This window comes from Melospiza georgiana, chromosome Z (assembly GCF_028018845.1).
Source record: "Melospiza georgiana isolate bMelGeo1 chromosome Z, bMelGeo1.pri, whole genome shotgun sequence".
In the NCBI taxonomy this organism is placed as follows: domain Eukaryota; kingdom Metazoa; phylum Chordata; class Aves; order Passeriformes; family Passerellidae; genus Melospiza; species Melospiza georgiana.
This window is the reverse complement of record NC_080465.1, coordinates 7864513-7934142: the sequence shown is the minus strand read 5'-3', so window position 1 is coordinate 7934142 and position 69630 is coordinate 7864513. Positions and strand designations below refer to the sequence as shown.

Sequence of the window (69630 nt, the reverse complement as noted above, 5' to 3'; positions counted from 1 at the left end):
CATTCAGCTAGCCGGACACTTGGGCCGAATACGCCCTCGCGCAGCTTACTTTTTGAAACCCATTAAATACAAAATTGGGAAACAAATGGGAATTCATCAGTTTTTGTATTTACCAAATTCGCCAAAGCCCTTATTGGGAAGAGACCTGTTGGAGAACTTGGGAGCCATAATAAAGTTCAACAAAGACAAATTGGAATTTCAAGTAAATGAGGAACAATTGATTACAGCTCTAAGCCTAACAATCAGTTGTGTGGAACCTAAACCTGAGAATCACAATTTTGAGCGAATCCTGAGCGAGACATACCCACTAGTGTGGGCTACTGATATACCTGGAAAATCAAAACAAGCAGCACCGATTGTTGTTGAACTTAAAATTGGGGCAGGACTGGTGGTAAGAAAACAATACCCTCTGAGGATAGAAGACAGGAAGGGGATTGAGCCCATAATCAAAAGGTTTTTGGAGCTGGGGTTAATGGTAGAATGCGAATCGGATTTTAATACACCAATCCTGCCAGTAAAGAAACCCAATGGAGCTTATAGACTAGTTCAGGATCTGAGAGCAGTAAACGAAATAACCAAGACATTACATCCGGTAGTTGCTAATCCATACACACTTTAAACTAGACTGAAGGATAACTTGGCCTGGTTCACCGTATTAGATTTGAAAGATGCATTCTTCTGCCTTCTCTTAGCTCCCGAGAGTCAAAAGATTTTTGCCTTTGAGTGGGAATCTGTAGATAGAGGAAGAAAGACCCAACTTACCTGGACGGTATTGCCCCAAAGAATGGAGCAATTCCCCAAAGATTTTTGGGAATCAGTTAGCCAAAGAATTAGAACAGTGGGAAAGGCCGCTGGGAGATGGCACCTTTTTGCAGTACGTAGACGACCTCCTAATAGCAACAGTGACAGAGGAAAAATGCATTGAATGGACTATTTCCTTGTTAAATTTCCTGGGTTTAAGTGGATATCGAGTCTCTCAACAGAAAGCACAGCTGGTGCAAAAAGAAGTGGTGTACCTGGGATACGAAGTCTCCAGAGGACAGAGATCCCTGGGAGCAGCTAGGAAGGAGGCCGTCTGCCAGATGCCTAAACCAGAGATGGTGAGAGATCTGCGTGCCTTCCTGGGGATGACAGGTTGGTGTCGGCTCTGGATCTACCAGTATGGGATACTCACTAAACCACTGTATGATTTGTTGAAGGAAACTAAGGACGTCCTAGTTTGGACTCCCGAGGCAGAAGGTGCCTTCAAGAAGTTGAAGCTGGTACTAATGAGAGCACCAGCCTTAGGTCTCCCAGATGTATCAAAACCATTCTGGCTGTTCTCCCATGAACGACAAGGGATGGCCCTAGGAGTCCTAGCACAGCAGTTGGGACCACACAAGAGAGCTGTGGCCTAGTTCTCCAAGCGATTGGATGAAGTAAGTAAAGGATGGCCAGGCTGTCTGAGGGCAGTGGCCGCAGTGATAATTAACATAGAGGAGGCCAGGAAGCTCACGTTGTGTCAAAAGGTGACTGTGTTAGTATCTCACACTGTGTCGGCTGTGCTGGAGCAGAAAGGCAACCATTGGTTGTCGCCTTCCAGATTCCTAAAATACCAGGCCATCCTTGCTGAATCAGATGACATAACCATTCAGGTAACTAACACTGTGAACCCAGCTTCATTTCTAGAAGGGAGAGCCCCAGCAGAACCCATCGAACACGACTGCCTGGAAACAATTGAAGCCGTCTACTCCAGTCACCCAGATCTCAAAGAAGAGCCGCTCGAAGATGCGGACAACTGGTTCTCAGATGGCAGCAGCTTCGTGAAGCGAGGAGTAAGAATGGCTGGCTATGCAGTCACTACTACAGAAAGGGTAATTGAGTCGAACCCCTTGCCTGCAGGGACTTCAGCTCAAAAGGCAGAGCTGATAGCTCTGACTCGAGCCCTGGAATTGGCGGAGAACATGCAAATTAATATATGGACAGACTCTAAGTATGCCTTTTCCGTTTTACATGCTCATGGAGCCATCTGGAAAGAAAGAGGACTGTTGACTACACAAGGAAAAATGGTCAAACATGCAGAGGAGGTTCTGCGATTGCTTGAGGCGGTCCAACTCCCAGCACAAGTGGCTATAATGCATTGTAAGGGACATCTGAAAGGTAACACTATTCCAGAAATAGGGAACAGGAAGGCAGATACAGAAGCTAAATTGGCTGCCACAACAACTAGGGAAGTGGAAATAGTGGCCCTAATACCAGGAGAGCTGGATACCAATATCCAGCCAGATTACCAGGAATTAGATCATAGATGGATTCAAAGAAATAAGGGCAAAATATTAGAAAATGGTTGGGTCAATTGGAAACAGGACAGTTAGTAGTACCAGGAAACGTGATGTAGCAGTTCGTAAAAGCAGAACATGAGAAGGCCCATTGGGGTCTAGATCCGCTTTACCAATATTTGCAAACCAGGATAGCAGGACCGAAATTATTTACTACTGTAAAACACGTTACGTCCCAGTGCAAGCAGTGTCTGAAAAACAACCCGAATACGGGAACCAAGGTACACCAAGGAGCCATAAATCGAGGTAAATTCCCAGGTGTATGGCAAGTATGGCAAATTGATTTTTCTGAACTCCCAAGAAAAGGGGGGTTTCGGTATTTGTTGGTATTAACTGATACATTTTCTGGATGGCCTGAAGCATTCCCTTGTAGGACAAATAAGGAAAGAGAGGTAACTAAAGTACTGTTGAATGAAATTATTCCACGGTTGGTGTACCGAAGAGCATTTCTTCGGATAGGGGTACACATTTCTGTGCAAAAGTAGTGAGAGCAATAAGTAAAGCATTACAAATCAAATGGCAATTACACACGCCTTACCGTCCACAGGCCAGTGGGCAAGTGGAAAAGATGAATCATCTTATCAAACAGCAAATTGCCAAAATATGCCAGGAGACTAATTTGCAGTGGTATCAAGCTTTGCCTATTGCTCTGCTGAGGTTGAGAGTCAAACCAAGATCAAAAGAAAAGTTAAGCCCATTTGAAATTTTGTATGGTAGACCTTACGCTATGCAAGTTGTAAATGGGGACGCCATAGACCAAATCGGTAATCAATACATTTACGATTATGTAATTACGGTGGGGAAACAGTTTGATAAAAATGCTACTGTAATGATAGAGCACCAACCTAAACAACCTGATTGCAAATTGCATTCGTTTAATCCCGGTGATTGGGTGTATGTTAAGAATCTTTTAGGAAAACCCCTACAAGAGAAGTGGGAGGGACCTTTCCAAGTGCTGCTGACTACCTTCACCGCGGTTCGGATCAAGGAACGACCTACGTGGATCCATTATTCACGGGTCAAGAAAGCTCCGGAGAACAAACAAGAGGAGCAGACGTCATGATCCTGACTCCACCTCAAACCTTTACAACTCTGATCATTGAACTCTCGATAAGTATAGCTCTTGCCCAAGACTCGGCCCCCATAGACCCATGGTCTCATGCACACCAGTGTATCCACCCGGAGTTGGGAATGAGGGGACCCCCTTTCGAGGTTTATGCCTTACGTAACAATCAGCCATATGCGAGTGAAGTATGGGATCAGTCCCCCATGGTAGCATACGAGGGAGACCAAATCCAAATTGGGTGTCGAGAGCTTGACCCAGTAGAAGGAAAAACAAGGGGGCTAGTACTAACAATTCAACCCTTGATGCCAGCCTCTGAACATAACCTAATTACCTTTAGTCCAGTGAAAATGGGCAAGCCCACTGTCTGGATCCAGCAAAAGGGCCCAATTTCATGTCAGTGGAGTGACTTCAGGGAAGATCCACCCGGATCACAACCCCGGAACTCGGTGATTTATAGAGAAGATTCGCTTGGGGAACTACATCCTCAAAACATAACCTTTGACCCTCACCCCCTTCTCTCTCCTGCGGGAAAGATCGTAGCATCTAGTGGGCCTGAGGAAGGGAAAGCACAGTGTGAGATGGCATTTAGATTGGATCAGTCAATGGCGTTCACATGTGAAAGGGAGTTGAAAACGCTGGAACGGGGTTTTAGCTTCCCTAGGCGTGCTGTCGAGTATAAGGTGGAATTACCGGGAGACGTGATCCCATTGTATCCAGATCTAGACTTACCCCAAGAAACCACTCGGCCAGTGGAATGTAAAGCAATACATAACCTAACCTTTATAGGGCCTCAGGTGATAAGAAAATCTAACGAACTAAAATTATTTTTAGACCCCACTTATTCCCTGAAAAAGGTGCACATGAACATTCACGCCAATATTACATATTTGCAGAAGGACTGCTGACCATTTATACAGCAAAGCCTTAAGGGATGGAATGCATGGCTAGCGACAAGGTCTCATCACAGAAGAGCAAAAAGGGATCTAAGTGGGTGGATTGGCACCGGATTTGGTATAGTAAACACAATAGATCAAGAGGTATTAGAAAACAAATTAAGTACCGTCACATCGAACTTAGGAAAGCTTAAGATGCCCCTCAGTTCATCCATGCTTACGTTAGCTGAAACACAATCGCTAGTAGTAAAATTACTAACCATGGTAGCAAACCATACTGCAGAGGATTTTGTGAAGCTCGCTGACTACACAGGGGAACTTAGCAGAGACATTGCACTCGCTATCCAATGCTCTCAGACGCAACAATGGGTACAATCAGTAGCGGCAGGAATAATGAGAGAAGGAATGTCAGGTATATTACCTCAAGAAATAAGAGAAACAATATTAAAGGACAATCATACTACACAATTTGAGAAGGACCACCAAGCTTGGTGGCAATTAGTAAACTTCACTTATGAGCCTCAACAAGAACACATTGAAACTTATGTCCTCACCATTAGTGCGGCAGAGGAAAGAGCTATCTTTCCTATCCTCACTCTAGGGACAATACATCAAGATGTCATTGTCAGGCCAATAGACCATAATGTCTGGGCCAGTTATGATTATACCAAAAATAGGTGGCAATCGGTTAGCACAGAAGCATGTATTCCTAGAGGACAACTAGGCTATGTTTGCGAAAATGCTGTGGTAGAAGCAGAAGATTTGTGCTTAGATGCCGAAAATAGTGTATGTACCTTAGAAATGCTTCCGCATAATAGAACACAATCACAAGTTTACTATATAGGGAATGGGTGTGCTTGCGTGAGGACAGCTTGTGACAACGTCACTATAGATAATTGCCAAGAAGAGATTAACAATACTAACTTCTGTGTATGCAACTTCACCAAGATCGTAGGTTGTGATATTCATTATACTGTCCCAATAACTACTCAACAGCTAATTAACGCAGATTTTAACCTATATCAAGAGATACCAAAATTACAAATATGGATGGACGTCAAGATTCTTAAAGCAATGCTCGCACATCCTAAAGTAAAGGAATTGGTGCAAAAGGTGAATCAAACGACTAAACGAATGGTATGGCAGGTAGAGCATAATTCAGAAAAAATAAAGAATGTCCTGACCGAAGTAGAACAAGTAGGCCAGCATCACTGGTGGGATATCTTTACAGGATACTCCCCAACAGCTACACAGGTCTTCAACTACCTGGTGCACCCAATGCTAATAGTAATTGTAGCTCTGTTACTATTAACTCTCACAAATATTTGTATGTGGTGGAGACTAAGAATCATAATGGAAAGGACCCAAATGGTTTGGGCTATGGTACGAGTGTATCAGCACCCTATAGGATTAGAATTTGACGAAAGAATTCGTAAGTTATAAGAAAAAGGGGGGAATGAAGCCCCAAAACAGATAGCCTTCAAGAAATAATGAGTTAAAACATAGAATGTGAGGCATTTGAAGAAAGCATAGCATTTAGGAAACACATAGAGCAATAAATTGGCTAAAGCATGGAACACAATGACAGGAAAGAGAGCTAGGGATAGGGGAACTGATGGGCTAAGCATGTTCAGAGCCAACAACGTCAAACTGACCCTAAGAACTTTGCCAAGCCATAGAGACCAAGCCAAGTACACCAGGAATTGGCCAAATTAGGAAAGAAGTTCAAAAGAAAAAGGAGGAAGACTCATCAGGAGAACCCAGCCCATGATGAAGGCAACCGGAACGACCACCAAGATGATCCTCAAAAGAAGTATCCCCGCCTACGCTCCGCCTACACCACGCCCCATATGAATATTCACGCAAAGATATGATTATGTATATGATCTGATGTAATCCTCTATCCAAAAACTGTATAAAAGGCTTGCCTTTGTTACGGGAAACTCAGAAATCCATTTTGTGATTTCTCCGACGCATTGCAATAAAATACCTCCTGCTTATTTGACTTAAGCTGAGTCTCTTAAGCAGTTATTCTCGCCTTTTGGGGCAAAATTCGGCATCAGCTGTTTGGGAATACACCAGTGTGAGTTCACTACAACCCTAGGCCAGAAATCCATTGAAGAAAGCAACATCCATCCATGGGGCAGCACTTTGGCTTTGATATCCATGCTGACAAAATTGCTGCCCCGTCCTGCTGCTGTAGCTGTCTCCAAATCATGAAAAATGTGCCAACTCTGCCAAAGACAGGCAGACATGCTGAGATAAAACCAGCTAGTATAAAGCAGGCCAAATTATTATTTTCTGAGTCCCGCTTTTCATCCTTTCCCCAGCCAAGCCAGAGCAATGTCCTTCCTCTCTGTCCCCGATGGTTACCCAGGCATGGGATGCAGCATGTGGACAGAGCCTGTCACTGCTCCCAGTGCCCTGTCGTGCCCCTCCCTGCCTGCCTTGCCCTTCCCTGTCCTGCTGGAACCTGCTGTGCTGTGCCGTGCCGAGCCGAGCCCGGCCAGCGGTCACGCATTTCAGGAATGACCCTCCCCTGTGCCGGCCGCCAGCGTAATGAACATAGGACTTTCTAACTTTGACTAGTTAGAGAGCCTTTGTCCGTGATTTTCAGTTTTCACAATTCAGGCAGCTTTTGTTTTCCCTGACAGAAGCACAGTCGCTGCCAAGGGAAGCACACCCAAAGACCAATAGTGACCCAGCCTTCCCTTTGCTTCCCTTTTCCTTCCCTCACTGCTACACAGCGCTCTCATACCACGACCTCAGTGCTGCCTCACCTGAGCATTTTGAGCTGCCTCCACGCCATTCCAGGCTAAGTGCAGGTGCTCATGATTCTGAGGTTTTCCTAGCTGCTTGGGAGAAGGTGTTTGCTTCATCTGGACTTCTTGGCGTTTCATCAGAGGAGCCAGGAACAGGCAAATTTCATCTCCACTGTGAGCTCTTCATTCTGCTTGTTCCCATGGAGCTTAAATGCCAACCTGAGCTCATCGTTCCTCTGGTACCAAACGACACCATCACAACCCTTCCATGGCCTCTCCAGAGAGGAGCAGCTGCACATCTTCAGAGCAGCAGTTGCCAGCCCGCAGCCCATCAGGGAGGGAAAGAGCTTCTACCCTTGCTTTCCAAGCAGCTCCTGGTTAATGACCCTTTCAAGTGTTTTCCTGCAGTGCTCTATCATGGGTAGATCTCAAGTGAGAAGCAGGTAGAAAGTGTCAAGTTGCCTAGGAAGGGGGACCTTGAAAACAGAAAGATTCTCTGCCTCATTTTCCTGTCCTCCCTGCAGATTTGGAGGGGTGTTCTGGACATTTTGTAGACAGACTCTCTGTAGGGGTACAAGGGCACGGTGAAAGATATTGCCTAACAAGTGGTCAGTGTTAGGTGCACTCTCCTCTTTCTTTGAATGAAGCCAAACTGGGACTCTGATAGGATATTGCAGATGTTTAAGACTGTCTGCCCTGCAAATCAAGCCGTGCCATTGAAATGAGCTCTGTGTGCCCCACAACAGCTGCAGCTGAAGAATATGGCCTCACCCTCAAGGCTGTTTACAGAATAAACTCACAGTACAAGTTTAGCATGCATGTCTACAGATCTGGGCTCTTCCTGGATGAATCCATTTTCTGTGGTCTTTTGTGATGAGAAACCAAATGTAGCCAAATCCCAAAGCTGCTGGGAACATGCAAAATGCTGTGATTCTAGGGTGTTTGTGTGTGTCTGTGTTTGTGCGTCTATATCAGATTTCTGGTCCATGCTTTAATCTATGTACATGTCAATTTGGATAAATATTTTTAAGAGGAAGAACTCACTCCTTCAATCCCCTGGGAAGTCTGAATACATTTCTGGAACGGAGGTTGCTGTGTGCTTCCTGTGATGTTTGATCCAAGGCAGCACTAGAGCTCTGCGTCCCAAAGACACATTTTGGAGCCTGAGCAATGTGTTTGGATTCTTGCAGCCAGGCCAGACATTTCAGCCCCCAGTAATCCAGCTGCCAGTGCAGATTCTGCAGCATGGACAGCCACAGCTGGCTTTGGAATACTCCTGGGAAAGAGGAATTGCCACCGCCGGTTCTGGACATGGTGCTTAAAACACTGGAGGAGATGTTTTCTCCCTCTGCTTGGGCAACTGCATTGGGCAGGGAAGAAAGGGGCTGGACTGAGAACTTGTGAATGTTATTGCGTGGCTGAGAACAAAGCTTCTGGAGTTCAGCTGTGAATGGCCAAGGAAGTATTTGCCTGGTAAAGCATGACTTCCTAAAGAAGAGGGAATGAAAATGTCATCCAGAAGTAAGGATGGAAAGGTGTGAGCCGCTCTGGGAGGAAGCGCCGGCAATCCTGCAGTTCTGCACTGAGCCAGAGCACAGGTGTGTGATGCAGAGTGTTTGGCAGAAATATTCAGGCCCACCAGGCCAGCCTGCTTTGTGCTCTGTGGCGCACAGCAAGCGCTGTGCAATGCAGCTCTGAGCTCCTGGGAGAGAGGGAATTGGGGATGTGCCTGAGGTGAGTCAAGGGGTTAGCTGAAAATGTAATTAGGATAATTGAAAAGTGCAGATGAGTTGAGGGACTTGAATTGGGATAGTAGATGACTGTTGCAGTGTGTTTGTTAAGTTTATTGTATTGCTCCCCCATGTTCTGTATTGCTCCCCCCATTTTATGTAAATGGTTCTGCCCTCCCCAGTTTTCCCGCCATAGCCCTGCCACTCATTTTGTTACTATAGTTACTCCCGCCCTTGGTCCTGTCAATCCCTCAAGTTATATAATTCCTCCTCCCCTTCATTTCCTTATACGTTTACTTGTTCTCCTCCCTGGGTCCAGTCTATAACCCCGCACTCCACCTAGTTTTCCAGAAGCTTCTTCACTCAGGGGGTAGTGATTGGCTGTGGTCCCAGGGCCCCTCCCTTGCTTTGTATCAATTAGGTTTTCCCTAATGTCTGTCATGTTATGTTCACTCCCTTATGTTCCCTTATTGGTTCTTTGTCAACCCCTCCCTGATACACCTCCTCCCTTTAAAATCTTGCTTCTCCTGGCAGTCAGGGTCACTCCCTGGTTGTCTTCTTGGGATCTGCAATAAATCTGAGTTTGACCTCAGAGAGTGTCCAGCTCCTTCTTCCTCATCTTGGCAGCAGCGAGCCCGTCCGCAGCAAGCACAGCCCGAGGCCATTAGACGCTGAGGGGTGCTTGCAGGATTGCAGCTGGGTGTTTGGCCGACCTCAGCTAGCCGGACATTCGACCTCAAAGGCCGGACACCTCGCCACAGATAATTGCATATTTTAGTTAAGATTTTAAAATGAGGTAAGAAGCTAAGTTAGTAATATAACTAGCAGAAATGACACACCTTAGTTAAAGAGTATCAAATATATTAGGAACATAAAGCTAGCAGTGACAGGGATAGATGAAGCAATTGTGAAGGAGCAGAGACCATAGAAATACCTTGCTTTAAGAATAATTGCAGAGTTAGGAGAGGCTTGGACCATGACCAGCAGGTCAAAAGTCTTGCCAACTGGCTATGGGAGAAGAGTTCACCATGAGGAAGACGGCTTTGTTCCTCCCATACAACCACTCCCTCATTTCAAAATCCCACCAACCCAGTTAAGGGAGTACAATTGTGTGTCGCAGACATTTTTCCACAGAAATCCTTTCTTTCAGATTTCTGTGTCTTCTGGAAGGCAGAGGCCTCAGAAGGGAAGGTAAACAATTGTTATCAGCTGCTGTGGAATGCAATAGGATTCCCCTTGATTGGCTCATTTTCTATGTTTATAATTAAGGGCCAATCACCAGTGCAAGCTAGGGGACTGAGTCCCTGGGCACAACTTTGTTTGGGATTCTTTTCTATCTATTCTTAGCTTAGCTAGCAGCTCTGCAAACCTCTCTCTATATTCTATTTAGTATAGTCATAATGTATTATATATCATATCTTAATAAATCAAGCCTTCTGATCAAGAAACAAGATTCACCGTCTCTCTCTCACCAGCTGCGACCCACACAGGTCGCTGTAATAATTATGCAGCTCTAATAGATATTCAGCTGATAAAAATACGATTCAGGCCGGTAATAATGATGTATTATGGGTCCTTAAAAACCTGATGTAATACCTTTTCTGTAGAAATAGAGAGCAGGAGTCTGCAACTCCTTGTGCATGTCTTTGGAAACTAGTTCACATGTATCCAGCACTGCAATAAATACCCTTCTTTTCTACTATAATTAGTTGAAGAGTCATCTGTCTGTGCTTCAGGGGTTACGCTGGAGTAGTGAACTGATTTGGAAGGGAGCAGAAGAGTTTCAGCAGGCAATTTTTGGAAGAGATGGAAGCCTCTTGTGACTGAAGGGAAAGCCATTTGGAATGGAGTAGTGATCCCAAAGTCTATACAGTACTGCACCAAAGGATTAGACCCTTCTCTCTTCAGGACCTTCCAACTGAGCACTGCCTAAGTTCTGCTTCACAGGGCTCACACCTGTGTTGCAGGGCTGCTCTTCCTCTCAGCAATAATGGCTTAGCTGTCCCTAGCTGACATATTGCTCACGTAAGGTTAGTCTCTTCCAAATCCCTTATAAAAGGATTTTATCTTAGATCCCCAAATTTTGAATGCATGCCTGCATGCAAAAAAACCCTACAATACAAACCTTCATGGCATAAAAGCAGACTCCATTTATCAGACCCACAGCAACTGCATTAAAAAGTGGGAGTATGAGCCCTTCTTCAGAATTTTCTCAATCATGCCTCCTTAGTAATTTTTGGGAGATAACTATGCTGCCCCTAACAAGTCCAGCTTACTTAGCAAGCGGTAATTAGTCATGCATCCAGCTTTCCAGCAGTTGTGTAGCATTTTATCCAGAGAGCTGGTGCCTGAACATTACAACCAGCTTGTGATTTGTGTCTGCTCACTTCTTTTCCATGTTCTAAAAAACTAAGAGCAAGTTGAGCCAAGAGCAATAGTATCCTTGTGAGTGCATCTGAACACACTGGACACTGACACCTCATCCTATTGCCTCTATTCTCCCATGGAAGATTCCTTGCTCTTTTTTTCTCTGCCACCAAAGGGGATCTGCAGTCCCTGCCGGGCACTGCTCGCTGTGGGTTGTCAAGGCAGAGGCGATGCTCTGGTGCACCTGGCGCAGGTGAGCCTCGGTCCCGGGCAGGGAGCGATGCTCCGAGCTGCCACGGATCCGGCGGCGAAGCCGAGCGGTGCCGTGGCCTGGCTGGGAAGCCGAGCAGCGCCCGTGGCGCTGCCTCCCTGAGCAGGGCTGTGCTCTGAGCGCCGCCGGGGCTGCTGAGCAGCGCTTTCCACGCGCCTCCGCCTCCGGAGCCAGCCCCGCAGCCGCGCTCTCCCGAACCGCACTGACCCGCGCCCGTTCTCGGCCTGGCTGCAGGACTCCCCGAGCCGGGCATCTCCCCTCTTTCCAAGGCTCAGCCCGTCCCCGGGTTCTGCCCTCTCTCCAAGGGCTGTCTCCCCTCTCCCGGGATGCCCCCTCAGCCGGGCTCTCCTCCCTGTGCCCCGGACTCTCGCCCTTCTCCCAGGGCTCTATCCCCGCTCTCGGCATCTCCTCTCTCTTGGACCTCCTCGGTCGCAGCCTGTTCCTCCTCTCCCTGGCTCACCCCTTTCAGGGGATCTCCCGGCTCCCGGGCTCTCTCTCTGCTCCCAGGCGGTCCCCGCTCTCGGATTCTCTCCTCTCCCGTGCTCTACCCCGTCTTCCTGGGTCCTCCCGTCTCTCCCGAGAGCTGCCCCTTCTCTCGGACTCTCTCGCCTCGGTCGGGATCTCCCCCTTCTCGGCGGTGGCTTCTCCCTCTTGCAGGATTCCTCCCCTCTCCCAGAGTTCTGCCCTCCTCCCAGCATCTCTCCCCTCTCCCGCTCACTCCTCCCTCTGCCAGGTCTCTCTCCCCTCTGCCGGGATGCCCGCCCGTTCCCGGAGCGCCCCATGCCCCCGGCCCCTCGCCGCCCGTCCCTCGCCGCCTCGGCCGGGCCGCTCCGGGGCCGCGCTCGGAGCGCAGCGGGGCCGGGCCGGGGCCGCCGGGGCCGCGTCAGCTCCGCCCCGCGGGAGGAGCCGCCACAGCGCCCCGGCAGCGGCCCCGCGCAGGCGGAGCGGGCCCGGCTGCGCCCGGAGCTGGGCCTGGGAGGGGCTGCGGCCTGTGAGAGCTGCTCCGGGCTCGCTCCGGACACGAGGAGCTGCGACCTGTGCTCGCTTTGTACCCTCAAGGCTGCCGGATGCCTTGCAGTGAAGCTGGAGTGCCCGGGCTATTCCGCTCTCTTCTGGTCCTCAGCTGAGTATTGCTGGCCGCGGGTCTCTGTACGAATCACGAAACTGACGGGACTGCTGAGGAACGCGCCTGGAGCTGTTTGTTTTCCAGCATCAGTCTCATTACATGGTTGTTACAGTGGGAAGATGCCAGCAGCTCACATCTGTGGCAGCAGGCAATAAACTTAATGGTACAACTTACTTGAAAAGTTTTTTGACCACTCACACAAAGCAAAAGCATATTGACAGTAGTTCTGTGCAACCACTATAAGCACACGTATCTTTTGTTAAAACACTGCTTGCTTATTTCAAACACTATACCTGCTTGTAAGCCTTAAAACACAATGCACAGAGCTCCATTATTAAGCTTAGAAGTTCCTAATATCTTGCTAGAGATACTTTTCTGTAGCTTAGGGAGTCATTCCAGCCAAGTGTTAATACCCTGGTGCGTCAGTATCAATCAAATTAGAATGAGGAGCCCAATTCAGCTCCACGGAGCAGCCTCTGGACTGACTGACAGAAGTTCCCAGGCAATGGGAGCTCTCCTAAGATACAGACATTGCATTGGTTCAGAGTCTGGGGGCACAGAGACAGACCAATGAGATGTCTCAGCCTGGGAGTTTTGAATGGGCTAAATGGACTGTGGGTGCTGAAGGCAATAAACGAAGCTGTTTGCTGATGACCAAAGGGAGTTCTGTTGTGTGTTACATCTCAGACATACGAACATCCCGGATTCTACAGTAATAGACGCAAACCATTGTTCTATTTGTCCTTGCTTTTCTATTTCTTATAACTTTTCTGCTGACAAATCTACCGCTTAGCTCTAACCAAAGTTCTGCTTTCTCTGAGGTGTGCCTTTTGCAGCTGTCCCAGAACCCTCTGATTTGAAGGATTCCCACAATTCCCCCTCACGGTTCGGCTAAATAGAAGCCTTTGTAACCGTGTCGTTTATTAACTACCTTGCATTTCATAGCTTCACTGTAGTATACCTGCTTATTACTTGCTTAAATCATCCTTTTTGCTCACATTAAGCCTTGCTATACTCCAACACAGCAATTTTAATGCTGTGAAAATCCAGTCAGTTCAAAGGGCAAAAGTCATGTCTGACAGCAATTACAAGTCATTGTTCCAAAAAAGTCTCGTCTGTTCCAGGGTCTTAATTCAAAACCTTCCTCCTGTCTATACCTTCATCCACCATCTGTGTGATATTTCAAGAACTCTCTGTGATCCATTTCCTGCCTTTCTCTCTTGTGTGATAAAAACTTCTTTGATCATGTTGTCCATCATTTGTCACACACACCAATGTATGCAAGGTTTTACTATTAATACCACTACCAAAACACCCAATCCATAGAGACCTATTCTACAAGGTCCCCTTAGCCAAGGTGCAAAGCTCCATCCTTGGAACAAATCATCTAACCATGACCCACCGTCTTCTTTTTTTGGAGCTGTCAAGTCTTTCAGCTTTTGTATGCTTTTCTGGATGGATTCAGAGTGATCAGACAGGTTCATACAACACAATCCTTCAAATTCCTCACAACCATGTCCATGTGCCAGTAAAAGAAAATCAATTGCTACTCTGTTCTGTAAGGTTGCATGTCTGACAACGCTAACATCAGTCACCACGTCACTAATTGCAATGCAAGTAGCACTGTCTTCTTTCTCCAGCCAACACCCCAAACGCTATAATGGTCTCAATGCCTCACCCGAGGCAAGTGGATGCAGAAATAAATTTGATGTAACTCATTTAGCAGGGCCCTAGGTCTGAAATTGCTATTACACTTTTCTTTATAATGATGGGCAAATCTTTTTTCTCTGTGTTTTCTCTTGATGGCTTTTTCAATGATAGGTGCTATCCCAGTGAGTTGTCTCATGCTATATGGGCCACCTTTAATTTTTGAGGAATTCCCTGTCAGGCTTCACCTCCACAAATGAGCCAATATTCTGTTACTAATTGTCGTGGGGACTCATCTAGGTCACCTGCTTGTCAGCAGTTTCACCCTTAGGGGACACTGGGGTAGTACAATTGCACCACAGACTTGAGTATCCGTCCACAGGATGATGGGGAGTAACATTTAACTGTGGATCTCCCTGGTACTGAAAGGCAGGACAAATTTCCATTAGAAATGAACCAAGAATTCCAATTCTTGAGGTTCAGAAGGTGCTCTAAGCAGATCAGGGGCCCAATGATGCCAGCTGGTTATGGGATTGGTCTCGTTGGCAGCCTCACACCAATATTTGTCACGATTGGGTATTGGCCATTCCTTGGCTGGCACTGGCACACCGACCAAACAGGTCACCAAGGGTTTGTCTGGGCTCAAATTGGTCAAACATATGGTGTCTGAGCCTGCTGACTTGGCTAAAGCAAGGCAAACATTCATTTTTGGTTGATCTACAGGCGTATATGCAGTGCAAGAGCAAGCAAGCAAAACCAACAAATGCCATTATATCATTTGATCAAGCTTCATGTTCCTGTTCAGCTGCTTTTTGGCAAAAGCTTCCCCATCTCTTTCAGTTCTCAAGCAAATCTTTTAGCACTTGTTCAGGGACTGGCCAACTATAGGGCATTAAACTGTCCCTCTAACCTTTAATTTTTACAAATTTGAATATTTTAGAAGTCTTTTGAACTAAATGGATGCCACGTTTTCGCTGAAAGAGCTCTATGATCTAAACCAAAAATCAACAATCAAACTCAAGATTTGTAGCTTTCACAGGTTGAACAGGGAACGTCTGGCAGGAACCGTAGTTTCTCCGTGCAGCTCACGTCTGCGTGCTCATTTCCCTGCTGGTGGAATTGTCGGTGGCTCTTGTATGAAACAGTTTCACGTCCTTCACGGGGACCCACTTAGGTCTGGCACCTGTGCAAATAAATACAAGCATACCCTTTGCCCCAAGTGATTAGTGCAAATGGTCCTACAACTTGTCCTAACTCAACTCTGATCAACTCAACTCAACTCTGATCAAAACTGGAGCATTTTCTTTCAATTTTGCCTATGTGCTGTTTGAAAAGTGCCTAAAATTGGAGGATTAGGTCCTGGAAATGAGCTATTGAAAACATAAAGTCATATAAAGCTTTGCTGAACCTTATCAGAGGTGCTGCTTGGGCCACTCCCCCTTTTGTTGATCTGGAATGGGTTTCAGAGTGTGGTGTGTAGGGGCCTGAGTTAACTTATGTATTGTAAATATATGTATGGCAGTGAAAGATCTTTGTATTGTATTAGTGACCCTGCCCTGATTCTAGTTATTGTAAATGGGCTGCAGCTGTGATGTCCTTGATTGGGCAGCAGCTGTAGCCCATGGAGGTAGCTGAGATAAAAGGGGGCGGGGTGGTCAGGGAGAGCCTTGGAGAGGAGCCCTGACCGAGAAGCAACAACACCACTGCTGTGAAGATCTGCCATGAGAAAACCACCAAGAAGGTATGAGACTCAGGAAATATAATTAGACAACAATATGAATACAACAGTGGTGCATCCTTTCAACAATTGCCTGACCTGTGTGGGAATAGGGAATTCCAAAAGTGTGGCAAACACTCCAGTCCATCAGAAATGTGGTCAATTTTTGAGCTCTGCATGTGGGGCCATTTGTCGGTTTTTGGCTCGTGGGGGATCAGTTTGGCGAGCTCTGGACCCCAGTGACACTGCCAAGGACAAAAGCAAAAGACGAGAGGGGCTCTTTCTTCTCGGGACCAAAGTCCCACAGCTTTAATGGAGGACAACTCCAGGAGAGAAAGGGAGCATCCACCTCGTGGCAGGAGATTTGTAACCCTGGGGGAGGGGGGCAGTATAAAGAAACTACCATAGGTCAACATACGTAAATCACCACACTGTAGTTTTCTGCATAAATTGCTGCACTTGTTGCAAACAAAATCCTAAAATCTCCCCAAACACAACCATTCAGGCCCAAATGATCACAATGAGGGAGAAAAAACACTCAACCCCCCTGTATACCCAGGCACCAGGAGTCACAGGGAGTACGAACCCCTGCAATTACAAAGTCCACACACACAAGCTCACCGGGAAAGGAGTATCTCTTTATGAGGGGACAGAGTGCTCGCTTTTCTCAACACAACACACACCATAAATCACAACAGCATCCACCCACATCATCATCTCCCTCAAACATTCACACACTTAAAACACAACCACAATTACGACACACAGGAAAAATTGCAGCAATAAATCAGCATTTGCTCAATTCACCCCCAGAATTTCTAGCAGGTCCTTATTGACACAGCAAATCCTTTCTGCCGGCAGCCAGACCCAAACCCAAACTGTACAGGCGTACGTTGTGCGCAGGACATCTCTGTGTGACTTAGGAACAGCCCTTCCCCTGCGTTCGCCTTACGGGTTACTTTATACAGGGTTAAACACTCCCTTTCTCCACAGTCCCAGCAGTCTTGTCTGTCCCCCACGAGGAACAGCCCAGAGCGGAGGTGCCTCCAGGAAAGGAATGTCCTGGCAGTGCCCAGAGACGTCCACAGCACGGTTGTTCTCACTGGAGCAGAGAAGCGTTCCTGCCGCGGTCACCAAATGAGGTGTGGAATAGAACTCACCACAGCTGAAGTTAGAAGGTGGTGTGTTTATTACAGCGCCAGGCACAGGAGGAGTTGTCTCCTAAAGACATGTGTGAAGAATCACTGGCTCTCTACTCATCTAAAATGAGTACACGTTCATATAATTCCCAAAAAACCTAACACGTATTCATTAGGTAACACTGCGTACCCCCCTCTGTACTAAAATGTATTATAATTGAGTCCAAAGTTCCTTCACATTTCTGCAGTCTTTCACTTCAAATGGGTTGGTGGGTTTTAAAGTGGGGAATGGTGTCCTTCTGATGAAGGCCAAGACGTCTTCCTCAATTTGACCTCTTTACTTATGACCAGTTGGCTGGCTTTTGCACTTCTTGCCTATAGCTGAAGTTTCGGGGCCCAGGTGCAGGCTCTGGTCCTCTTCTTTGTCACAAAGAAATCTGCATCCTATCCTGCTTCTTTAAACATAGTAAAGACAGGCAAGGGATATATTACCCTAGCCTTAACTACCTTACCTGAAAAATATTAACTATTCCTTATTATTTCTACTCTTCTTCCTATACTCTTTCCCCCTAACTAAATCTCGCTAAAATTTTAACTCTTCCAGTTCTTTCAAATCCTTGATTCATTGGCCTCATCTCACATGCCAACCATGTGTGAGCCAATGCCATAACTGGGAAATTCCACTCCTGAGCAGGAGATATAGGGCCTGGTTCTGAGCTGGAAGGGTGAGAAGGATGAGATGCACACCATTTTCATCGAGGGGATGTCCTGAAAGTGCACTGCCTACCTTCCTCTGCTGCCGAGCACTATGCTCCACCTCCTTCTCCTGCTCCGCAGATTTTTGGGAATCCAGGGGTTGCTGTGTATTATTTGCTATTGCAACTAATAGAATGACTTTGCTTTGCAAGCCCCGTTTTGTCCTGGGTTCTTTTGGGCATGGGGCTCCTCCTGGACTTGTGACAAAGGCCAGCAGGAACCTGCATGACACTCCTATACTCATGTCAGTAAATTCTGAGAAGTGATAAAGGTATCAATAAGTCAAAAGGTATCAATCAGTAAATCAAATAATTTGGGGTAATGTTTAGCCTGTGAGTTTCAGCAAAGTATTGAAAATGCCTTAGATCCTTGGATACAAACTAGTAAGTGAGATTGCTGGGTGTGCATGTATCAGGGAAGTGATTCCCCACACACCCCGTGCTGAGATCAAGTATTGCCTCTCTTCTAACCCTGAGCTGTCAGCAGAGATCAGGCCCTGCTTGGTAACGTTCATTTTGAAGACTTCTGTTGAGCAGGTAAGAATGGTCCAAATGAAATCTTTTCCAGCTGTTTCCCTCTGGTTCACCTGTTTGAGGGTTAAGATTCTGTGCTGCAGGTGTCCTGGGTGTGTGCAGAGCAGAGCAGCCCCAGAAAGCCCTTGGCTTGCCCACCAGTTGTCATGCCTTGCTGCCAGGTGTGCCCAGCTCTGGCAGGAGAAAGAGCCCGCAGCACAGTGGGCACCGTGCCCTGCCCAGCCGGGGCTCTCTGGCACAGAACAGCAGCAGCAGCAGCGCCAGCACCGTTCAGCCCGCTCCTGCCTTGGCTTCCCCTGGCACACAGAAGCCTCTGGAAATCAGCACCGCCAGCGGCGTTCCCAGCTTGGAGCAGCTGCTGCTGACGGGCAGATGCTGCCAGTTTGACTGCTTCCAAAGGGGAAGAAAGGCACAGATGTATATGCGCCAGAGCCCTGGGCATGTCCGAGAAAGGGGCAAATATGTGGAGAGATTTGTTACGAAGCATTTCAGCTCTGATGCCAACAGTGCCTTCTCTCCTGGTTCTGTGTGTTCTAGATGAGTAATGCAATGGTTGGCTCTGACAATTAAGAAGTAGATGTTATGTGGATGTTGAAATGTGTAGTGATGATATTGTTATATATCCTCCCATTATCTTCTTTCTCCTCCCCTTTGTAATCGCCTTGGTAGTCAGGGCATTTGGGGAGGGCTGGCTTGTGACCAGCAGGCAGGGGGAAACAAGACCTGACCTCCAGTCAAGGTGCAAGACAGTAATCTATACCAATGGACAGCAGAGAAAGAGTTGCCTGACAAAACTTTTGGAGGAGCTAAGGGTAAAAAAGGCCGAGCATCCTTTTTGTAGATGAGCACATGGCTGCTAATCACAGAGAGTCCCAATGCTGTAAGTTTTCTTATTCAGTTCTTTGTTGAGCTTTGATAAACCTTTAAATTTTGAAAGTGAGAGTAATTTCTTACATGTGCAATGCTTGGGGCCATTTTCTTGGACGGGTTTCCTTTGCTTGTGTGCCATCTGAGTGCTCAGTTGGGGTACAGGCTGTAGGTGCTTGGGGCACTCCTGGAGTTCCTCTTGAATGCCCTGAACAACAGGGTTTGGCCCATGAGGGGAATTTGTGCTGCTTTGTGACAGAGGAGAACTTCCCAGGCTCTTTTGTGTTTGCTGTAGGGAAGGTTGGGTATTGCTTGGCATAAACTCACAGACCAAGACAGAGCAGTTCCTTTGTGATGTCAGGGCATGGTTGCCACATTGTCATAGTGGCATCAGAAGGTTGCCTTGGTGCACAGAAGGCCTGAGTGTCAGAGCAGCCCTAGCGCTTGCTCAGATCAGGAGAACCCTCCTGGTTGTCAAGTTTGTCAGTAGGCAGCGGCCCACTGACAAGAGCCTTGTTTTCCCTAGTGTTGTGGCAAAATCTCACAACACTGGAAAAATGTTACACCATTTGGCAACGGCAGCTTTTGCTGCCTATGGCGTTTCATTTTCAGTATATTATGTGACACACTTCACTCGTAAGTAGAAGTTTCCCTTCTGCTTAGGTTAGGGTGTCACCTAACCTGGCTTTTGTATGTCCTTCTGCTCTTACTTCGTGACTGATTTTGTGATTTTAAAACAGAAAGAGCATTAGGATACCACTGCTTTGGTAAAGCTCTTGTCAAGGCGTTCATCTAAAAAGGGGGTGTCAGTAGCCACGGGGGCAGCATTTGCAAGGGAACCTGCAGGGGGTTCTGTTCCCTCCATGGGAGAGTCTGTGGCAGCAGAATCTGTCATTTCCTCAGTTTGCTGGGACAAGCAAGACAGCTTTGAAAATGTAGACTGGCAGACCTTCAGGGAATGCCTTTTAAAGTCTCTGCAGTTGTTCTCAGAATTCAGAGAAAGCTTATTTATTTTTAAGTTTCTTAAATGTTTTTGTTTGTTTTTTTTTTAATTGAGTGCTAAAATAGTAATTCTTTTGGCAAGGAAGCGCAAACTCTAAAGCAGTGAGTGTCTGCTCCTGAAGCCTAGGGGTGCTGCTGCGCACTTCCACAATAAAACTGCCACAGCTCAGGGGGATTTTGGAAAAGCTTTTGGGCAACTGTTTCCTGCAAGTTAATGAGAAATAGTGCATGTAAGTGATTGGAGGAAAAACACAAAAGTACCTGAAGGAGAGGATTTCAGAAGCTGTTTTATGTGTTTGGTAGAACAGGAGCATTGAATGTTAGAGAACAATTTGCATAATATTGATCATATTTGTATTCATTTACTGGCTAAACAGGCTGCAGTGATGGCACAAGCAGGAATATTTTCTGCATCTCTTGCTGGCTATGTGAATGAAATGTGTCTCCTGGAGGGATGTTGTGAAACGGGAATCATCTCTGTTTGGGTTGACTTGTTCTGTGGGATTCAGCAGCCCAGGCAGTTTTCTCACAGCATGTGGTTCATTTCCCTTTCGCACTACAGGACACCTGAAGCGTGTATTCAGCAGTGCTGAAGATCCTGAGGTGAGTGAGAAAATAACATTTCATGTCCCTGGTGTAAAAGAATTGTAGAGGAAGATGTGAGCTTGTCCACTAGCACTAGACTATAGGGCGAGCAAGGAAGACAAAAAGAAAATCCATTTTCATGCCAGAACCAATAGAAAAGAAAGGCAAAGATAGTTATTTTAAAATATCCATCTCAGAGTTTTGAAAAGCTGAAAACGAAGTTTTGCAAAGAGAACGATGCTTACTAACATCAGATATGAAAAATCTAACAAAGGGCACATTCTGTACAGTTGAATAAGATCATTTTAATTTGGAATGAGCGATTTAAAATACTATTCCTATCAAACTTTCTGATACCTACTTGAACCATGAGGTGCTGGAAAAGAAAGGCCATCTTGCAATGGTGCCTGCTGTTTCTGAAGCGAAATGGGCACCTTTGTGGCTGAGGAGCTGCGTGGCCCAAAAGGAGCCAGGGGTGCTGGCAGTTTTGAGCAGCTGAAGATGAGGCAGCGTGTGGCCAGGGGGCCAAGAAGGCCAAGGGCATGGTGGCTGTGCCAGCAGCAGTGGGGCAGCAGGAGCAGGGCAGTGAGCGTGGCCCTGTGCTGGGCAGCGCTGCGGCCACAGCTGGAGTGCTGTGTGCACTTGTGGGCCCTGGGGAGCAGAAAGTCAGGGAGGGGCTGCAGCGTGTGCACAGAAGGACAGGGGAGCTGGGCAAGGGGGTGCAGCACAAGGCCAGGGAGGAGGTGCCGAGGGAGCTTTAGCCTGGACAGTGGGAGGCTCTTGAGGCACCTTCCAACAGACTTTCATCAATCCCTGCGTGACAATGCTCAACACAAGGGTTGTTTCACCACCAAACATGCCCCACTGCATCCAAACCCCTTACACAGTGGAGTTGGTGATGCTTCCATCTTGTGGCTTTTTGGCTTGTTGTTTTGTTAGGAAGAGAAGGCCTGTTCATTTTCGTCTTTTTCCGGCAAGCAAAGATGCTTCTGCACAATGTTTTCTGCCATTTTACAGCCCTGGATGGGATTGTGATCCAGTTTGAGTTTTCTACGTCTGCAGTAGCAATGGCATTACTGTCGATTTCCTACTTTTCCATTTCAGTGCTTTCAAGCACTAAAAGCTCGGTTTTGCCAAGACAACCTTGCTTGCTGATAGCAGCCAGGGAGGAAAATCAACTTCATATCCATCTAGAGTGCTGTTGAATTGGCCCATTTTAATTTGGTGGCTGTGAATTAGGACCCCTCTGTCACTATGAAATATTTTGATTTTTCCTTAGAATGTGAGGTGCTAGATGTGAAAAGAAATGAGGTTCTACATGATAGGAAATGGCTTCTCCCTCACGCTCCTCTCTTCTCACAGATGACAGAAGCAAGAGCCGTCTCTCCGCTGGCTCCCGCTGCTCCTGGAGAAGAAGCCAGAGAGGAGCGAACTGAGGTGGATGAGCGCCAGCCTCCATCAGTGCTCACACCAGGGCCTGGATATTCTGAAGCTGTACGTGCCAGTTGTGTGTGGTGCTGTCTTTAGTGCAAGGCAGAGCTGCAAGATTTGGAGCAGCCAGCACTTTGCTGTTGCAGGCTGAGGATGCTGGGTGCTGGAGTTCTGCCAGGAGCTCGGGATTTCCTCCAGCCAGCGACCACAGAACTTGGCCCTTGAGCTGTCATGTTGGGGCAGCAAAGGGCTGGTGCCTCTGGGAGAGCATCTGGCTGCTTGGCTCAGGGAAGCTCTATCTCTTGGCTTCTGCAGTGCTATGGCCAAGGGCAAAGGCGGTAATGCTGGAGGTGCCAGGCCTTGTTTTGTTGGATTTCCCTTTTTGGAAAGGTGTGTTTGGCTTGTGAAAGCGATCTGCGCTTTCCTTGAGTGGTTCTTCACTTGTACAGTCTCTTTTGGACCAGCTGTCTTTTGGCTTTTGATAAGGTGCAAGAGGAGGATTGTGTGGTCCATGCAGCTGTGGGGGCCATTCCTGTCCCATGTGGCCAAAGAAACAAAGTGCAGGGTTGCGAAGCCTTCTTGCCAGGCCAAAATCAGAAGCGGCCAGTTTCTTTTGATGCATATTTTGGTGCAGTCTGCAGCTTTGGCAAGTGTCTTGGAGCTTGGAGTGGGGGTGAATCTCCAAGTGCTTGACTGCTATGTTGTGTTGCTCGGAAGAGGAAGGCCATCTTGCAATGGGGCCTGCTTTATCAGGAGTGAAATGGGCGCCTTTGTGGCTGAGGAGCTGCGTGGCGAAAAAGGAGCCGGGGTGCTGGCGGTTTTGAGCAGTTGAAGATGAGGCAGCGTGTGGCCAGGGGGCCAAGAAGGCCAAGGGCATGGTGGCTGTGCCAGCAGCAGTGGGGCAGCAGGAGCAGGGCAGTGAGCGTGGCCCTGTGCTGGGCAGCGCTGCGGCCACAGCTGGAGTGCTGTGTGCACTTGTGGGCCCTGGGGAGCAGAAAGTCATGGAGGGGCTGCAGCGTGTGCACAGAAGGACAGGGGAGCTGGGCAAGGGGGTGCAGCACAAGGCCAGGGAGGAGGTGCCGAGGGAGCTTTAGCCTGGACAGTGGGAGGCTCTTGAGGCACCTTCCGACAGACTTTCATCAATCCCTGCGTAACAGTGCTCAGCACAAGTGCTGTTTCACTGCCATACATCCCCTCACTGCATTGAAGGGCTTATAAAACTGATTTGGTTTACATTTTCCTCTTGTCGCTTGTTGCATTGTTGCTTTTCTAGAGCGGCAATACCTATTGATTTTCCTCTTTTTCCTGCAAGCAAAGATGCTTCTGCAGAACGTTTCACTGCTTTTTTGCAGCCCTGGATGGGATTGTGATCCAGTTTCAGTTTTCTACGTCTGCAGCAGCAGTAGCAAAGGCGTTGCTGTCACTTTCCTACTTTTCCATTTCAGTTCTTTCAAGCACTAAAAGCTCGGTTTTGCCAAAATAACCTTGCTTGCTGATAGCAGCTAGGGAGGAAAATCAATTTCATATCCATCTAGAGTGCTGTTGAATCTGTCCATTTTATTGTGGTGGCTGTGACTTAGAACCCCTCTGTCACTATGAAATATTTTGATTTTTCCTTCGAAGATGTGGTGGTAGATGTGGAAAGAAATGAGGTTCTACATTATAGGAAATGGCCTCTCCCTCACGCTCCTCTCTTCTCACAGATGACAGAACCAAGAGCCGTCTCACCCCTGGCTCCTGCTGCTCCTGGAGAAGAAGCCAGAGAGGAGCGAACTGAGGTGGATGAGCGCCAGCCTCCACCATTGGTCACACCAGAGCCTGGATATTCTGATGCTGTAAGTGCCAGTTGTGTGTGGTGCTGTCTTTAGTGCAAGGCAGAGCTGCAAGCTTTGGAGCAGCCAGCACTTTGCTGTTGCAGGCTGAGGATGCTGGGTGCTGGAGTCCTGCCAGGAGCTCAGGATTTCCTCCAGCCAGCGACCACAGAACTTGGCCCTTGAGCTGTCATGTTGGGGCAGCAAAGGGCTGGTGCCTCTGGGAGAGCATCTGGCTGCTTGGCTCAGGGAAGCTCTATCTCTTGGCTTCTGCAGTGCTATGGCCAAGGGCAAAGGCGGTAATGCTGGAGGTGCCAGGCCTTGTTTTGTTGGTTTTCCCTTTTTGGAAAGCTATGTTTGGCTTGTGAAAGCGGTCTGCACTTTCCTTGAGTGGTTCTTCACTTGTACAGTCTCTTTTGGACCAGCTGTCTTTTGGCTTTTGATAAGCTGCAAGAGGAGGATTGTGTGGTCCATGCAGCTGTGGGGGCCATTCCGGACTGTGTGGCCAAAGGAACAAAGCGCGGAGTTGCGAAGCCTTCTTGCCAGGCCAAAATCAGAAGCGGCCAGTTTCTTTTGATGCATATTTTGGTGCAGACTGGAGCTTTGACAAGTGGCTCTGAGCCCGGAGTGGGGGTGAATCCCCAAGTGCTTGACTGCAGTGTTGTGTTGCTCGGAAGAGGAAGGCCATCTTGCAATGGTGCCTGCTATATCAGGAGTGAAATGGGCACCTTTGTGGCTGAGGAGCTGCGTGGCCCAAAAGGAGCCAGGGGTGCTGGCGGTTTTGAGCAGCTGAAGATGAGGCAGCGTGTGGCCAGGGGGCCAAGAAGGCCAAGGGCATGGTGGCTGTGCCAGCAGCAGTGGGGCAGCAGGAGCAGGGCAGTGAGCGTGGCCCTGTGCTGGGAAGCGCTGCGGCCACAGCTGGAGTGCTGTGTGCACTTGTGGGCCCTGGGAAGCAGAAAGTCATGGAGGGGCTGCAGCGTGTGCACAGAAGGACAGGGGAGCTGGGCAAGGGGGTGCAGCAGAAGGCCAGGGAGGAGGTGCCGAGGGAGCTTTAGCCTGGACAATGGGAGGCTCTTGAGGGACCTTCACGAGGCTTCCATCAATCCCTGCATAACAGTGTTCAGCACAAGGGCCTTTCCTCTCCGAAACATCACCTCACTACAGCCAAGGTCTTTAGACACTGCAGTCACTGTCACTTCAGTCTTGTGGTTTATGGGTTTCCAATGGGGAGAAGGCCTGTTCCTTTTCTCTTTTTCCAGCAAGCAAGGAGGCTTCTGCACAATCTTCCCTTCTCCTTTAATCACTGAAAGGGATTCTGAACCCTTTCTGGTTTTCCATGTCTTCAGCAGCAGTAGCAAAGGCCTTGCTGGCTCTTTCCTGCTTTTCCATTTCAGAGTGTACACGAACTAAAAGCTGCCTTTTGCAGAGACAACCTTGCCTGCAAATAGCAGACAAAGAGGAATATCGAATTCATAGCCTTATACTGTTCTGTTGAATGTGCCCATTTCAGTCTGGTTGGAGTGACTTTGAATGCCATTGCTATACAAAGTTCATGTTTTCTCTTTAGAAGATGTGTCTGTGGATGTGAGTAGAAATGAGGTTCTAAGCGCTAGGTAACTGCCTGTCCCTATCATTCTGTCTTGCCACAGGTGACAAGAGCAAGAGCCATTTTTCCTCTGGCTCTTTTTCCTATTCCAGAAGAAGACAGAGAGGAGGAAAATGAGCCAGATGACCACCGCAAGCGTCCAGTCATGGTCACACCAAAGCCTGCTCATCTTTTCATGAGAGTAAGCTCCCATTGTGGGGTGTGCTGCCTTTAGTGCAAGGCAGAGGTGCAAGTTTCTGAGAGGCCAGCACTTGCTGTGTCTGGCCAAGGATGCTGAGTGCTGGAGTCCTGCAGGATGTGGCCTTTTCCTGCAGGCATTGACAGCTGGAAATTGGCCTTTGACCTGTCCTGTTGAGGCAGCACCGAGCTGGGGGCTGCGGCTGAGATTCTGGCTGCTTGGCTCAGGGAAGCTCCATCTCTGGGCTTCTGCGGAGTTACAAGGGCGCAAGTGGTAGTGGTGGAGGTCAAAAGGTTTTGTTGGTTTGTTTTCCCTTTTGGAAAGGTGCCTTAACTTGTGGAAGTATTCTGCAGTTTACTTGAGTCATTTTTAACTTGTAGAGTTACTGTTGGCCAACTGCCTTTTGGCTTTTCAGAAGGCACAAGGAGCAGTAGGGGCAAGTTTCTGCTGATCAGTTTTGTGCAGAAGTTCTGCAGCTTGGGCAAGTGCATTGGAGCCCAGAGTGGGGGTGAAGCTGCAAGTGCTTGACTGCTGTGTTGTGTTGCTCGGAAGAGGAAGGCCATCTTGCAATGGTGCCTGCTGTATCTGAAGTGAAATGGGCGCCTTTGTGGCTGAGGAGCTGCGTGGCCCAAAAGGAGCCAGGGGTGCTGGCGGTTTTGAGCAGCTGAAGATGAGGCAGCGTGTGGCCAGGGGGCCAAGAAGGCCAAGGGCATGGTGGCTGTGCCAGCAGCAGTGGGGCAGCAGGAGCAGGGCAGTGAGCGTGGCCCTGTGCTGGGAAGTGCTGCGGCCACAGCTGGAGTGCTGTGTGCACTTGTGGGTCCTGGGGAGCAGAAAGTCATGGAGGGGCTGCAGCGTGTGCACAGAAGGACAGGGGAGCTGGGCAAGGGGGTGCAGCACAAAGCCAGGGAGGAGGTGCCGAGGGAGCTTTAGCCTGGACAATGGGAGGCTCTTGAGGGACCTTCACGAGGCTTCCATCAGTCCCTGCATAACAGTGCTCAGCACAAGGGCCTTTCCTCTCCGAAACATCACCTCACTACATCCAAGGTCTTTAGACACTGCAGTCACTGTCACTTCTGTCTTTGGTTTATGGGTTTCTAATGGGGAGAAGGCCTGTTCCTTTTCTCTTTTTCCAGCAAGCAAGGAGGTTTCTGCACAGCCTTCCCTGCTCCTTTAATCACTGAAAGGGATTCTGAACCCTTTCTGGTTTTCCATGTCTTCAGCAGCATTAGCAAAGGCCTTGCTGGTTCTTTCCTGCTTTTCCATTTCAGAGTTTACAAGAACTAAAAGCTGCCTTTTGCAGAGACAACCTTGCCTGCAAATAGCAGACAAGGAGGAATATCGAATTCATAGCCTTATACTGTTCTGTTGAATGTGCCCATTTCAGTCTGGTTGGAGTGACTTCGAATGCCATTGCTACACATAGATCATGACTTCTCCTTAGAAGATGTGTCTGTGGATGTGAGTAGAAATGAGGTTCTAAGTGCTAGGTAACGGCCTGTCCCTATCATTCTGTCTTGCCACAGGTGACAAGAGCAAGAGCCATTTTTCCCCTGGCTCTTTCTCCTATTCCAGAAGAAGACAGAGAGGAGGAAAATGAGCCAGATGACCACCGCAAGCGTCCAGTCATGGTCACACCAAAGCCTGCTCATCTTTCCAAGAGAGTAAGCTCCCATTGTGGGGGGTGCTGCCTTTAGTGCAAGGCAGAGGTGCAAATTTCCGAGCGGCCAGCACTTGCTGTGTCTGGCCAAGGATGCTGAGTGCTGGAGTCCTGCAGGATGTGGCCTTTTCCTGCAGGCAGTGACAGCTGGAAACTGGCCTTTGACCTGTCCTGTTGAGGCAGCACCAAGCTGGGGGCTGCGGCTGAGATTCTGGCTGCTTAGCTCAGGGAAGCTCCATCTCTGGGCTTCTGCGGAGTTACGGCCAAGGGCACAAGCGGTAGTTCTGGAGGTCAAATGGTTTTGTTGGTTTGTTTTCCCTTTTGGAAAGATGCATTAACTTGTGGAAGTATTCTGCAGGTTACTTGAGTCATTTTTAACTTGTAGAGTTACTGTTGGCCCAACTGCCTTCTGGCTTTTCAGAACGAGCAAAGAGCAGTAGGGGCAAGTTTCTGCTGATCAGTTTTGTGCAGAAGTCTGCAGCTTGGGCAAGTGCACTGGAGCCCAGAGTGGGGGTGAAGCTGCAAGTGCTTGACTGCTGTGTTGTGTTGCTCGGAAGAGGAAGGCCATCTTGCAATGGTGCCTGCTGTATCTGAAGTGAAATGGGCACCTTTGTGGCTGTGGAGCTGCGTGGACCAAAAGGAGCCAGGGGTGCTGGCAGTTTTGAGCAGCTGAAGATGAGGCAGCGTGTGGCCAGGGGGCCAAGAAGGCCAAGGGCATGGTGGCTGTGCCAGCAGCAGTGGGGCAGCAGGAGCAGGGCAGTGAGCGTGGCCCTGTGCTGGGCAGCGCTGCGGCCACAGCTGGAGTGCTGTGTGCACTTGTGGGCCCTGGGGAGCAGAAAGTCATGGAGGGGCTGCAGCGTGTGCACAGAAGGACAGGGGAGCTGGGCAAGGGGGTGCAGCACAAGGCCAGGGATGAGGTGCCGAGGGAGCTTTAGCCTGGACAATGGGAGGCTCTTGAGGGACCTTCACGAGGCTTCCATCAATCCCTGCATAACAGTGCTCAGCACAAGGGCCTTTCCTCTCCGAAACATCACCTCACTACATCCAAGGTCTTTAGACACTGCAGTCACTGTCCCTTCCGTCTTGTGGTTTATGGGTTTCTAATGGGGAGAAGGCCTGTTCCTTTTCTCTTTTTCCAGCAAGCAAGGAGGCTTCTGCACAACCTTCCCTGCTCCTTTAATCACTGAAAGGGATTCTGAACCCTTTCTGGTTTTCCATGTCTTCAGCAGCAGTAGCAAAGGCCTTGCTGGCTCTTTCCTGCTTTTCCATTTCAGAGTTTACAAGAACTAAAAGCTGCCTTTTGCAGAGACAACCTTGCCTGCAAATAGCAGACAAAGAGGAATATCGAATTCATAGCCTTATACTGTTCTGTTGAATGTGCCCATTTCATTCTGGTTGGAGTGACTTTGAATGCCATTGCTATACAAAGTTCATGTTTTCTCCTTAGAAGATGTGTCTGTGGATGTGAGTAGAAATGAGGTTCTAAGCGCTAGGTAACGGCCTGTCCCTATCATTCTGTCTTGCCACAGGTGACAAGATCAAGAGCCATTTTTCCCCTGGCTCTTTTTCCTATTCCAGAAGAAGACAGAGAGGAGGAAAATGAGCCAGATGACCACCGCAAGCGTCCAGTCATGGTCACACCAAAGCCTGCTCATCTTTTCATGAGAGTAAGCTCCCATTGTGGGGTGTGCTGCCTTTAGTGCAAGGCAGAGGTGCAAGTTTCTGAGAGGCCAGCACTTGCTGTGTCTGGCCAAGGATGCTGAGTGCTGGAGTCCTGCAGGATGTGGCTTTTTCCTGCAGGCAGTGACAGCTGGAAATTGGCCTTTGACCTGTCCTGTTTAGGCAGCACCGAGCTGGGGGCTGCGGCTGAGATTCTTGCTGCTTAGCTCAGGGAAGCTCCATCTCTGGGCTTCTGCGGAGTTACAAGGGCGCAAGTGGTAGTGGTGGAGGTCAAAAGGTTTTGTTGGTTTGTTTTCCCTTTTGGAAAGGTGCCTTAACTTGTGGAAGTATTCTGCAGTTTACTTGAGTCATTTTTAACTTGTAGAGTTACTGTTGGCCAACTGCCTTTTGGCTTTTCAGAAGGCACAAGGAGCAGTAGGGGCAAATTTCTGCTGATCAGTTTTGTGCAGAAGTTCTGCAGCTTGGGCAAGTGCATTGGAGCCCAGAGTGGGGGTGAAGCTGCAAGTGCTTGACTGCTGTGTTGTGTTGCTCGGAAGAGGAAGGCCATCTTGCAATGGTGCCTGCTGTATCTGAAGTGAAATGGGCACCTTTGTGGCTGTGGAGCTGCATGGACCAAAAGGAGCCAGGGGTACTGCTGGCCTTGAGCAGCTGAAGATGAGGCAGCGTGTGGCCAGGGGGCCAAGAAGGCCAAGGGCATGGTGGCTGTGCCAGCAGCAGTGGGGCAGCAGGAGCAGGGCAGTGAGCGTGGCCCTGTGCTGGGCAGCGCTGCGGCCACAGCTGGAGTGCTGTGTGCACTTGTGGGCCCTGGGGAGCAGAAAGTCATGGAGGGGCTGCAGCGTGTGCACAGAAGGACAGGGGAGCTGGGCAAGGGGGTGCAGCACAAGGCCAGGGATGAGGTGCCGAGGGAGCTTTAGCCTGGACAATGGGAGGCTCTTGAGGGACCTTCACGAGGCTTCCATCAATCCCTGCATGACAGTGCTCAGCACAAGGGCCTTTCCTCTCCGAAACATCACCTCACTACATCCAAGGTCTTTAGACACTGCAGTCACTGTCACTTCAGTCTTGTGGTTTATGGGTTTCCAATGGGGAGAAGGCCTGTTCCTTTTCTCTTTTTCCAGCAAGCAAGGAGGCTTCTGCACAGCCTTCCCTGCTCCTTTAATCACTGAAAGGGATTCTGAGCCCTTTCTGGTTTTCCATGTCTTCAGCAGCATTAGCAAAGGCCTTGCTGGCTCTTTCCTGCTTTTCCATTTCAGAGTTTACAAGAACTAAAAGCTGCCTTTTGCAGAGACAACCTTGCCTGCAAATAGCAGACAAGGAGGAATATCGAATTCATAGCCTTATACTGTTCTGTTGAATGTGCCCATTTCAGTCTGGTTGGAGTGACTTCGAATGCCATTGCTACACATAGATCATGACTTCTCCTTAGAAGATGTGTCTGTGGATGTGAGTAGAAATGAGGTTCTAAGTGCTAGGTAACGGCCTGTCCCTATCATTCTGTCTTGCCACAGGTGACAAGAGCAAGAGCCATTTTTCCCCTGGCTCTTTCTCCTATTCCGGAAGAAGACAGAGAGGAGGAAAATGAGCCAGACGACCACCGCAAGCGTCCAGTCATGGTCACATCAAAGCCTGCTCCTCTTTCCAAGAGAGTAAGCTCCCATTGTGGGGGGTGCTACCTTTAGTGCAAGGCAGAGGTGCAAATTTCCGAGCGGCCAGCACTTGCTGTGTCTGGCCAAGGATGCTGAGTGCTGGAGTCCTGCAGGATGTGGCCTTTTCCTGCAGGCAGTGACAGCTGGAAACTGGCCTTTGACCTGTCCTGTTGAGGCAGCACCAAGCTGGGGGCTGCGGCTGAGATTCTGGCTGCTTAGCTCAGGGAAGCTCCATCTCTGGGCTTCTGCGGAGTTACGGCCAAGGGCACAAGTGGTAGTTCTGGAGGTCAAATGGTTTTGTTGGTTTGTTTTCCCTTTTGGAAAGATGCCTTAACTTGTGGAAGTATTCTGCAGTTTACTTGAGTCATTTTTAACTTGTAGAGTTACTGTTGGCCCAACTGCCTTTTGGCTTTTCAGAAGGCGCAAAGAGCAGTAGGGGCAAATTTCTGCTGATCAGTTTTGTGCAGAAGTCTGCAGCTTGGGCAGGTGCACTGGAGCCCAGAGTGGGGGTGTAGCTGCAAGTGCTTGACTGCTGTGTTGTGTTGCTTGTAAGAGGTAGGCCATCTTGCATTGGTGCCTGCTGTATCTGAAGTGAAATGGGAGCCTTTGTGGCTGGGGAGCTGCGTGGACCAAAAGGAGCCAGGGGTACTGCTGGCCTTGAGCAGCTGAAGATGCAGCAGCGTGTGGCCAGGGGGCCAAGAAGGCCAAGGGCATGGTGGCTGTGCCAGCAGCAGTGTGGCAGCAGGAGCAGGGCAGTGAGCGTGGCCCTGTGCTGGGCAGTGCTGCGGCCACAGCTGGAGTTCTGTGTGCACTTGTGGGTCCTGGGGAGCAGAAAGTCATGGAGGGGCTGCAGCGTGTGCACAGAAGGACCGGGGAGCTTGGCAAGGGGGTGCAGCACAAAGCCAGGGAGGAGGTGCCAAGGGAGCTTTAGCCTGGACAATGGGAGGCTCTTGAGGGACCTTCACGAGGCTTCCATCAATCCCTGCATGACAGTGCTCAGCACACGGGCCTTTCCTCTCCGAAACATCACCTCACTACATCCAAGGTCTTTAGACACTGCAGTCACTGTCACTTCCGTCTTGTGGTTTATGGGTTTCCAATGGGGAGAAGGCCTGTTCCTTTTCTCTTTTTCCAGCAAGCAAGGAGGCTTCTGCAAAAACTTCCCTGCTCCTTTAATCACTGAAAGGGATTCTGAACCCTTTCTGGTTTTCCGTGTCTTCCGCAGCAGTAGCAAAGGCCTTGCTGGGTGTTTCCTGCTTTTCCATTTCAGAGTTTACAAGAACTAAAAGCTGCCTTTTGCAGAGACAACCTTGCCTGCAAATAGCAGACAAGGAGGAATATCGAATTCATAGCCTTATACTGTTCTGTTGAATGTGCCCATTTCAGTCTGGTTGGAGTGACTTCGAATGGCATTGCTACACATAGATCATGACTTCTCCTTAGAAAATGTGTCTGTGGATGTGAGTAGAAATGAGGTTCTAAGCGCTAGGTAACGGCCTGTCCCTATCATTCTGTCTTGCCACAGGTGACAAGAGCAAGAGCCATTTTTCCCCTGGCTCTTTCTCCTATTCCAGAAGAAGACAGAGAGGAGGAAAATGAGCCAGATGACCACCGCAAGCGTCCAGTCATGGTCACACCAAAGCCTGCTCATCTTTCCAAGAGAGTAAGCTCCCACTGTGGGGGGTGCTGCCTTTAGTGCAAGGCAGAGGTGCAAGTTTCTGAGAGGCCAGCACTTGCTGTGTCTGGCCAAGGATGCTGAGTGCTGGAATCCTGCAGGATGTGGCCTTTTCCTGCAGGCAGTGACAGCTGGAAATTGGCCTTTGACCTGTCCTGTTTAGGCAGCACCGAGCTGGGGGCTGCGGCTGAGATTCTGGCTGCTTGGCTCAGGGAAGCTCCATCTCTGGGCTTCTGCGGAGTTACGGCCAAGGGCACAAGTGGTAGTGCTGGAGGTCAAAAGGTTTTATTGGTTTGTTTTCCCTTTTGGAAAGGTGCCTTAACTTGTGGAAGTGTTCTGCAGTTTACTTGAGTCATTTTTAACTTGTAGAGTTACTGTTGGCCAACTGCCTTTTGGCTTTTCAGCAGGAGCAAAGAGCAGTAGGGGCAAGTTTCTGCTGATCAGTTTTGTGCAGAAGTCTGCAGCTTGGGCAAGTGCATTGGAGCCCAGAGTGGGGGTGTAGCTGCAAGTGCTTGACTGCTGTGTTGTGTTGCTCGTAAGAGGTAGGCCATCTTGCAATGGTGCCTGCTGTATCTGAAGTGAAATGGGCACCTTTGTGGCTGAGGAGCTGCGTGGCCCAAAAGGAGCCAGAGGTGCTGGCGGTTTTGAGCAGCTGAAGATGAGGCAGCGTGTGGCCAGGGGGCCAAGAAGGCCAAGGGCATGGTGGCTGTGCCAGCAGCAGTGTGGCAGCAGGAGCAGGGCAGTGAGCGTGGCCCTGTGCTGGGCAGCGCTGCAGCCACAGCTGGAGTGCTGTGTGCACTTGTGGGCCCTGGGGAGCAGAAAGTCATGGAGGGGCTGCAGCGTGTGCACAGAAGGACAGGGGAGCTGGGCAAGGGGGTGCAGCACAAGGCCAGCGAGGAGGTGCCGAGGGAGCTTTAGCCTGGAAAGTGGGAGGCTCTTGAGGCACCTTCCGACAGACTTTCATCAATCCCTGCATAACAGTGCTCCGCAACAGAAGGGTTGTTTCACCACCAAACATTCCCTCACTGCATCCAAAGCCTTTACACAGTGGAGTGGGTGATGCTTCCATCTTGTGGCTTGTTGGCTTGTTGTTTTGTTAGGAAGAGAAGGCCTGTTCATTTTCCTCTTTTTCCAGCAAGCAAAGATGCTTCTGTACAACGTTTTCTGCCATTTTGCAGCCCTGGATGGGATTGTGATCCAGTTTGAGTTTTCTACGTCTGCAGTAGCAATGGCATTGATGTCGCTTTCCTACTTTTCCATTTCAGTGCTTTCAAGCACTAAAAGCTCGGTTTTGCCAAAACAACCTTGCTTGCTGATAGCAGCCAGGGAGGAAAATCAACTTCATATCCATCTAGAGTGCTGTTGAATTGGCCCATTTTAATGTGGTGGCTGTGACTTAGAAGCCCTCTGTCACTATGAAATATTTTGATTTTTCCTTCGAAGATGTGGTGGTAGATGTGGAAAGAAATGAGGTTCAACATGATAGGAAATGGCCTCTCCCTCACGCTCCTCTCTTCTCACAGATGACAGAAGCAAGAGCCGTCTCTCCCCTGGCTCCCGCTGCTCCTGGAGAAGAAGGCAAAGTGGAGGAAATTGAGGTGGATGAGCGCCAGCCTCCATCAGTGCTCACACCAGGGCCTGGATATTCTGAAGCTGTAAGTGCCAGTTGTGTGTGGTGCTGTCTTTAGTGCAAGGCAGAGCTGCAAGATTTGGAGCAGCCAGCACTTTGCTGTTGCAGGCTGAGGATGCTGGGTGCTGGAGTCCTGCCAGGAGCTCGGGATTTCCTCCAGCCAGCGACCACAGAACTTGGCCCTAGAGCTGTCATGTTGGGGCAGCAAAGGGCTGGTGCCTCTGGGAGAGCATCTGGCTGCTTGGCTCAGGGAAGCTCTATCTCTTGGCTTCTGCAGTGCTATGGCCAAGGGCAAAGGCGGTAATGCTGGAGGTGCCAGGCCTTGTTTTGTTGGTTTTCCCTTTTTGGAAAGCTATGTTTGGCTTGTGAAAGCAGTCTGCACTTTTCTTGAGTGGTTCTTCACTTGTACAGTCTCTTTTGGACCTGCTGTCTTTTGGCTTTTGATAAGGTTCAAGGGGAGGATTATGTGGTCCATGCAGCTGTGGGGGCCATTCCTCTCCCATGTGGCCAAAGAAACAAAGTGCGGAGTTGCGAAGCCTTCTTGCCAGGCCCAAATCAGAAGCGGCCAGTTTGTTTTGATGCATATTTTGGTGCAGTCTGCAGCTTTGGTAAGTTCCTTGGAGCTTGGAGTGGGGGTGAATCTCCAAGTGCTTGACTGCTGTGTTGTCTTGCTCGGAAGAGGAAGGCCATCTTGCAATGGGGCCTGCTTTATCAGGAGTGAAATGGGCGCCTTTGTGGCTGAGGAGCTGCGTGGCCCAAAAGGACCCAGGGGTGCGGGCAGTTTTGAGCCGCTGAAGATGAGGCAGTGTGTGGCCAGGGGGCCAAGAAGGCCAAGGGCATGGTGGCTGTGCCAGCAGCAGTGGGACAGCAGGAGCAGGGCAGTGAGCGTGGCCCGGTGCTGAGCAGGGCTACGGCCACAGCTGGAGTGCTGTGTGCACTTGTGGGCCCTGGGAAGCAGAAAGTCATGGAGGGGCTGCAGCGTGTGCACAGAAGGACAGGGGAGCTGGGCAAGGGGGTGCAGCACAAGGCCATGGAGGAGGTGCCGAGGGAGCTTTAGCCTGGACAGTGGGAGGCTCTTGAGGCACCTTCCGACAGACTTTCATCAATCCCTGTGTGACAGTGCTCAGTAGCACAAGGGTTGTTTCACCACCAAACATGCCCTCACTGCATCCAAAGCCTTTACACAGTAGAGTGGGTGATGCTTCCATCTTGGGGCTTTTTGGCTTGTTGTTTTGTTAGGAAGAGAAGGCCTGTTCCTTTTCGTCTTTTTCCAGCACGCAAAGATGCTTCTGTGCAACGTTTTCTGCCATTTTGCAGCCCTGGATGGGATTGTGATCCAGTTTGAGTTTTCTACGTCTGCAGTAGCAATGGCATTGATGTCGCTTTCCTTCTTTTACATTTCTGTGCTTTCAAGCACTAAAAGCTCGGTTTTGCCAAAACAACCTTGCTTGCTGATAGCAGCCAGGGAGGAAAATCAACTTCATATCCATCTAGAGTGCTGTTGAATTGGCCCATTTTAATGTGGTGGCTGTGACTTAGAACCCCTCTGTCACTATGAAATATTTTGATTTTTCCTTCGAAGATGTGGTGGTAGATGTGGAAAGAAATGAGGTTCAACATGATAGGAAATGGCCTCTCCCTCACGCTCCTCTCTTCTCACAGATGACAGAAGCAAGAGCCGTCTCTCCCCTGGCTCCCGCTGCTCCTGGAGAAGAAGCCAAAGTGGAGGAAATTGAGGTGGATGAGCGCCAGCCTCCATCAGTGCTCACACCAGGGCCTGGATATTCTGAAGCTGTAAGTGCCAGTTGTGTGTGGTGCTGTCTTTAGTGCAAGGCAGAGCTGCAAGATTTGGAGCAGCCAGCACTTTGCTGTTGCAGGCTGAGGATGCTGGGTGCTGGAGTCCTGCCAGGAGCTAAGGATTTCCTCCAGCCAGCGACCACAGAACTTGGCCATAGAGCTGTCATGTTGGGGCAGCAAAGGGCTGGTGCCTCTGGGAGAGCATCTGGCTGCTTGGCTCAGGGAAGCTCTATCTCTTGGCTTCTGCAGTGCTATGGCCAAGGGCAAAGGCGGTAATGCTGGAGGTGCCAGGCCTTGTTTTGTTGGTTTTCCCTTTTTGGAAAGCTATGTTTGGCTTGTGAAAGCGGTCTGCACTTTCCTTGAGTGGTTCTTCACTTGTATAGTCTCTTTTGGACCTGCTGTCTTTTGGCTTTTGATAAGGTTCAAGGGGAGGATTATGTGGTCCATGCAGCTGTGGGGGCCATTCCTCTCCCATGTGGCCAAAGAAACAAAGTGCGGAGTTGCGAAGCCTTCTTGCCAGGCCCAAATCAGAAGCGGCCAGTTTGTTTTGATGCATATTTTGGTGCAGTGTGCAGCTTTGGCAAGTTCCTTGGAGCTTGGAGTGGGGGTGAATCTCCAAGTGCTTGACTGCTGTGTTGTCTTGCTCAGAAGAGGAAGGCCATCTTGCAATGGGGCCTGCTTTATCAGGAGTGAAATGGGCGCCTTTGTGGCTGAGGAGCTGCGTGGCCCAAAAGGAGCCAGAGGTGCTGGCGGTTTTGAGCAGCTGAAGATGAGGCAGCGTGTGGCCAGGGGGCCAAGAAGGCCAAGGGCATGGTGGCTGTGCCAGCAGCAGTGGGGCAGCAGGAGCAGGGCAGTGAGCGTGGCCCTGTGCTGGGCAGCGCTGCGGCCACAGCTGGAGTGCTGTGTGCACTTGTGGGCCCTGGGGAGCAGAAAGTCATGGAGGGGCTGCAGCGTGTGCACAGAAGGACAGGGGAGCTGGGCAAGGGGGTGCAGCACAAGGCCAGCGAGGAGGTGCCGAGGGAGCTTTAGCCTGGAAAGTGGGAGGCTCTTGAGGCACCTTCCGACAGACTTTCATCAATCCCTGCATAACAGTGCTCCGCAACAGAAGGGTTGTTTCACCACCAAACATTCCCTCACTGCATCCAAAGCCTTTACACAGTGGAGTGGGTGATGCTTCCATCTTGTGGCTTGTTGGCTTGTTGTTTTGTTAGGAAGAGAAGGCCTGTTCATTTTCCTCTTTTTCCAGCAAGCAAAGATGCTTCTGTACAACGTTTTCTGCCATTTTGCAGCCCTGGATGGGATTGTGATCCAGTTTGAGTTTTCTACGTCTGCAGTAGCAATGGCATTGATGTCGCTTTCCTACTTTTCCATTTCAGTGCTTTCAAGCACTAAAAGCTCGGTTTTGCCAAAACAACCTTGCTTGGTGATAGCAGCCAGGGAGGAAAATCAACTTCATATCCATCTAGAGTGCTGTTGAATTGGCCCATTTTAATGTGGTGGCTGTGACTTAGAAGCCCTCTGTCACTATGAAATATTTTGATTTTTCCTTCGAAGATGTGGTGGTAGATGTGGAAAGAAATGAGGTTCTACATGATAGGAAATGGCCTCTCCCTCACGCTCCTCTCTTCTCACAGATGACAGAAGCAAGAGCCGTCTCTCCCCTGGCTCCCGCTGCTCCTGGAGAAGAAGGCAAAGTGGAGGAAATTGAGGTGGATGAGCGCCAGCCTCCATCAGTGCTCACACCAGGGCCTGGATATTCTGAAGCTGTAAGTGCCAGTTGTGTGTGGTGCTGTCTTTAGTGCAAGGCAGAGCTGCAAGATTTGGAGCAGCCAGCACTTTGCTGTTGCAGGCTGAGGATGCTGGGTGCTGGAGTCCTGCCAGGAGCTCGGGATTTCCTCCAGCCAGCGACCACAGAACTTGGCCCTAGAGCTGTCATGTTGGGGCAGCAAAGGGCTGGTGCCTCTGGGAGAGCATCTGGCTGCTTGGCTCAGGGAAGCTCTATCTCTTGGCTTCTGCAGTGCTATGGCCAAGGGCAAAGGCGGTAATGCTGGAGGTGCCAGGCCTTGTTTTGTTGGTTTTCCCTTTTTGGAAAGCTATGTTTGGCTTGTGAAAGCAGTCTGCACTTTTCTTGAGTGGTTCTTCACTTGTACAGTCTCTTTTGGACCTGCTGTCTTTTGGCTTTTGATAAGGTTCAAGGGGAGGATTATGTGGTCCATGCAGCTGTGGGGGCCATTCCTCTCCCATGTGGCCAAAGAAACAAAGTGCGGAGTTGCGAAGCCTTCTTGCCAGGCCCAAATCAGAAGCGGCCAGTTTGTTTTGATGCATATTTTGGTGCAGTCTGCAGCTTTGGTAAGTTCCTTGGAGCTTGGAGTGGGGGTGAATCTCCAAGTGCTTGACTGCTGTGTTGTCTTGCTCGGAAGAGGAAGGCCATCTTGCAATGGGGCCTGCTTTATCAGGAGTGAAATGGGCGCCTTTGTGGCTGAGGAGCTGCGTGGCCCAAAAGGACCCAGGGGTGCGGGCAGTTTTGAGCCGCTGAAGATGAGGCAGTGTGTGGCCAGGGGGCCAAGAAGGCCAAGGGCATGGTGGCTGTGCCAGCAGCAGTGGGACAGCAGGAGCAGGGCAGTGAGCGTGGCCCGGTGCTGAGCAGGGCTACGGCCACAGCTGGAGTGCTGTGTGCACTTGTGGGCCCTGGGAAGCAGAAAGTCATGGAGGGGCTGCAGCGTGTGCACAGAAGGACAGGGGAGCTGGGCAAGGGGGTGCAGCACAAGGCCATGGAGGAGGTGCCGAGGGAGCTTTAGCCTGGACAGTGGGAGGCTCTTGAGGCACCTTCCGACAGACTTTCATCAATCCCTGTGTGACAGTGCTCAGTAGCACAAGGGTTGTTTCACCACCAAACATGCCCTCACTGCATCCAAAGCCTTTACACAGTAGAGTGGGTGATGCTTCCATCTTGGGGCTTTTTGGCTTGTTGTTTTGTTAGGAAGAGAAGGCCTGTTCCTTTTCGTCTTTTTCCAGCACGCAAAGATGCTTCTGTGCAACGTTTTCTGCCATTTTGCAGCCCTGGATGGGATTGTGATCCAGTTTGAGTTTTCTACGTCTGCAGTAGCAATGGCATTGATGTCGCTTTCCTTCTTTTACATTTCTGTGCTTTCAAGCACTAAAAGCTCGGTTTTGCCAAAACAACCTTGCTTGCTGATAGCAGCCAGGGAGGAAAATCAACTTCATATCCATCTAGAGTGCTGTTGAATTGGCCCATTTTAATGTGGTGGCTGTGACTTAGAACCCCTCTGTCACTATGAAATATTTTGATTTTTCCTTCGAAGATGTGGTGGTAGATGTGGAAAGAAATGAGGTTCAACATGATAGGAAATGGCCTCTCCCTCACGCTCCTCTCTTCTCACAGATGACAGAAGCAAGAGCCGTCTCTCCCCTGGCTCCCGCTGCTCCTGGAGAAGAAGCCAAAGTGGAGGAAATTGAGGTGGATGAGCGCCAGCCTCCATCAGTGCTCACACCAGGGCCTGGATATTCTGAAGCTGTAAGTGCCAGTTGTGTGTGGTGCTGTCTTTAGTGCAAGGCAGAGCTGCAAGATTTGGAGCAGCCAGCACTTTGCTGTTGCAGGCTGAGGATGCTGGGTGCTGGAGTCCTGCCAGGAGCTAAGGATTTCCTCCAGCCAGCGACCACAGAACTTGGCCCTTGAGCTGTCATGTTGGGGCAGCAAAGGGCTGGTGCCTCTGGGAGAGCATCTGGCTGCTTGGCTCAGGGAAGCTCTATCTCTTGGCTTCTGCAGTGCTATGGCCAAGGGCAAAGGCGGTAATGCTGGAGGTGCCAGGCCTTGTTTTGTTGGTTTTCCCTTTTTGGAAAGCTATGTTTGGCTTGTGAAAGCGGTCTGCACTTTCCTTGAGTGGTTCTTCACTTGTATAGTCTCTTTTGGACCTGCTGTCTTTTGGCTTTTGATAAGGTTCAAGGGGAGGATTATGTGGTCCATGCAGCTGTGGGGGCCATTCCTCTCCCATGTGGCCAAAGAAACAAAGTGCGGAGTTGCGAAGCCTTCTTGCCAGGCCCAAATCAGAAGCGGCCAGTTTGTTTTGATGCATATTTTGGTGCAGTGTGCAGCTTTGGCAAGTTCCTTGGAGCTTGGAGTGGGGGTGAATCTCCAAGTGCTTGACTGCTGTGTTGTCTTGCTCAGAAGAGGAAGGCCATCTTGCAATGGGGCCTGCTTTATCAGGAGTGAAATGGGCACCTTTGTGGCTGAGGAGCTGCGTGGCCCAAAAGGAGCCAGGGGTGCGCGCGGTTTTCAGCAGCTGAAGATGAGGCAGCGTGTGGCCAGGGGGCCAAGAAGGCCAAGGGCATGGTGGCTGTGCCAGCAGCAGTGGGGCAGCAGGAGCAGGGCAGTGAGCGTGGCCCGGTGCTGGGAAGCGCTGCGGCCACAGCTGGAGTGCTGTGTGCACTTGTGGGCCCTGGGGAGCAGAAAGTCATGGAGGGGCTGCAGCGTGTGCACAGAAGGACAGGGGAGCTGGGCAAGGGGGTGCAGCACAAGGCCAGCGAGGAGGTGCCGAGGGAGCTTTAGCCTGGACAGTGGGACGCTCTTGAGGCACCTTCCGACAGACTTTCATCAATCCCTGCATAACAGTGCTCCGCAACAGAAGGGTTGTTTCACCACCAAACATTCCCTCACTGCATCCAAAGCCTTTACACAGTAGAGTGGGTGATGCTTCCATCTTGTGGCTTGTTGGCTTGTTGTTTTGTTAGGAAGAGAAGGCCTGTTCCTTTTCGTCTTTTTCCAGCACGCAAAGATGCTTCTGTGCAACGTTTTCTGCCATTTTGCAGCCCTGGATGGGATTGTGATCCAGTTTGAGTTTTCTATGTCTGCAGTAGCAATGGCATTGATGTCGCTTTCCTTCTTTTCCATTTCAGTGCTTTCAAGCACTAAAAGCTCGGTTTTGCCAAAACAACCTTGCTTGCTGATAGCAGCCAGGGAGGAAAATCAACTTCATATCCACCTAGAGTGCTGTTGAATTGGCCCATTTTAATGTGGTGGCTGTGACTTAGAACCCCTCTGTCACTATGAAATATTTTGATTTTTCCTTTGAAAATGTGGTGGTAGATGTGGAAAGAAATAAGGTTCTACATGATAGGAAATGGCCTCTCCCTCACGCTCCTCTCTTCTCACAGATGACAGAAGCAAGAGCCATCTCTCCCCTGGCTCCCACTGCTCCTGGAGAAGAAGGCAAAGTGGAGGAAATTGAGGTGGATGAGCGCCAGCCTCCATCAGTTCTCACACCAGGGCCTGGATATTCTGAAGCTGTAAGTGCCAGTTGTGCGTGGTGCTGTCTTTAGTGCAAGGCAGAGCTGCAAGATTTGGAGCAGCCAGCACTTTGCTGTTGCAGGCTGAGGATGCTGGGTGCTGGAGTCCTGCCAGGAACTCAGGATTCCCTCCAGCCAGCGACCACAGAACTTGGCCCTTGAGCTGTCATTGTTGGGCAGCAAAGGTCTGGTGCCTCTGGGAGAGCATCTGGCTGCTTGCTCAGGGAAGCTCTATCTCTTGGCTTCTGCAGTGCTATGGCCAAGGGCATGGTGGCTGTGCCAGCAGCAGTGGGGCAGCAGGAGCAGGCCAGTGAGCGTGGCCCGGTGTTGGGCAGCGCGGCGGCCACAGCTGGAGTGCTGCGTGCACTTGTGGGTCCTGGGAAGGAGAAAGTCATGGAGGGGCTGCAGCGTGTGCACAGAAGGACAGGGGAGCTGGGCAAGGGAGTGCAGCACAAGGCCATGGAGGAGGTGCTGAGGGAGCTTTAGCCTCGCAGTGGGAGGCTCTTGAGGCACCTTCCGACAGACTTTCATCAATCCCTGCGTGCCAGTGCTCAGTAGCACAAGGGTTGTTTCACCACCAAACATGCCCTCACTGCATCCAAAGCCTTTAAGCAGTAGAGTGGGTTATGCTTCCATCTTGTGGCTTGTTGGCTTGTTGTTTTGTTCGGAAGAGAAGGCCTGTTCATTTTCCTCTTTTTCCAGCAAGCAAAGAGGCTTCTGTACAACGTTTTCTGCCATTTTGCAGCCCTGGATGGGATTGTGATCCAGTTTGAGTTTTCTACGTCTGCAGTAGCAATGGCATTGATGTCGCTTTCCTTCTTTTCCATTTCAGTGCTTTCAAGCACTAAAAGCTCGGTTTTGCCAAAACAACCTTGCTTGGTGATAGCAGCCAGGGAGGAAAATCAACTTCATATCCATCTAGAGTGCTGTTGAATTGGCCCATTTTAATGTGGTGGCTGTGACTTAGAAGCCCTCTGTCACTATGAAATATTTTGATTTTTCCTTCGAAGATGTGGTGGTAGATGTGGAAAGAAATGAGGTTCTACATGATAGGAAATGGCCTCTCCCTCACGCTCCTCTCTTCTCACAGATGACAGAAGCAAGAGCCGTCTCTCCCCTGGCTCCCGCTGCTCCTGGAGAAGAAGGCAAAGTGGAGCAAATTGAGGTGGATGAGCGCCAGCCTCCATCAGTGCTCACACCAGGGCCTGGATATTCTGAAGCTGTAAGTGCCAGTTGTGTGTGGTGCTGTCTTTAGTGCAAGGCAGAGCTGCAAGATTTGGAGCAGCCAGCACTTTGCTGTTGCAGGCTGAGGATGCTGGGTGCTGGAGTCCTGCCAGGAGCTCGGGATTTCCTCCAGCCAGCGACCACAGAACTTGGCCCTTGAGCTGTCATGTTGGGGCAGCAAAGGGCTGGTGCCTCTGGGAGAGCATCTGGCTGCTTGGCTCAGGGAAGCTCTATCTCTTGGCTTCTGCAGTGCTATGGCCAAGGGCAAAGGTGGTAATGCTGGAGGTGCCAGGCCTTGTTTTGTTGGTTTTCCCTTTTTGGAAAGCTATGTTTGGCTTGTGAAAGCGGTCTGCACTTTCCTTGAGTGGTTCTTCACTTATACAGTCTCTTTTGGACCTGCTGTCTTTTGGCTTTTGATAAGGTTCAAGGGGAGGATTATGTGGTCCATGCAGCTGTGGGGGCCATTCCTCTCCCATGTGGCCAAAGAAACAAAGTGCGGAGTTGCGAAGCCTTCTTGCCAGGCCAAAATCAGAAGCGGCCAGTTTCTTTTGATGCACATTTTGGTGCAGTGTGCAGCTTTGGCAAGTTCCTTGGAGCTTGGAGTGGGGGTGAATCTCCAAGTGCTTGACTGCTGTGTTGTCTTGCTCGGAAGAGGAAGGCCATCTTGCAATGGGGCCTGCTTTATCAGGAGTGAAATGGGTGCCTTTGTGGCTGAGGAGCTGCAGCCCAAAAGGAGCCGGGGTGCTGGCGGTTTTCAGCAGCTGAAGATGAGGCAGCGTGTGGCCAGGGGGCCAAGAAGGCCAAGGGCATGGTGGCTGTGCCAGCAGCAGTGGGGCAGCAGGAGCAGGGCAGTGAGCGTGGCCCTGTGCTGGGCAGCGCTGCGGCCACAGCTGGAGTGCTGTGTGCACTTGTGGGCCCTGGGGAGCAGAAAGTCATGGAGGGGCTGCAGCGTGTGCACAGAAGGACAGGGGATCTGGGCAAGGGGGTGCAGCACAAGGCCAGGGAGGAGGTGCCGAGGGAGCTTTAGCCTGGACAGTGGGACGCTCTTGAGGCACCTTCCGACAGACTTTCATCAATCCCTGCGTGACAGTGCTCAGTAGCACAAGGGTTGTTTCACCACCAAACATGCCCCACTGCATCCAAAGCCTTTACACAGTAGAGTGGGTGATGCTTCCATCTTGGGGCTTTTTGGCTTGTTGTTTTGTTAGGAAGAGAAGGCCTGTTCATTTTCCTCTTTTTCCAGCAAGCAAAGAGGCTTCTGTACAACGTTTTCTGCCATTTTGCAGCCCTGGATGGGATTGTGATCCAGTTTGAGTTTTCTACGTCTGCAGTAGCAATGGCATTGATGTCGCTTTCCTTCTTTTCCTTTTCAGTGCTTTCAAGCACTAAAAGCTCGGTTTTGCCAAAACAACCTTGCTTGGTGATAGCAGCCAGGGAGGAAAATCAACTTCATATCCATCTAGAGTACTGTTGAATTGGCCCATTTTAATTTGGTGGCTGTGACTTAGAAGCCCTCTGTCACTATGAAATATTTTGATTTTTCCTTCGAAGATGTGGTGGTAGATGTGGAAAGAAATGAGGTTCTACATGATAGGAAATGGCCTCTCCCTCACGCTCCTCTCTTCTCACAGATGACAGAAGCAAGAGCCGTCTCTCCCCTGGCTCCCACTGCTCCTGGAGAAGAAGCCAGAGAGGAGCGAACTGAGGTGGATGAGCGCCAGCCTCCATCAGTGCTCACACCAGGGCCTGGATATTCTGAAGCTGTAAGTGCCAGTTGTGTGTGGTGCTGTCTTTAGTGCAAGGCAGAGCTGCAAGATTTGGAGCAGCCAGCACTTTGCTGTTGCAGGCTGAGGATGCTGGGTGCTGGAGTCCTGCCAGGAGCTCGGGATTTCCTCCAGCCAGCGACCACAGAACTTGGCCATAGAGCTGTCATGTTGGGGCAGCAAAGGGCTGGTGCCTCTGGGAGAGCATCTGGCTGCTTGGCTCAGGGAAGCTCTATCTCTTGGCTTCTGCAGTGCTATGGCCAAGGGCAAAGGCGGTAATGCTGGAGGTGCCAGGCCTTGTTTTGTTGGTTTTCCCTTTTTGGAAAGCTATGTTTGGCTTGTGAAAGCGGTCTGCACTTTCCTTGAGTGGTTCTTCACTTGTATAGTCTCTTTTGGACCTGCTGTCTTTTGGCTTTTGATAAGGTTCAAGGGGAGGATTATGTGGTCCATGCAGCTGTGGGGGCCATTCCTCTCCCATGTGGCCAAAGAAACAAAGTGCGGAGTTGCGAAGCCTTCTTGCCAGGCCAAAATCAGAAGCGGCCAGTTTCTTTTGATGCACATTTTGGTGCAGTCTGCAGCTTTGGCAAGTTCCTTGGAGCTTGGAGTGGGGGTGAATCTCCAAGTGCTTGACTGCTGTGTTGTCTTGCTCAGAAGAGGAAGGCCATCTTGCAATGGGGCCTGCTTTATCAGGAGTGAAATGGGCGCCTTTGTGGCTGAGGAGCTGCGTGTCCCAAAAGGACCAGGGGTGCGCGCGGTTTTCAGCAGCTGAAGATGAGGCAGCGTGTGGCCAGGGGGCCAAGAAGGCCAAGGGCATGGTGGCTGTGGCAGCAGGAGCAGGGCAGTGAGCGTGGCCCGGTGTTGGGCAGCGCTGCGGCCACAGCTGGAGTGCTGTGTGCACTTGTGGGCCCTGGGGAGCAGAAACTCATGGAGGGGTTGCAGCGTGTGCACAGAAGGACAGGGGAGCTGGGCAAGGGGGTGCAGCACAAGGCCAGCGAGGAGGTGCCGAGGGAGCTTTAGCCTGGACAGTGGGAGGCTCTTGAGGCACCTTCCGACAGACATTCATCAATCCCTGTGTGACAGTGCTCAGTAGCACAAGGGTTGTTTCACCACCAAACATGCCCTCACTGCATCCAAAGCCTTTACACAGTAGAGTGGGTGATGCTTCCATCTTGGGGCTTTTTGGCTTGTTGTTTTGTTAGGAAGAGAAGGCCTGTTCCTTTTCGTCTTTTTCCAGCACGCAAAGATGCTTCTGTGCAACGTTTTCTGCCATTTTGCAGCCCTGGATGGGATTGTGATCCAGTTTGAGTTTTCTACGTCTGCAGTAGCAATGGCATTGATGTCGCTTTCCTTCTTTTACATTTCTGTGCTTTCAAGCACTAAAAGCTCGGTTTTGCCAAAACAACCTTGCTTGCTGATAGCAGCCAGGGAGGAAAATCAACTTCATATCCATCTAGAGTGCTGTTGAATTGGCCCATTTTAATGTGGTGGCTGTGACTTAGAACCCCTCTGTCACTATGAAATATTTTGATTTTTCATTTGAAAATGTGGTGGTAGATGTGGAAAGAAATGAGGTTCTACATGATAGGAAATGGCCTCTCCCTCACGCTCCTCTCTTCTCACAGATGACAGAAGCAAGAGCCATCTCTCCCCTGGCTCCCACTGCTCCTGGAGAAGAAGGCAAAGTGGAGGAAATTGAGGTGGATGAGCGCCAGCCTCCATCAGTTCTCACACCAGGGCCTGGATATTCTGAAGCTGTAAGTGCCAGTTGTGCGTGGTGCTGTCTTTAGTGCAAGGCAGAGCTGCAAGATTTGGAGCAGCCAGCACTTTGCTGTTGCAGGCTGAGGATGCTGGGTGCTGGAGTCCTGCCAGGAACTCAGGATTCCCTCCAGCCAGCGACCACAGAACTTGGCCCTTGAGCTGTCATTGTTGGGCAGCAAAGGTCTGGTGCCTCTGGGAGAGCATCTGGCTGCTTGCTCAGGGAAGCTCTATCTCTTGGCTTCTGCAGTGCTATGGCCAAGGGCATGGTGGCTGTGCCAGCAGCAGTGGGGCAGCAGGAGCAGGCCAGTGAGCGTGGCCCTGTGCTGGGCAGCGCTGCGGCCACAGCTGGAGTGCTGTGTGCACTTGTGGGCCCTGGGGAGCAGAAACTCATGGAGGGGTTGCAGCGTGTGCACAGAAGGACAGGGGAGCTGGGCAAGGGGGTGCAGCACAAGGCCAGCGAGGAGGTGCCGAGGGAGCTTTAGCCTGGACAGTGGGAGGCTCTTGAGGCACCTTCCGACAGACATTCATCAATCCCTGTGTGACAGTGCTCAGTAGCACAAGGGTTGTTTCACCACCAAACATGCCCTCACTGCATCCAAAGCCTTTACACAGTAGAGTGGGTGATGCTTCCATCTTGTGGCTTTTTGGCTTGTTGTTTTGTTAGGAAGAGAAGGCCTGTTCCTTTTCGTCTTTTTCCAGCACGCAAAGATGCTTCTGTGCAACGTTTTCTGCCATTTTGCAGCCCTGGATGGGATTGTGATCCAGTTTGAGTTTTCTACGTCTGCAGTAGCAATGGCATTGATGTCGCTTTCCTTCTTTTACATTTCTGTGCTTTCAAGCACTAAAAGCTCGGTTTTGCCAAAACAACCTTGCTTGCTGATAGCAGCCAGGGAGGAAAATCAACTTCATATCCACCTAGAGTGCTGTTGAATTGGCCCATTTTAATGTGGTGGCTGTGACTTAGAACCCCTCTGTCACTATGAAATATTTTGATTTTTCATTTGAAAATGTGGTGGTAGATGTGGAAAGAAATAAGGTTCTACATGATAGGAAATGGCCTCTCCCTCACGCTCCTCTCTTCTCACAGATGACAGAAGCAAGAGCCATCTCTCCCCTGGCTCCCACTGCTCCTGGAGAAGAAGGCAAAGTGGAGGAAATTGAGGTGGATGAGCGCCAGCCTCCATCAGTTCTCACACCAGGGCCTGGATATTCTGAAGCTGTAAGTGCCAGTTGTGCGTGGTGCTGTCTTTAGTGCAAGGCAGAGCTGCAAGATTTGGAGCAGCCAGCACTTTGCTGTTGCAGGCTGAGGATGCTGGGTGCTGGAGTCCTGCCAGGAACTCAGGATTCCCTCCAGCCAGCGACCACAGAACTTGGCCCTTGAGCTGTCATTGTTGGGCAGCAAAGGTCTGGTGCCTCTGGGAGAGCATCTGGCTGCTTGCTCAGGGAAGCTCTATCTCTTGGCTTCTGCAGTGCTATGGCCAAGGGCATGGTGGCTGTGCCAGCAGCAGTGGGGCAGCAGGAGCAGGCCAGTGAGCGTGGCCCTGTGCTGGGCAGCGCTGCGGCCACAGCTGGAGTGCTGCGTGCACTTGTGGGTCCTGGGAAGGAGAAAGTCATGGAGGGGCTGCAGCGTGTGCACAGAAGGACAGGGGAGCTGGGCAAGGGAGTGCAGCACAAGGCCATGGAGGAGGTGCTGAGGGAGCTTTAGCCTGGACAGTGGGAGGCTCTTGAGGCACCTTCCGACAGACTTTCATCAATCCCTGCGTGACAGTGCTCAGTAGCACAAGGGTTGTTTCACCACCAAACATGCCCTCACTGCATCCAAAGCCTTTAAACAGTAGAGTGGGTTATGCTTCCATCTTGTGGCTTGTTGGCTTGTTGTTTTGTTAGGAAGAGAAGGCCTGTTCATTTTCCTCTTTTTCCAGCAAGCAAAGATGCTTCTGTACAACGTTTTCTGCCATTTTGCAGCCCTGGATGGGATTGTGATCCAGTTTGAGTTTTCTACGTCTGCAGTAGCAATGGCATTGATGTCGCTTTCCTTCTTTTCCATTTCAGTGCTTTCAAGCACTAAAAGCTCGGTTTTGCCAAAACAACCTTGCTTGGTGATAGCAGCCAGGGAGGAAAATCAACTTCATATCCATCTAGAGTGCTGTTGAATTGGCCCATTTTAATGTGGTGGCTGTGACTTAGAAGCCCTCTGTCACTATGAAATATTTTGATTTTTCCTTCGAAGATGTGGTGGTAGATGTGGAAAGAAATGAGGTTCTACATGATAGGAAATGGCCTCTCCCTCACGCTCCTCTCTTCTCACAGATGACAGAAGCAAGAGCCGTCTCTCCCCTGGCTCCCGCTGCTCCTGGAGAAGAAGGCAAAGTGGAGGAAATTGAGGTGGATGAGCGCCAGCCTCCATCAGTGCTCACACCAGGGCCTGGATATTCTGAAGCTGTAAGTGCCAGTTGTGTGTGGTGCTGTCTTTAGTGCAAGGCAGAGCTGCAAGATTTGGAGCAGCCAGCACTTTGCTGTTGCAGGCTGAGGATGCTGGGTGCTGGAGTCCTGCCAGGAACTCGGGATTCCCTCCAGCCAGCGACCACAGAACTTGGCCCTTGAGCTGTCATTGTTGGGCAGCAAAGGGCTGGTGCCTCTGGGAGAGCATCTGGCTGCTTGGCTCAGGGAAGCTCTATCTCTTGGCTTCTGCAGTGCTATGGCCAAGGGCATGGTGGCTGTGCCAGCAGCAGTGGGGCAGCAGGAGCAGGCCAGTGAGCGTGGCCCTGTGCTGGGCAGCGCTGCGGCCACAGCTGGAGTGCTGCGTGCACTTGTGGGTCCTGGGAAGGAGAAAGTCATGGAGGGGCTGCAGCGTGTGCACAGAAGGACAGGGGAGCTGGGCAAGGGAGTGCAGCACAAGGCCATGGAGGAGGTGCTGAGGGAGCTTTAGCCTCGACAGTGGGAGGCTCTTGAGGCACCTTCCGACAGACTTTCATCAATCCCTGCATAACAGTGCTCCGCAACAGAAGGGTTGTTTCACCACCAAACATTCCCTCACTGCATCCAAAGCCTTTACACAGTGGAGTGGGTGATGCTTCCATCTTGTGGCTTGTTGTTTTGTTAGGAAGAGAAGGCCTGTTCATTTTCCTCTTTTTCCAGCAAGCAAAGATGCTTCTGTACAACGTTTTCTGCCATTTTGCAGCCCTGGATGGGATTGTGATCCAGTTTGAGTTTTCTACGTCTGCAGTAGCAATGGCATTGATGTCGCTTTCCTACTTTTCCATTTCAGTGCTTTCAAGCACTAAAAGCTCGGTTTTGCCAAAACAACCTTGCTTGGTGATAGCAGCCAGGGAGGAAAATCAACTTACTATCCATCTAGAGTGCTGTTCAATTGGCCCATTTTAATTTGGTGGCTGTGACTTAGAAGCCCTCTGTCACTATGAAATATTTTGATTTTTCCTTCGAAGATGTGGTGGTAGATGTGGAAAGAAATGAGGTTCTACATGATAGGAAATGGCCTCTCCCTCACGCTCCTCTCTTCTCACAGATGACAGAAGCAAGAGCCGTCTCTCCCCTGGCTCCCGCTGCTCCTGGAGAAGAAGGCAAAGTGGAGGAAATTGAGGTGGATGAGCGCCAGCCTCCATCAGTGCTCACACCAGGGCCTGGATATTCTGAAGCTGTAAGTGCCAGTCGTGCGTGGTGCTGTCTTTAGTGCAAGGCAGAGCTGCAAGATTTGGAGCAGCCAGCACTTTGCTGTTGCAGGCTGAGGATGCTGGGTGCTGGAGTCCTGCCAGGAGCTCGGGATTTCCTCCAGCCAGCGACCACAGAACTTGGCCCTAGAGCTGTCATGTTGGGGCAGCAAAGGGCTGGTGCCTCTGGGAGAGCATCTGGCTGCTTGGCTCAGGGAAGCTCTATCTCTTGGCTTCTGCAGTGCTATGGCCAAGGGCAAAGGCGGTAATGCTGGAGGTGCCAGGCCTTGTTTTGTTGGTTTTCCCTTTTTGGAAAGCTATGTTTGGCTTGTGAAAGCAGTCTGCACTTTCCTTGAGTGGTTCTTCACTTGTACAGTCTCTTTTGGACCTGCTGTCTTTTGGCTTTTGATAAAGTTCAAGGGGAGGATTGTGTGGTCCATGCAGCAGAGGGGGCCATTCCTCTCCCATGTGGCCAAAGAAACAAAGTGCGGAGTTGCGAAGCCTTCTTGCCAGGCCAAAATCAGAAGCGGCCAGTTTCTTTTGATGCACATTTTGGTGCAGTCTGCAGCTTTGGCAAGTTCCTTGGAGCTTGAAGTGGGGGTGAATCTCCAAGTGCTTGACTGCTGTGTTGTCTTGCTCGGAAGAGGAAGGCCATCTTGCAATGGGGCCTGCTTTATCAGGAGTGAAATGGGCGCCTTTGTGGCTGAGGAGCTGCGTGGCCCAAAAGGAGCCAGGGGTGCGGGCGGTTTTCAGCAGTTGAAGATGAGGCAGCGTGTGGCCAGGGGGCCAAGAAGGCCAAGGGCATGGTGGCTGTGCCAGCAGCAGTGGGGCAGCAGGAGCAGGGCAGTGAGCGTGGCCCGGTGCTCAGCAGGGCTACGGCCACAGCTGGAGTGCTGTGTGCACTTGTGGGCCCTGGGAAGCAGAAACTCATGGAGGGGCTGCAGCGTGTGCACAGAAGGACAGGGGAGCTGGGCAAGGGGGTGCAGCACAAGGCCAGCGAGGAGGTGCCGAGGGAGCTTTAGCCTGGACAGTGGGACGCTCTTGAGGCACCTTCCGACAGACTTTCATCAATCCCTGCGTGACAGTGCTCAGTAGCACAAGGGTTGTTTCACCACCAAACATGCCCTCACTGCATCCAAAGCCTTTACACAGTAGAGTGGGTGATGCTTCAATCTTGGGGCTTTTTGGCTTGTTGTTTTGTTAGGAAGAGAAGGCCTGTTCCTTTTCGTCTTTTTCCAGCACGCAAAGATGCTTCTGTGCAACGTTTTCTGCCATTTTGCAGCCCTGGATGGGATTGTGATCCAGTTTGAGTTTTCTACGTCTGCAGTAGCAATGGCATTGATGTCGCTTTCCTTCTTTTCCATTTCAGTGCTTTCAAGCACTAAAAGCTCGGTTTTGCCAAAACAACCTTGCTTGCTGATAGCAGCCAGGGAGGAAAATCAACTTCATATCCATCTAGAGTGCTGTTGAATTGGTCCATTTTAATGTGGTGGCTGTGACTTAGAACCCCTCTGTCACTATGAAATATTTTGATTTTTTCTTCGAAGATGTGGTGGTAGATGTGGAAAGAAATGAGGTTCTACATGATAGGAAATGGCCTCTCCCTCACGCTCCTCTCTTCTCACAGATGACAGAAGCAAGAGCCGTCTCTCCCCTGGCTCCCGCTGCTCCTGGAGAAGAAGGCAAAGTGGAGCAAATTGAGGTGGATGAGCGCCAGCCTCCATCAGTGCTCACACCAGGGCCTGGATATTCTGAAGCTGTAAGAGCCAGTTGTGTGTGGTGCTGTCTTTAGTGCAAGGCAGAGCTGCAATATTTGGAGCAGCCAGCACTTTGCTGTTGCAGGCTGAGGATGCTGGGTGCTGGAGTCCTGCCAGGAGCTAAGGATTTCCTCCAGCCAGCGACCACAGAACTTGGCCCTTGAGCTGTCATGTTGGGGCAGCAAAGGGCTGGTGCCTCTGGGAGAGCATCTGGCTGCTTGGCTCAGGGAAGCTCTATCTCTTGGCTTCTGCAGTGCTATGGCCAAGGGCAAAGGCGGTAAGGCTGGAGGTGCCAGGCTTTGTTTTGTTGGTTTTCCCTTTTTGGAAAGCTATGTTTGGCTTGTGAAAGCGGTCTGCACTTTCCTTGAGTGGTTCTTCACTTGTACAGTCTCTTTTGGACCTGCTGTCTTTTGGCTTTTGATAAGGTTCAAGGGGAGGATTATGTGGTCCATGCAGCTGTGGGGGCCATTCCTCTCCCATGTGGCCAAAGAAACAAAGTGCGGAGTTGCGAAGCCTTCTTGCCAGGCCAAAATCAGAAGCGGCCAGTTTGTTTTGATGCATATTTTGGTGCAGTCTGCAGCTTTGGCAAGTTCCTTGGAGCTTGGAGTGGGGGTGAATCTCCAAGTGCTTGACTGCTGTGTTGTCTTGCTCGGAAGAGGAAGGCCATCTTGCAATGGGGCCTGCTTTATCAGGAGTGAAATGGGCGCCTTTGTGGCTGAGGAGCTGCGTGGCCCAAAAGGAGCCAGAGGTGCTGGCGGTTTTGAGCAGCTGAAGATGAGGCAGCGTGTGGCCAGGGGGCCAAGAAGGCCAAGGGCATGGTGGCTGTGCCAGCAGCAGTGGGGCAGCAGGAGCAGGGCAGTGAGCATGGCCCGGTGCTGGGCAGGGCTACGGCCACAGCTGGAGTGCTGTGTGCACTTGTGGGCCCTGGGAAGCAGAAAGTCATGGAGGGGCTGCAGCGTGTGCACAGAAGGACAGGGGAGCTGGGCAAGGGGGTGCAGCACAAGGCCAGGGAGGAGGTGCCGAGGGAGCTTTAGCCTGGACAGTGGGAGGCTCTTGAGGCACCTTCCGACAGACTTTCATCAATCCCTGCGTGCCAGTGCTCAGTAGCACAAGGGTTGTTTCGCCACCAAACATGCCCTCACTGCATCCAAAGCCTTTACACAGTAGAGTGGGTGATACTTCCATCTTGGGGCTTGTTGGCTTGTTGTTTTGTTAGGAAGAGGAGGCCTGTTCATTTTCCTCTTTTTCCAGCAAGCAAAGATGCTTCTGTACAACGTTTTCTGCCATTTTGCAGCCCTGGATGGGATTGTGATCCAGTTTTAGTTTTCTACGTCTGCAGTAGCAATGGCATTGATGTCGCTTTCCTTCTTTTCCATTTCAGTGCTTTCAAGCACTAAAAGCTCGGTTTTGCCAAAACAACCTTGCTTGCTGATAGCAGCCAGGGAGGAAAATCAACTTCATATCCATCTAGAGTACTGTTGAATTGGCCCATTTTAATTTGGTGGCTGTGACTTAGAACCCCTCTGTCACTATGAAATATTTTGATTTCTCCTTCGAAGATGTGGTGGTAGATGTGGAAAGAAATGAGGTTCTACATGATAGGAAATGGCCTCTCCCTCACGCTCCTCTCTTCTCACAGATGACAGAAGCAAGAGCCGTCTCTCCCCTGGCTCCCGCTGCTCCTGGAGAAGAAGCCAGAGAGGAGCGAACTGAGGTGGATGAGCGCCAGCCTCCATCAGTGCTCACACCAGGGCCTGGATATTCTGAAGCTGTAAGTGCCAGTTGTGTGTGGTGCTGTCTTTAGTGCAAGGCAGAGCTGCAAGATTTGGAGCAGCCAGCACTTTGCTGTTGCAGGCTGAGGATGCTGGGTGCTGGAGTCCTGCCAGGAACTCGGGATTCCCTCCAGCCAGCGACCACAGAACTTGGCCCTTGAGCTGTCATTGTTGGGCAGCAAAGGGCTGGTGCCTCTGGGAGAGCATCTGGCTGTTTGGCTCAGGGAAGCTCTATCTCTTGGCTTCTGCAGTGCTATGGCCAAGGGCATGGTGGCTGTGCCAGCAGCAGTGGGGCAGCAGGAGCAGGGCAGTGAGCGTGGCCCGGTGCTCAGCAGGGCTACGGCCACAGCTGGAGTGCTGTGTGCACTTGTGGGCCCTGGGAAGCAGAAACTCATGGAGGGGCTGCAGCGTGTGCACAGAAGGACAGGGGAGCTGGGCAAGGGGGTGCAGCACAAGGCCAGCGAGGAGGTGCCGAGGGAGCTTTAGCCTGGACAGTGGGACGCTCTTGAGGCACCTTCCGACAGACTTTCATCAATCCCTGCGTGACAGTGCTCAGTAGCACAAGGGTTGTTTCACCACCAAACATGCCCTCACTGCATCCAAAGCCTTTACACAGTAGAGTGGGTGATGCTTCAATCTTGGGGCTTTTTGGCTTGTTGTTTTGTTAGGAAGAGAAGGCCTGTTCCTTTTCGTCTTTTTCCAGCACGCAAAGATGCTTCTGTGCAACGTTTTCTGCCATTTTGCAGCCCTGGATGGGATTGTGATCCAGTTTGAGTTTTCTACGTCTGCAGTAGCAATGGCATTGATGTCGCTTTCCTTCTTTTCCATTTCAGTGCTTTCAAGCACTAAAAGCTCGGTTTTGCCAAAACAACCTTGCTTGGTGATAGCAGCCAGGGAGGAAAATCAACTTCATATCCATCTAGAGTGCTGTTGAATTGGTCCATTTTAATGTGGTGGCTGTGACTTAGAACCCCTCTGTCACTATGAAATATTTTGATTTTTTCTTCGAAGATGTGGTGGTAGATGTGGAAAGAAATGAGGTTCTACATGATAGGAAATGGCCTCTCCCTCACGCTCCTCTCTTCTCACAGATGACAGAAGCAAGAGCCGTCTCTCCCCTGGCTCCCGCTGCTCCTGGAGAAGAAGGCAAAGTGGAGGAAATTGAGGTGGATGAGCGCCAGCCTCCATCAGTGCTCACACCAGGGCCTGGATATTCTGAAGCTGTAAGTGCCAGTCGTGCATGGTGCTGTCTTTAGTGCAAGGCAGAGCTGCAAGATTTGGAGCAGCCAGCACTTTGCTGTTGCAGGCTGAGGATGCTGGGTGCTGGAGTCCTGCCAGGAGCTCGGGATTTCCTCCAGCCAGCGACCACAGAACTTGGCCCTAGAGCTGTCATGTTGGGGCAGCAAAGGGCTGGTGCCTCTGGGAGAGCATCTGGCTGCTTGGCTCAGGGAAGCTCTATCTCTTGGCTTCTGCAGTGCTATGGCCAAGGGCAAAGGCGGTAATGCTGGAGGTGCCAGGCCTTGTTTTGTTGGTTTTCCCTTTTTGGAAAGCTATGTTTGGCTTGTGAAAGCGGTCTGCACTTTCCTTGAGTGGTTCTTCACTTGTACAGTCTCTTTTGGACCTGCTGTCTTTTGGCTTTTGATAAGGTTCAAGGGGAGGATTATGTGGTCCATGCAGCTGTGGGGGCCATTCCTCTCCCATGTGGCCAAAGAAACAAAGTGCGGAGTTGCGAAGCCTTCTTGCCAGGCCAAAATCAGAAGCGGCCAGTTTGTTTTGATGCATATTTTGGTGCAGTCTGCAGCTTTGGCAAGTTCCTTGGAGCTTGGAGTGGGGGTGAATCTCCAAGTGCTTGACTGCTGTGTTGTCTTGCTCGGAAGAGGAAGGCCATCTTGCAATGGGGCCTGCTTTATCAGGAGTGAAATGGGCGCCTTTGTGGCTGAGGAGCTGCGTGGCCCAAAAGGAGCCAGAGTTGCTGGCGGTTTTGAGCAGCTGAAGATGAGGCAGCGTGTGGCCAGGGGGCCAAGAAGGCCAAGGGCATGGTGGCTGTGCCAGCAGCAGTGGGGCAGCAGGAGCAGGGCAGTGAGCATGGCCCGGTGCTGGGCAGGGCTACGGCCACAGCTGGAGTGCTGTGTGCACTTGTGGGCCCTGGGAAGCAGAAACTCATGGAGGGGCTGCAGCGTGTGCACAGAAGGACAGGGGAGCTGGGCAAGGGGGTACAGCACCAGGCCAGGGAGGAGGTGCCGAGGGAGCTTTAGCCTGGACAGTGGGACGCTCTTGAGGCACCTTCCGACAGACTTTCATCAATCCCTGCGTGCCAGTGCTCAGTAGCACAAGGGTTGTTTCGCCACCAAACATGCCCTCACTGCATCCAAAGCCTTTACACAGTAGAGTGGGTGATACTTCCATCTTGGGGCTTGTTGGCTTGTTGTTTTGTTCGGAAGAGGAGGCCTGTTCATTTTCCTCTTTTTCCAGCAAGCAAAGAGGCTTCTGTACAACGTTTTCTGCCATTTTGCAGCCCTGGATGGGATTGTGATCCAGTTTGAGTTTTCTACGTCTGCAGTAGCAATGGCATTGATGTCGCTTTCCTTCTTTTCCATTTCAGTGCTTTCAAGCACTAAAAGCTCGGTTTTGCCAAAACAACCTTGCTTGGTGATAGCAGCCAGGGAGGAAAATCAACTTCATATCCATCTAGAGTGCTGTTGAATTGGCCCATTTTAATTTGGTGGCTGTGACTTAGAACCCCTCTGTCACTATGAAATATTTTGATTTCTCCTTCGAAGATGTGGTGGTAGATGTGGAAAGAAATGAGGTTCTACATGATAGGAAATGGCCTCTCCCTCACGCTCCTCTCTTCTCACAGATGACAGAAGCAAGAGCCGTCTCTCCCCTGGCTCCCGCTGCTCCTGGAGAAGAAGCCAGAGAGGAGCGAACTGAGGTGGATGAGCGCCAGCCTCCATCAGTGCTCACACCAGGGCCTGGATATTCTGAAGCTGTAAGTGCCAGTTGTGTGTGGTGCTGTCTTTAGTGCAAGGCAGAGCTGCAAGATTTGGAGCAGCCAGCACTTTGCTGTTGCAGGCTGAGGATGCTGGGTGCTAGAGTCCTGCCAGGAGCTCAGGATTTCCTCCAGCCAGCGACCACAGAACTTGGCCCTTGAGCTGTCATGTTGGGGCAGCAAAGGGCTGGTGCCTCTGGGAGAGCATCTGGCTTCAGCATGTGCACTGAAGGACAGGGGAGCTGCGTCAGGGGGTACAGCAGAAGGCCATGGAAGAGGTGCTGAGGGAGCTTTAGCCACGACCATGGGAGGCTCTTGAGTCACCTTCACGAAGTTTCCATCAATCCCTGCATGACAATGCTACAATGCTTAGCTTAAGGGCTTTTCCATTGCCAATATTCTAGCACTTTATCCAAGGGATTTAGAGACTTTTGTGGGTGACACTTTTGTCTTCTGGTTTGTTGGTTTTTTGTGAGGACTTGATCTGTTCTTTGTCTCTTGTATTTGGAATTAAGGTTTCTTTCCTCTATAGTTTGTGCCCTTTTCCAGGTGTCCCAGAAATTCTGTTTTATATGTATTTTGTAAGATGTCACTTCTAGAAGATGCAGTTGTTTTGCCTGGGAACACATAGGTTGGGATAGGGACCTTGGTGCAGAAGGAACTCTTCTGGTTTCCACCCATCCAGTAGGGCCTTGATTTAGCCTTCAGGCTAACACAGCCCCTGCCTTCTTGTAGCCCACGGAATCAGTGTGTGTTGTGTTTGGAAATTGAGTAGGGAATCAATGCCCCTGCATTCCAACTGCTCCTCCGAGGTCACAGGAGCTGGGAGGGGCTGGGCTGCATTTCTGATTCCAGCCGCTTTAGCACCATCAGTGTGGTCGAGTCCAAGAGAAGAAGTTGCCCGAGCATGGATGCACAAAGCGTGCAATTCCCAGTGCAGTGCTCTGGGTCTGATCCCTTTCCATAAGGACCTACAGATTCCCCAAGAGTGTGGTTTATTGAGCAACAGGAGATCAAGTTCAGGATTGCTCATGTTCGGGGCACTGGCTGCTGAGTGTTGATGTGTGTAGCAACAGAGAGCAACAATAGAGAGAGATTTTAGAAATTTTTAGATGCATCTGTTTATCTATCTATCTATTTATCTATCTATCTATCTATCTATCTATCTATCTATCTATCTATCTATCTATCTATCTATCTATCTACCTACCTACCTACCTACCTACCTACCTACCTACCTACCTACCTATCTATCTATGCACTGTAAAATTTACATATTGAACCACAGAATCACACAGAATCACAGAATCACAGAAATTCTAGGTTGGAAGAGACCTTTCAGATCATCTAGTCCAAAGCCGTTGGAGAAGTAAAGTTCCACATGCTAAAGCACCTCTTTCAGGAGAGGACTAGAGAACACATTTCATTGACTGATTCTGAGAACAGAGGGATGTTTTCTCCTCCAGATATGGTGGTTCTTTCCCCTCAGAGCTGTTTTCCTCCTCCAGTCTCTTCTTCCCTGAAGCCCCCAGTTAATTCTCTTGATTTTCTGCCTGTCCTAGAGAGCTGGAAGAATTCCATCTTTTAGGGGGCAAAGAGAACTCCAAAATTGTCTCTCACAAAGAGGGAGCTCAACAAGGAAGCCACCTGCAGAGCCAGGATGGAGCTGTGGGACAGAACAGGGTGTCACTCACTACTGAAAGACAAACAGGACATGGCACAAGCAGAGGGAGGCCCTCACCAGACCCTTGAGAAATGCCACACCTTCCCTGTCAGCTGCCTGAGAGGCTCTTGCAGCTTCAGTCCCAGATGGCCCCTGATTGTAGGGCCAGGGTCACTTTGGAATCTGTGCCTCCCCTCAAACAGAGAATGACCCAGCAGAGCAGCAGCACAGTGCTTTGGGAACGTGTGAGCCCAGCAGTCTTTGAGTCTTGGCTCACAAAGGTCCTATGGGAAGCTGAAACCCATCTTCTCTTGCTTTCTGTGCAGGTGCTTCTAGAGAGAGAGCAGGAGCAGACTGCTTCATCAGAGATGCCATGCCAGACTCAGGGAGAGCTGTTCCCAGCCCGAGAGCAGGAAGAGCAGCTCAGGCAGCAGGTGGAAGTGCCACAGGAGAAAGGCCAGGTAAGCCTGACTGGCCAGGGCACAGAGGGAAGGGCATAAAGAAGGGCATAAACCACAGCTCTGGGGACTGAGGAGGCCAGGAATCCCACAGGCACTGGAAGCACAGAGCCTTGGAATCTGCAGAGATCAGCCCTGGGACAGGAGGTTTGCAATGGAAGCAGATGTGGGTAGGGAAGCAGAAAGAAGTGGCTGAATAAATGTGATTTTGAGGCTGCAAGAGGAAAAAAGCTGAGCCTGGTGGCAGCTCCCAGTCACTTGCTCTGCATTTGTGTGTACAGAAGATCAAGGCAGAGCCACAAGCAGAGCTGCCCGAAGCTCAGAGTCCCATCATGGCAGTGAAGAGGAGGAACAAGGATGACATGAGAAGAACTCAAGAGGACAATCTTGATCAGCAGAGGGGCGATCAACACAACCAGGTGAGTGAAAGAATGGCAGGCACTCCAGTCATGAAACATCCTCTCACTTGTTTTTTAGAGAACATGAAGGAACAGCTGAACGCTGAGCTTCTGCTAGCTCACACCAGGATCAAGGCATGGGAGAAGAGGCTTCAGGAAGATATGAAAATTATCAGAGAGACAGCTAATTGCCTCCCTCAGGCTCTAGAAAAGCAAGTGAGTGAAAGAGGGATGCAGCCACTGCAGTCACCAAACTGGTGGTTTCTTTCCTTCTTCCCTTCCCAGTGCAGAGCAGCAGGGAGTGAGGCCATGCCTCTGAGTGCCATCCTGCTGTGGTGTGTATCACAGCTGCTCTGATGGACACTTACTGGGCCGCTGAATAGCCTTGTTTCTTGAGGTGTTTTTACAGTGGAGCGTGGTGACCCAGATGGAGGATTGAAACAAGCTGTCTGTCCCCCACTCCTGGCTGACAGGGACAAGCTGTAGTGTCTGACTGCTTTGTTCTGTTTGATTTGAGGTGCAAGTGCTGACATCTTACCAGGCAGCCTGCGAAGACTTCCAGAGAATGTCTGGCAATGAAGAGCCACAAGTTAGGAGTGAGGCACAGGTACCATCCCCACCAGAAGTGCTACAGGTTGAGCATGACAGGTTGATGGTGCAGGAAAATAGGACACAGTGGGAGGAGGTAGAACTTTTGAACAAAGCTGCAAGTGTGTCTGTTGCCCTTGGAAGGAGAAAGGAATCCTTGAGAGGAAGTAGAATGGTGATTGTGGCAGTCATCTTTCTGAAAATCTATGAAAACCAAACACGAATCTGGCCATGAACCCGAGTAAAACTTGCCTTTGGTTTTGACCCATCCAGTTTGCGAAGGGGACATCAGAAAAAAACCATTGAAGAGCCCTGCATGTGGCTGACAGCACCTCCCTAAAGGCTCGCATTTCAATAGGGGATCTCAGGGTCATCTCTGCCAACCACCTTTCTGACTTCAACTCATTTCTTGTCCCAGATCTACACAGGCTCTGTCACCAAACCTGCTGCAGCAGCAGCAGCATTGTCTAAGGGATCCTTTACTCCCCAACCTGAGAAGTGGAGCCAGGGCAGTTTGTTCACCTCCCGTGCTGACCCAGCTGCTGCTCAGCAACAGGAGATCGAGGGTGACTCCCTGGAGCTGCTGAGTACGTCTGCTGTATTTCTTGTCTGAGGGACAGTGCATTGTGTGCAGGTGCCAGCATAGCCGTACCAAATGATTCTCCTGAGTTTGGTTCATGGGGACATTTAGGGACATTTCTCCACAGAAATTGCTGTAGAAAATCAGTCTCTGTGCTGGCCACCTGTGCTGCAGAGCTGTCTGCCTGGTTGTTGTTGTTGTTACCCAGTGGACCACAAAGGGCTCAGAGCTCCAGGCACTGGGGCTGCCTTTTGTATCTCCTGGAAGCTGGGATCTCTACTTTAAAGTCATCATCTTGCATTTTGCTCCCCTCAGGAAGAATGGTGAACCAGGAACATCCCATGATGAAATACACCGAATTGGGACATATTGGCAGCGGGTGAGTCCAACCACAGTTACTTCTACATAACCACGGGCCAGGTGTTTTTCTGGTGGACTGTCTATCCAGCATGAAATCAGGCCAGCTGCAAAGATTTTCACACAGTGGGGATAGATTGTCCCATCTATCAATGCTGCACAGAATTTGTGAGTGGGCTCAGAAGGCATTGTCAGAGACACTTCCATGCTGCCGAGGTCTTGCCTGCATCAAGGAACAGGACCTGGAAGGTTTCCTGGTCACCCAGTTGTGGAACAGTTCTGTGTTAATTTCCTTAGCATTTTTGTATCTCTCTAAATCATACAGCCACACTAATAAAAGGGGAAGAATCTTGCTTGCCTGAAAGAGCAAACTACTCCCTGATAGCTGTGAGGTAACAGTTCCCAGGAACATTTCTTTCCAAGAGTTTGCTGAAGGAAATACTCTGAGGTTAGGATAGAAACTGCACAGTTTCTATCTGAAACTGTGATTTCAGTTTCTATTTCAGAAACTGAAATCCAAGATGAAAGAAGAAGCTGTCTTTAGGAGCTGAGGCACTAAACTCCAGCACTTCAGGGACAGGCCCAGTGCCCATGCACTTGAGAGAAAAATGCATCATCTGCCTTCTGGCAGAGCCCTCCTGCATCCTGCAGGTTTTAGGCATTTTCAGCACAGATCTCCTGTGTGGGCTGGCTTTCAATGCAAGATCTAAATGGCTTCTCCTTTCGCTCCTTCTCTTTTGTTTCTAGGAGTTTTGGAGATGTTTGCAGAGCACTGACCAATGCCACAGGGAGAGAGGTAAATGTCAACAGCCCCTGCAGACTCTGCTGCTCTTGAGGGGCTTTCCCCGCTGGTGTGAGCTGTGGCTGGAGCTTTGGCTAGAGCCATGCTGAAAAGGCACAAGAAGCACAGACTGGTGCCAGCCTGCAAAATACATTTGAGACTTTGTCCTCCTCAGCTGCCAGAAGGAAGGCACGGAGGGCAGCGCTTCCTTTCAGAGAAGGACGCGCTCACTCGCTCTCCATTGCTAAAACAAAGGTGGTGCCTTAGAGCACCTCCCTGCTCTTTGGGGCTACAGCTTCAGAGTCCTGAATTCTCGATTCTGGCAGCCTGCAAATCCATCGGAAAGTTACTGGTAGTTCCTTAGTCACCTGCAGTGCTGCACTTGGGAACTGCACATAGGGAGAGATCTGCAAGGTGCCCTAAAAGCCCTAAGCCCTGCCCATTGCCCAAGATGTATCCACAGAGTATTAAGGCATGGATTACTTCTTCTGATTCCTAGAAAGAGCAGCAGAGAGTGTGGTCAGAGGTTTGTGGGTGGTAGCTGAGACACCACTGTTACCTGTTACCAAGTGGACAAGACAAAATGTCAGTGGCCTCACGTGTGCTGTAACTGGCCCCCAAGGGAGCAGAGAAATGGGCTGTTGGAATGTCAGTTCCTAATTACTGCAGTGCCTAATCACAAGCAAAATCACTTGCTCCATTGTATTGTAGTCTTGTGCCACCAATTTCTTAAGTTACTGATTTTCAATGTCATTTTAGGTGGCCATAAAGAAAATAGATCTTCAAGGACTGAGGAAGAAGGAACTAAAAGTCAATGAACTCATGGTCATGAAAATGAATAGGAATCTCAACCTTGTCAAGTATTTAGACAGGTGAGTTATTGTGAATGTTTGTTTACATTTTGCAAACATGCAAGGTAAAATCCCACTTTGGTCACTGGCAATAAATAGAGCTGTAATTATAGGTAATTATTATTGCTCTTTTCATCTCCAGTGGATAGGAAGAGAGTGCATCTTGTCTGCATGAGTCTTCCCTGACACACATAGTTTGAAAATTATTCAGAAACCTGCATCAGTCATATCTTACTAAATCAATAGCCCGTAGGTTCACAGCCACAACTTTGTTTTGGGGCTTGATTTTATTCAAGTGTCTTTTTACATCCGGGTGAAATAACATGGATTTTTCTTGGATTGTTTCCACTCTTTGCCATTGCTGTGCATGCCAGGAAGACTAGGTGCTTATTTCCAGAAACACCATGCCTGACAGGTTTTTTATCTCTTACTCAACTGCATTTTTCACTTGCTGGCTATTTAAGACATCTCTTTTTTTAGAACTGTGCCTTTCTCCTTGAGACTGCACAGATTGAAAACAATGCACAGCTGAAAGGGAATGTCTATTCCTTTGATTCTGTCCTTGTCACAAAGGAACTTGGAAACAGGAATCAGTCAAGAAATCAACCCAGCCAAGCATGTTCACCTCCATGCCCTTGTTTCCTTCTTTCAGCTACCTTGTGGGTGAGGAACTCTGGCTGGTGCTGGAGTACATGGACGGAGGCGCCCTGAGCGATATCATCAGCAGGACCTCCCTGTGTGAAGATGAGGCAGCAGCCATCAGTCGGGAGGTCAGCAATCCCATCTGTGTTTCCAAGGGCTTGGGCAGGATTGTCTGGGAAACAGGGGCTCAGACCTGCAGTGATTTCCTGTGCCAAGCTTTGGTTCTGTGTGGCTGGTATGCTATGGGTAAGTAAAAGCATCTCAAGTGCAAGGCCTGCCAGTGCCCCTGCACTCCCTGTACTCAGTGCCAGTACTCTTCTCTCCTTCTGTTGTATTCTCGCTCTGGCTCATGTATTTGTATTTGCTGTTCTCCACCTTGCCTCTCTAAATGTTTGCCTGGAGTCTGTCTTCACTGAATTCCTTGCCTGTGAAAGCAAAGGTGCTGGTGGCAGGATTTGAAATGATCAGCAAACAAAAAAAGACTCATTTCCTACAGTCCTCAGCAGAAAAGGATCATAGTGCAGCCAAAATGCTCTTTGCTTCAGGAAGGTGACTGATGTGATACTTCCAAGCCTGTGCTGAGGCCAGCAAGGAAATCTTTGTCATGCAGCCTCCCACCCAAAAATTATCTGCTTCACACCAAAGGGAGGACTTTTCCTTTCTTGACAAAAACCCTCCTTTGTCCTCTGCATGGAAAAAGCAGCAGCAGTCATCCTGGCTGGTTTGCAGGGGACAGTCTGCAACAGCAGGTGTTGTTGCTCTCTCAAAAGCTGACATGCCTTTCCTCAGAAAGGTCCTGCTCTGCAAGTGTTGGAGCAGCAAGCTCTTCCTCTCAGTGGCCATTACTGTTCTGCCATTACTGCCCATTCCCCTGGAGAGGGAATCTTTTAGATTCTTTGTTTTCTTTCTTGTAGGATGAAATCACATCACTCATTTTTGCTCTCCTCTTTCTGTTTTCCCTCTCAGTGCCTGCAAGGACTGGATTTTCTGCACTCGAACCACGTCATTCACCAAGATGTGAAGAGCAGAAACATCCTTCTCAAAACCGACGGTTCTGTCAAGCTGGGTCAGTGTATTCTTGGTCAGGAGCAGCATTCCAGGGATGTGGGTGTGGGGCTGCTTGGAGCGACAGCCAGCTCCCCTAAATGGTGCTGGTGGCAGTGCAGGGACACCCGCTGTGAGCTGCGGGCACAGTTGCAACGTGCACAGAGGTAGGACAAGGAACAAGCAGTCAAGAGTGGCCTTGCTCTGTGTGTGTCCCTTCCAGACAGAGGGAGCTACAATCTAAAGCTTCAGGGGAATAAAGTCCACTGCTGTGAGCCGCGTTGAGAAACCTGGGATTTTTTGGAAGTGGCTGATTACATACTCCCTTGACTAAAGCCCCAAAGAAATTGAGTGTGGACAGTTCTCCAAGAGATTCAACAGCACATTCTTAGCTTGAGAGTGGGGAATTCTTTTGCTTGGTTTCCTAATTGGAGCTGGCTTTCATGGTTTGTTGTTTTCTCCACAGCTGACTTTGGCCTCTTTGCTCAGCTCACCCCTGAGCAGAGCAGACGGAGCTCCGTGGCCAGCGCTGCTGGGTGGCTGGCGCCTGAAGTGGTGACAGGCCAACCATATGGCCCCAAAGTGGACATATGGTCTTTGGGAATCGTGGGCATCGAAATGGTGGAACGAGAAGTTCCTTACTGGAATGCAACTCCTGTCTTGGTAAGGTGCAAATACTCACTGATCCCAGTCTTTCTCACCTGTCCCATGTTCTGTGTGCCATTAGACAAAATCCCATTGCCATTTGCTGGCACCACTTCCACCAAGGTCCCCTTCTAAAAATGTCCCTGCAGCACAGCAGCATCTGCTGTAGCTTTGGTTGCATCAGAAGGGGAAGTGGCAGTTCAGAAACCTAACCAGTTCAGAAACCTAACCAGTTCAGAAACCTGCCATTTTGGCCTCCAGCCATGCCTGACATTTCTCATTTACTTTTTGAACCCTGTTGGTGCTCTGTCTCTTAAAGACAGGAAGTTTTCAGTGCAATGGTTGGATGTGTGATAAATATCATTTGAAATGGACATTGAGTCTTCCCAGCTTTAGTGTTATAGGAAAAGGAAAAGAGAAAAAGAAACAACCAACAAAGCAATGCCCAAGTAGTTCTGCTTTCTTTTTCCTTTTTGAACCACAGCACATCATATTTCCTCTATACTGTAGCATCTTTTCCAAATCCAGTGGGTCTTATAAGCTTATCATGTGTGTGGGCCTGGATAAGTTTAGGATGTGTTTTTCTTCGACTGCAGTTAGAATTGCATGCCAAACTCTTGGCTGTTTCTTGGTACTTTAACAAGTTGATGAGCTTGCAGGCAGGTGCCTGGGCTGGGATCCAACGTGGGCAGTTGACACCAGTGCTGTGTTCCTTTACCACAGGAGCAGGGCCATCCCTGGCCTGCACAGTTCTAATGACAGTGAGGACTCCAGCTCCCCACCATGGCCAGTGGCTGAGCACAGCTTCAGAGGGACAGAATAAAACCCCCTTTGTGACCTCTGGTGGTGTGAGAAAAGGAAAGAAAGCTGCCACAATTATTTCTACTCAAGGGGAGTGTGTTTCCATTTTGAGACTTGGAAATTTTCCTCTGGGTTGAAGAGAATAATAACAAAGTCTCTTTGGTCACCACCTCTTTCAGTGCCACAAGCACAGAGCTGTTAGCATTGTGATGGGCATTTTTATGGAGACCAGGCCACAGCCTGGGGTCATGGAAATGCTGCCAAACCTCCCATTTCTTACCCGACACTTTCTGCTAATGGGCACACCTTTAATGCATTGACTTGAGCATCCAAATGAGCAGAGGACGACCATAGGGATGACAGTTCTTTTTCTGATTTGACCATGAAAAAGTTTCCTTTTGCCGCATAAAGAAGCTGAAACTTGGAGCTGAGAGACAGAGCTGCAGGTGGCTCCTGTGTGCTCAAACTTTTCATCACAATATATTTGGGCATGCATCTTAAAGTGTCTGTGTTGAATATGAGATTCTAAATGTTTGTTTCCTTTCCTGAGGAATACCTAGTGGATTTCCTTTCTTTCCTTCCAATTACCATTGTTTTCAAGAACAAAGCAAAAAGCTTGATGAGTTTTGTTTTATGGCAGCTGTGCTTAAGGGACCAAGAAGCACTGCAGAGATACTTTTCACATACTAATCCTTGGATGTAGTAAAGTCAGTATAGAAAGTCTCTCTTCCAAAAAGCCTCTCAAGCTGGTGTGAATCCTCAGGGAAGGAAATGTGCTTTTGCTGATGTAGTTCCCACTAACTAGGACAGTCAGTGAAATCAGCTGCCAAGGCAACATCAGTGGGATAGTGGAAAAGCTGTGGCTGCATCGGAGTTTGGGTTTTTGGTTGGTAAAGGAAAATCATCTCTGGGTCTCTGCCAGGGCAGAAACTGCCACTGCAGAGTGGAGCTTAACCAATGGGATCTGGGAGAGCAGTTACAGATGGGAAAGAAACAGGTGGAGCCTAGTGTTTCCTTTTTCTGCAGACTAAAATCATGATAGCCAGGGGAGAGACACCACGGCTGCGACAGCCCAACCGATTCTCACCTTGCCTGCGTGACTTCCTGAGATGCTGCCTGCAGAGAGACGAGGAGCAGCGCTGGTCTGCCAGGGAGCTCCTGCAGGTAAAATGTGAAGGGGCTGCAGGTGAAACAGGCTCTGAGGGATGGGCTCCTCCTCCACTCAAGTTCAAGGCATCACATGAGTCCCCTTCCTCCTCACCTCCATTCTTGGAGCTCTTCAAATGAAAATGGTGAGGAATCCTAGACTGGGCTGGGCGTGCAGGGCCCTGTAAATGTCCTCTGGTGCAAGTGTCCTGCAATGAGCAGGGACTTCTTCAAAGAGATCAGGTTGCTCAGAGTCCCTTCCCACCTGCCCTGGAATGGTTACAGGGATGGGGCACCTACAAGCCCTTGGGGCAACCTGTGCCAGGGTGGCATCATGCTCCAAGTAAACAAGTTCTGATTAGACCTACTCTGACTTGATCCCCATTTTTAAAAATATTCACTCACATCCTATTGTAACTGGCCCTGTAAAAAAAGATGTCCCCCACTTTCTTCAAAGCCACTCTGAAGTCTTGGAAAGTGGCAATAAAGTCTCCCTGGGGCCTGTTCTTCACAAAACTGAGTAACTCCACCTCTCTCCACATTTCCTGAGTCAGAGAGCTCCTCTGGCTGTTTCAGTCTCCCTCTTTTGTCATTTGGTTGGGTGTTCAATTTTATCTAATGGCAAAAGAATTGAAGTAGAGCAATGCAGGGTACAGAGACATGAAATGGTGGTGCAGGAACCCAAGGAAGCCAGTCCCAGCCTAGGGGTCAGAGATTTAGCTGTGGGCAGGAGGGGTCGTGGGGTGCTCACTGTGAGCCTCCCGGGGGCCCTGGTTTGTGCCCCCCAGCCCACCCTTAGAGGTTTCTGCCACGCAAACAGGGACAGCTGGGAGGGACTTGTCCCAGCCCCATCTGCTGCCTGGCATGCTCAAGCAGACGGGAACTGTGCCAGGGTTAGTGCCGGGCTGTGTGGCAGAGAGGGAACTGCAAGGCCCAGTGCCACTGGGCTGGCCCTGCTGGGAAGGAAGGTGCCATCCAGCACACGAGGGGCAGGGCATGGAAAGGTAGATACTGCTCTGTCTCCCTGTGGGAATCAACACAGTGCCTGTCTTGCATAGGCAGGCACCTATGTGAGTCATTGGAGTTTCCTGAAAGGAAGAAACCCCAGGGACAGAAAGCACCATTTCTAGAGCACTGGCAGGGCAAAATTCCCAACAAGATAAATAAACCAGAATCAATGGATGAATGGGATTCTGCGCCAGGTTTGCCTGTGATGGCAAGGTCCTGCACATGACTGTTGGGGGAGGATGTGATCCCATTGCTCCTCTTTCTGGAACTAGAGGAATCCTGATTGAGTCTGTAAAGCACTGAGCTTGAAAAGTTATGGTTCACTGTTCTTTGTGACATTTTTTTTCCTGTGGACAGCATCCATTTGTACGTTCAGCCAAGCCAGCATCCACATTGGCACCACTCATCAACTCACTAAAGAAGAAGAAGAAGAAGGAGACAAGAATGTAAAAATCAGATGTTATTTCCCTAAGTACATTGGAGTAGGATTGTAGAGTAGGACTCTAGAGTAGGATTGTTGAGTAGTTTCGTAGTACAGGTTTATAGAGTAGGATTGGTATTAAATAAAGTGTCTGAAACATCAACTCATTTGGAAGATTCCCCTCCTTCTGACCCCTTCAGAAAGTTCAGCATTTTCTTCTAAATTGCCAGTGGTTTTTTATTGGTGCTAAGATATGTTTATGGCTTCCTTGGTATGGTTTGCAAGTGGAGAAGGTTCTTCTTCATTCATCCTCTCCAGACCACACTGCGTTTGGAATACGGCCCACTGGCCCGTTTTGGGTTGGTGCTAGGTGCTAGGTGCTCGCTCTACTTGAGGCAGAAATGGCAATGGCATTTTCAAGCAAAAGCAAAAGAAGAATGGGGCAGCCTAAAACATCCTGTGCAGATGCAGGCCTTCAGCTGTGACTGGAGAGCACTGGGGCTCCTGCCACTTGGATTTGTATCCCGAAATGCAATCTCTTTGGCTGGAAGAGAGCCTTGCTCAAGGGAGAAAGCAGAAAGATCACAGAGGGTGCTCGAGAAGGTCTCCTGTGGTGCAGAGCTGTCAGTGCCTGGGAGGTGAAAGCGGGCCCGGCCTTGGCCGGCAGAGGCTGGAGCAGGCTGAGCCCCGGCAGAGGCAGGCTGGAAGGAGGCCCTTGGAGCTGCAAGAGGCAGCAGCCAGGCCCTGGGTGCCTGTTCCTGGCGGCGGGCGAATCCTCCGCTCTCAGAGCCCAGGTGGCAGCTGGCTGCTGCCGAGGGGAAGCGCAGCCGTGCTGGGCACAGCCCAGCCTGGAGGCATTGGCCGTCTGGAGTGTGCCCAGGAGCAGAGAAAGGCCAAGGGCAGCCGAGGGTTGCTGGGCTGCCTGAGGATTCCTCGTCTTCTGCCGGCTGCCCTGCAACTCCTGGCAAAGGTCAGCAGTGTGTGCAGCACTCTGGGCACCGGGGCAGGGAGCCGGGCTGCTCGGCAGGCTGGAGCACAGGGCAGCCTCCTTCAGGCCCAGCTCTTGTGCCAGGGGAAGCGAGGCCAGCGTGAGGCAGGGACAGCTTGGCAGGGCACATCTGCAGGAGCCAGCGCCTCACGCAGCTCTGGGAGGAAGCGCCCGCAATCCTGCAGTTCTGCACTGAGCCAGAGCAAAGGTGTGAGATGCAGAGTGTTTGGCAGGAATATTCAGGCCCACCAGGCCAGCCTGCTTTGTGCTCTCTGGCACACAGCAAGCGCTGTGCAACGCAGCTCTGAGCTGCTGGGAGAGAGGTGTTAGAAATAAACAAACTCCTAGATACATTTAAATGGAGACAAAGTCATTAAAGCAAAAGAGAACCTTCTTCTTAGTAAGGATTCAACTGAGCCAGCTGTGTATCTCCCTTTCCTGAGAGCTGAACATACACACACACACACCAAGATAATGTTCCTTTTTATTGCTTTTCCCAGCCCTGGGCCATCCCTGTCCCGTTTCCCTTTGGCTGGGTACTTGGGAACTTCTATTCTCTCCTGACAGCCTTTTTTTCTGTCCCCTCTCCTCCTACATCTCCTTTGGTCTGGTCTTCAACACCTCTCCTTTTCCAGCTCACAGCAACACCCACCAAATTAGCTTGAACAAATGCAAACCATAACTAACACTACCTGGCACCAACAACTTTCATTCTTTTTTCTAATAACTTTTTGGCTGCAGCGAAATATTACCTCATATCTCCCAGAGGGAATGAGGGATGAGCCTGAGGCTTCTGCTTGGGTAGTTAACTGATTTGGAAAGGAGCAGAAGGGTTTCAGAAGGCAGTTTGTGTTTTCTTCATTAATTTCTGAAGGAAAAAGGCAATGCAGCTTCACTCAGCAAAAGCATTTGTGAGGTGCACTGATGAAATGCTTATGAGCAATTCCCAGAGAAGGATGGTGTTGAGAAAAAGTCGAATTGTAACAAATGCTGAATTCCTTTAGCTGTACCAGACAATGTTGAGCCCTCTATTCCCCCAGTGCAGTGACTAATGCGTGCAAATGGCTGTCTTAGCCTTGAGAACAAAGAGAGCAGTCCTGCTAAGAAGGTTTCCGTCCTTTGGTTTGCGCT

The 69630-nt window shown here is 50.1% G+C and overlaps 1 protein-coding gene across 1 annotated transcript; it reads left to right on the top strand.

The window, feature by feature from the left end:
• The first annotated feature begins 12187 nt into the window (after nucleotides 1-12187).
• LOC131095758 (serine/threonine-protein kinase PAK 3-like) lies at nucleotides 12188-67540 on the top strand. The gene is made up of 11 exons (XM_058043838.1): nucleotides 12188-12604; nucleotides 22142-22273; nucleotides 23914-24045; nucleotides 58118-58252; nucleotides 58531-58863; nucleotides 61713-61825; nucleotides 62457-62574; nucleotides 63413-63512; nucleotides 63957-64153; nucleotides 65963-66100; nucleotides 67448-67540. The coding sequence occupies exons 1-11, from the start codon at nucleotides 12188-12190 to the stop codon at nucleotides 67538-67540; spliced, it is 1908 nt and encodes a 635-aa protein (XP_057899821.1).
• Nucleotides 67541-69630: the final 2090 nt, after the last annotated feature.

What these genes read in the sequence shown, in the direction of transcription:
- LOC131095758 (XM_058043838.1), top strand. Translation starts at nt 12,188, where the DNA reads ATGCCCCCGGCCCCTCGCCGCCCGTCCCTCGCCGCCTCGGCCGGGCCG. An exon ending in CTTGTCAAGTATTTAGACAG is followed by an intron (nt 61,826 to 62,456) that starts GTGAGTTATTGT and finishes TCCTTCTTTCAG; the next exon opens with CTACCTTGTGGGTGAGGAAC. An exon ending in CTGCCAGGGAGCTCCTGCAG is followed by an intron (nt 66,101 to 67,447) that starts GTAAAATGTGAA and finishes TCCTGTGGACAG; the next exon opens with CATCCATTTGTACGTTCAGC.